This window comes from Gobio gobio (assembly GCF_949357685.1).
Source record: "Gobio gobio genome assembly, chromosome: 23".
In the NCBI taxonomy this organism is placed as follows: domain Eukaryota; kingdom Metazoa; phylum Chordata; class Actinopteri; order Cypriniformes; family Gobionidae; genus Gobio; species Gobio gobio.
In genome coordinates, this window is record NC_137119.1 from 10736653 (window position 1) to 10808741 (window position 72089).

The 72089-nt window shown below is 40.0% G+C and overlaps 3 protein-coding genes across 26 annotated transcripts in view; 1 reads left to right on the forward strand and 2 right to left on the reverse strand.

The window, feature by feature from the left end:
* Positions 1-3180: 3180 nt before the first annotated feature.
* On the reverse strand, positions 3181-32614 carry pcolce2b (procollagen C-endopeptidase enhancer 2b). Its single transcript, XM_079805479.1, has 9 exons — positions 32351-32614; positions 32054-32162; positions 25327-25582; positions 18354-18478; positions 17005-17141; positions 16706-16869; positions 11038-11121; positions 7664-7831; positions 3181-3785 (listed from the first exon to the last, which is right to left on the reverse strand). The coding sequence occupies exons 1-9, from the start codon at positions 32425-32427 to the stop codon at positions 3655-3657; spliced, it is 1251 nt and encodes a 416-aa protein (XP_079661605.1). The 5' UTR covers positions 32428-32614; the 3' UTR covers positions 3181-3654.
* A 10636-nt stretch (positions 32615-43250) lies between these two features.
* mastl (microtubule associated serine/threonine kinase-like) lies at positions 43251-64340 on the forward strand. Its single transcript, XM_079806739.1, has 12 exons — positions 43251-43653; positions 45551-45688; positions 45901-46040; positions 46119-46207; positions 46297-46403; positions 49381-49540; positions 53059-53228; positions 53540-54652; positions 54743-54884; positions 60709-60822; positions 60976-61077; positions 63581-64340. The coding sequence occupies exons 1-12, from the start codon at positions 43498-43500 to the stop codon at positions 63736-63738; spliced, it is 2589 nt and encodes an 862-aa protein (XP_079662865.1). The 5' UTR covers positions 43251-43497; the 3' UTR covers positions 63739-64340.
* A 2922-nt stretch (positions 64341-67262) lies between these two features.
* Positions 67263-72089, reverse strand: part of acbd5a (acyl-CoA binding domain containing 5a) — a 27323-nt gene continuing 22496 nt past the window's right edge. For 8 of the 24 annotated variants that reach the window (XR_013815718.1, XR_013815719.1, XR_013815720.1 and 5 more), the window contains 2 exons: positions 68631-69178; positions 67263-68201 (listed from right to left, as the gene is read on the reverse strand). Coding sequence is in view for 8 of the 24 variants with exons in the window: in XM_079806774.1 (XP_079662900.1) it covers positions 69166-69178 (13 nt within the window). In the remaining 16 variants the exon portion in view is untranslated. Of the gene's footprint in view, positions 69179-72089 lie in introns of all 24 variants that reach the window. The other 16 variants (XM_079806773.1, XM_079806775.1, XM_079806778.1 and 13 more) reach the window with 5 other exon arrangements.

Here is a 72089-nt window from a genome sequence, read left to right on the forward strand (position 1 = left end):
GCGTAAAGTCTGCCGTTGCCATCTTGGCAGTGCGTTGTCGCGTGTCACTCCTGGATAAATCAAAATGGGCAAAGAGACGGGACGTGGGTGGAGCTGAGGTGATGACTAATGGTGACATGTTCACACCAGACTGCGAATGAAGGGTTTCGCGCGAGTGATTTACATGTTAAGTCAATGCAAATAACGCGAATAGACATTCTGCGGCGCGAACCAATCATGAGCTTGCTCTAGTAGTGACAACAATGAGGACAAAATCATATGTGGATACCCGGAGCTGTACGTACTTTATAGAAACAGGAATAAAAAGGATCTTGCTTGGAAGAAAGTGAGTGAGGAGGTCGGACAATCTGGTAAATTGTAAAAAAAACGCTCTTTACTCAATTTCAGCTATACATAGGGTGATTTCAGGGTGATTGGGACACTTTTTGCCATTACAATGACTTGGAAAAAGTGTCCCAATCACCCTGAATTCACCCTATTGATACGACAAGCTAGTTAAAGCCAGCAAATTGGGCTTATTCAGCCATTTCGCAGAAGCCTCTCCAATGACGCAAATTCATGTCTGTTGTGTAGTGAATGTCACACACGAATGAAGCCCAGGAGGAAGGAGAGACATGCTGTCGAAGAGCCCTCGCTGCTGAGGGGGATCGCGGTGCTGAGGAGGTCGGGCAGCGCGGATGGGTGAAGACCGCGAGGAGCTGTTGCTGGAGCTAGTGAAGATCCGGTGGGACGGAGAGCTCGCTGCCGTGCCCTTGGGTCGAGGTGGGGTGGCTGCCGTCCTAGAGGGAGTGGAGGAGTCGCTGGTGTTCGCCGTGGGCCGGAGCCTGCGTCCATCCACCATGTAGGGGAGGAGCAGGAAGCGTGCGGGACTCGCTGCCGGCTGCCCTCGACAGGAGGAGCCACCGCCGGCCGCCAGGGGGCGGAGGAGGATCGAGCCATCCACCGAGCGTCCAGTGTCATCACATGGCACCGCGAGGAAGAGCCTCTCGGCGGGCTGAGGGCCGAGCGGCAGTGTGTCAGGGAACCGGACAAATTTTTTTTTTCTCCTCTCTTCACTCTCTCGTCCGGTCACTCTGGGGTCCTCCGTCTCCCGTTCTCTCATCTCGCTGGCCCATATCCCCGGACACAGAGATTGGGCTCCCCGGGGGGGGGAGTAGGCGTAGACAAGGGGTACTCCCCGGCCTACGAGGGGTGTTGGGGTATGTGGCGAGGTGGACGAGCGAGAGACATGGGAGGAGCGAACGAGATCGGTGTGCGTGATTGAGAATGAACGTCACCTGCGAGGCACACCGGTCTCGAGTCCTCTCATGAGGGAGCACGGAGGCATATAAGGACGAGCGGCTCCAGTGAAGGACCAGAGAGGACCAGGCCTGGATTTTAAGTTGTGTTTTATGTATGTTTTGTTTATGTATGTGCGTGGCAGTCGTCCGTGAGGGGCTGCCGCTTTTACTTTCACTTTGTTCATTTATTTTATTAAAGTTTGATGTTTATTGTTCGCCGGTTCCCGCCTCCTTCTTCCAACACAAACAAACTCCGTTACATGCAGGAAGCGCAAAAAGATGGGCTTTTTCATTCAGCGAGTCTTCAGTAATACCTTTCAATAAAATAACACCTTTTATTTTCTTCTTAAGAAAATATTTGAGAACTTCTTAAGAATTTTTCAAGAATTGCACTTAGGAACATTCTTACGAACTTCTTAGAATTTATCTTAAGAATTTTCTTAACTTCCTAAGAAGATTTTCGTGAATCCGGCCCCTGGTCCTAGTTCCCGCCCGGTAGAATGCTATATATATTTAATGGGGGCGCTGATATTATAGTAATAAAATGAAAAGTAGAATACAAAAATAACTTTTTCTGAATAAATAAAGCAGTAATGATATCAAGCGTCTGGCAGTTAACATTAGTCAAGGTATTCCTATAGGAATACGACGTCTATCACAGCATACACATATAAGCTCCTTCAGTACTATTAGCAGCTATCGCGTTTCTCCAGAGCTCATTTACCCTCCTCCTCCGTCCAGTCAGGATTTGGTATTCTAATTCCCCTTGAATCAGATTAAATTCCTGAATTATTTTGTACATTTAATATCAACATTAATGATATCTGCATACATTATGTTGGTTCTGTTCTGTTTATGATACAAAATGACAGACCTCTACATGCTTTGTAAGTGGGCAAACCTACAAAATCGGCAGTGTATCAAATACTTGTTCTCCCCACTGTATCTTCCTATTTTTAAACAGATTTAAATAATTATTTTTCCTATTATTAAATTAAATATGCATCTATTCTTATTATACCAAGCATATGACATTTTATTTACAGTAGGGTGACCAAAGGTCCTGTTTTCCCAGGACATGTCCTGGCCCTAATATAACAATGTTCTATCCATACAGAGGGGGCATACTTTAAATGTATTGAAATTAATAAGGAACCTTTGAGGAAACCTCGAGTATCATTTGAGTATCTCCTTGCCGGGCCGAGTGTCCTGGTTTTCGCTAATCAAAATATGGTCACCCTAATTTACAGCATACAATCAAGTTATCGAGTAGTGCGTTCCCAGGTGCGCAGGATCACAAAACTCGCTCCTCCACCGTGAATAAATCACCATCCGAATGTTTTATCACTGAGGTGGCATGCAAATTTATTTTTACACACTTCCACGTGAGAAACAATTACCGTCCGAATAGGGCTTATGAGTAAACTTTAGGCAAGGCTTTCAAAGTTTGTATTGAAACTTTCCTTTTCTAGCTAATTGGCAGTCATTCAGAAATGTACCATTTAAATAGCAACAGCTGTTCAGTATTCATTACTGGGACAATGACAGTCTACTTAATTCTAATGATCGGAGAGAGTGTGTAAAATGGTCACAGCTGTTTCTGCCACAAGAAATATTGAACGACTTTATATGGGGAGAAACATAAAATGCTACACAATTGTAGAATATGGCCCTTTAAAGAGTTTACTAAGGAGTTAAACGTTAGAGTAGTGCCCTGCACAGTCAAGCGCTCTGAGCCCTAGGCTATTTTAGAAATAGATGTCCTGACATGATCATGTGGACTACCTGAATACTTTCAACTTTCAACCTGAAAACTTCCTGGAAATCAACTGAAATCTGATTCTGGGTAAGAATGCAGTACATTGACAAAAATACAAACAAATACGAAATAAAAACGTCTGAAACTTAACTGATAATGAGCTTTATTTTTCCTCTCATAAAACAAATAATTTATAACTTAACATTCACTTCTAGGAATCTGTTTCTATGAAAATATTTCAATATTATCCAGCATGATTTCAAAAACAGCAAAGATGTGCTAGTTTATTGCCTTTTAGTTTGTCTAACTTTGCTATTGGATCAAAAATCTTGTAAACTGTGCCGTTCAAAACACCACAATCTTGCTCTTTACATTCCAGTTTTCTTTACCTTTCACATCTTACTACTTTTGCTCTTGCTGCCATTTTGATGCTCATCACGACAGTAAGAAGAGAAGTAGGAACCAAGAGAGCCCAACCAGGTGTGCGCCACGTGCTTCAACAGTCCTCGGCCTTCCCCGGAGAGGGCGATGAAGGAAGTTGGGACATGCAGGGCAAATATGAAGACATCGCACACCAACGTGTGCATTTCAAGACCAATGGTTGTCCGTAAGAGCTCAGCAACGTTTGTTCTTCAGCATGTTGAAGGCCCTCTGGTTCTTGGCCTTGAAAGCCATGATGAAATGATGGGGGGCGATCATTCCACGGCCCTCCTCATCTGCATGGCCCATGAAGATGTAGTTCAAACCTAGCGACACCACACAGAAAAAACCTGAATGCAGTGACGGAACGGCAGAGACATTCAGGAAGGGCTTTGGATCAGCATTTCTCTGGGGCCTCACTCGCACTATCCACTGCATATGTTTATATACTGTATATATACTGTATAAACATATGACAGTGAGATTCCGTCATGAAAAAAGACATTCTGACAGTGAGTTTGGCTTTTAACTTCATCTTTATTAACGTTCATCCTTCCCTCGTGGGTCAAAATGACCTGAAACCCTAAAATTATAAGCTTTCTGGACAAAAACAAAAGTATATAATTTCTTTTTTATAATATGTTTTATTTAATTTACCTTTAATTTACAAGATTTTATCAATAAATAATATAATTTAAGCACATTCTTTCAACTTAAATTCAAAATAACTCTCCAATGCATGCATAACCAGCTCAAAATATCTCACATTGGGTCAATTTGGGTGTCTCTGCTGACCTCTTATGGGGGGAAAAAAATCATATAACTAGATGGCCCTAAAGCTGTAATAGCAAATGAGCTGTTCCGCTGGGTCCTAAAGTCAGTTCTTGCGTTTATCTCTCTGCCACTGTGAACTAACATTAACAAACCATGAACAGCTGTATTTTTATTAACTTACGTTAACAACGATTACTTTTATTTTAGGCTATATCTTTTTAACCAGATATTCATAACCAAAATAGAACCAGCCAACCTGATGTTTTGCAAACATTTGTGGAACATTTGGATCATCTTACAAATAAATAAAGCTCACAGTTGAGTTGAGTTAGTTCAATAGCAAACCTGTTGGAAATTATTTCAGATTGTGGTAACTGACATCATGCAACATATGCTGTTTTCAGAAATGAAGTGGAAAACAACCTGAAATATTCCTTCTTTTTTTTTACACACCGAGAAGAAAACAAGCATTACTAAGAGGAACACAACTACTTATTCAATATGAGAGGTTACAATAATGTGTTTTTTCAGATGTCTTTGGCAGATTAAACTGTCTAGCACATTAAGCCCAAAGTATATTTCACTTTTTATGCGTACTAGGGTCTGTGTACAGTGTGTGTGTGATGTTTGTCATCAGCACCATACAGACGTACTGTATGCACGCAGCCCACGTTTTTTAACTGCACACACTCTCTACGTGCAGGTTGCATATGCGCATACATTTTTTATTTTGCACTAATCAGTTTGTCCACAATGTGGCAAAAGTACTGTGGCTAAGAGAGCTCAACGCTCGCAACTGAAGAAAACACGTGCAAATAAACAAAAAAACACATCAGCAAATTAAAGAAACATCTTCATCAGTTTGACAACACGTGCTGAAAATACTCCCAACGCAACCAAATACAGAAACACTCTACAAATACTCACCACGCAACCAAATACAGAAACGCGCTGCAAATACTCACAACACAACCAAATACAGAAACGCGCTGCAAATACTCACAACGCAACCAAAAACAGAAACGCGCTGCAAATACTCACAACGCAACCAAATACAGAAACGCGCTACAAATACTCACCACGCAACCAAATACAGAAACGCGCTGCAAATACTCACAACACAACCAAATACAGAAACGCGCTACAAATACTCACCACGCAACCAAATACAGAAACGCGCTGCAAATACTCACAACACAACCAAATACAGAAATGCGCTGCAAATACTCACAACGCAACCAAAAACAGAAACGCGCTGCAAATACTCACAACGCAACCAAATACAGAAACGCTCTGCAAATACTCAGAACACAACTGAATACAGAAACACTCTACAAATACTCACAACGCAACCAAATGCAGAAACACTCTATAAATACTCACAACACAACCAAACACAGAAACGCTCTGCAAATACAGAAACGCTCTGCAAATACAGAAACGTGCTGCAAATACTCACAATGCAAACAAATGCAGAAACGGACTGCAAATACTCACAACGCAACCAAATACAGAAACGCTCTACAAATACTCACAACACAACCAAATACAGAAACGCGCTGCAAATACTCACAATGCAGCCAAATGCAGAAACACTCTACAAATACTCACAACACAACCAAATACAGAAACGCGCTGCAAATACTCACAATGCAACCAAATACAGAAACGTACTGCAAATACTCAAAACACAACCAAATACAGAAATGCGCCGCAAATACTCACAATGCAACCAAATACAGAAACGCGATGCAAATATTCACAATGCAAACAAATGCAGAAACGTGCTGCAAATACTCACAACGCAACCAAATACAGAAACGTGCTGCAAATACTCACAATGCAACCAAATACAGAAACGCGCTCCAAATACTCACAGTGCAACCAAATACAGAAACGTGCTGCAAATACTCACAACGCAACCAAATACAGAAATGTGCTACAAATACTCACAACACAACCAAATACATAAACGAGCTACAAATACTCACAACACAACCGAATACAGAAACACTCTAAAAAACCAAGTGCGAAACCAAGTGCAGAATTGCGCTGCAAATACTCACAACGCAACCAAATACAGAAACGTGTTGCAAATACTCACAACACAACCAAATACAGAAACGCACTGCAAATACTCACAACAACAACCAAATACAGAAACGCGCTGCAAATACTTACAATGCAAACAAATGCAGAAACGTGCTGCAAATACTCACAACGCAACCAAATACAGAAATGTGCTACAAATACTCACAACACAACCAAATACATAAACGAGCTGCAAATACTCACAACACAACCGAATACAGAAACACTCTACAAATGCTCGCAACGCAACCAAAAGCAGAAACACTCTACAAATACTCACAACACAACCAAATACAGACATGCGCTGCAAATACTCACAATGCAACCAAATACAGAAACATACTGCAAATACTCACAACACAACCAAATACAGAAACGCGCTGCAAATACTCACAATGCAACCAAATACAGAAACACGCTGCAAATACTCACAATGCAAACAAATGCAGAAATGTGCTCCAAATACTCACGATGAAACCAAATGCAGAAACACGCTGCAAATATTCACAACGCAACCAAATACAGAAACGTACTGCAAATACTCACAACACAACCAAATACAGAAATGCTCTGCAAATACTCACAATGCAACCAAATACAGAAATACTCTACAAATTCTCACAACACAACCAAATACAGAAACGCTCTGCAAATACTCACAACACAACCAAATACAGAAACACTCTACAAATACTCACAACGCAACCAAATGCAGAAACACTCTACAAATACTCACAACACAACCAAATACAGAAACGCTCTGCAAATACAGAAACGTACTGCAAATACAGAAACGTACTGCAAATACAGAAATGCGCTGCAAAAACTCACAATGCAACCAAATGCAGAAACGAGCTACAAACTGATGAAGATGTTTTCTTAATTTGCTGGTCTTTTTTCTATTTGCATGTGTTTTCTTCAGTTGCAGCGCGTTGCGCTCTTTCGGCCACCGTACAACGGTGCCCCAGGGCCATTGATTCATGAGGTAGTCGATGAATAAACGCAAGAGACATAATCACCTGTATGGTACAACTACAATTGACGGCTTTGTGGATGAGAGATTGTGCAGTGAACTTAGAAAGTACCCACATTTGTACAACTCTAGCCTAAAATATTATGAAGATGTGTATATTGGTTATAACTCATGGGGAGAGATTGTCCTGGTGATCTCCTGTAGACCAGAAGGGGAAGTGCAAGTCGTAAAGCGTATGTGTCAACCGCCTGTGTAAACGTCAAATGGAGTATACTTTGAAAGGCTTTGCATACAACTGTTTGCGTACGCTAGTATACTATGGGCTTAAGTGTTACTGTTTACAGCAAGCTTGAGGCAGGCACTTACCTCGTCTGACGTAGGGGCACTTCTTGCAAAGGATGACAATCTTTGTGCTCATGGTTTTGCCAGCCTGTTGGATAGCAAGGTTACCTTCCTTGTAGACATTGATTATGGAGATGGTGGCGTACATGCTACCTCCTCGCGTTACAGCAGTGATAACGGTTCCAGTGATCACTAAAAGGTCAAGAAATAAAAACAACGCTTTAGAGACCATCACTACTAATTCAAATTAGACTGAATTATCTTTATTTAGGGGCTTTCCTTTATTTCAGTATTTTTTAGCAGTGTTGGGGAAAGTTACTTTTCAATGTAATCCATTACAATATTGTGTTACTTTCTAAAAAAAATGTTTAGTTTTTATGGAAGGTAATGTTACGTTACTTTTGCGTTATTTTTTCTCACGTTATTTCTGGCAAGTGTAAAGGCCCTTTCACACCAAAACACAAGAGAGGAAAGTTCAACACTCGATTTCAGCAATAAAAACTAGGGATGCACCGAAAAACAACTAAAAGTGCGCTCTTAGAGGCTGTCAGCACACAATTTAGTCAGGCGGACTCCGAACCCCTGTACTGCATCGCGATTGTACTTGATCCACAATATAAAGATCATTACTTGAATGTGGAGAAAAAGCTGCGCACACAAGAAATGATTCAGGCCGAGTTGGATTTGGGAAAGCCGCTTGGTGATGGAGATGGCCAGGGAATGCACAGCGAAGGAGATGGAAACTCGATGGCTCGTACTACTGATGATCCGCGCACAGCCTCGCTGTATGACATGTTCGATGAGATCCTCCAAGAGAATAACCCATATGCAAGACAGAGTACAAGCTCTATGTCTAGGACAGTTATTCAGTTGTTGTGAGTTCATCCACTTTTCAATGCACCTTTTTGTTGCAGGCATACAGAGTTACATTCTTTTAACAGTATAGGCCTAATATAGGCAATTCAAGAAGGGGGCTTCAAAGATGGCCAGATAAAAAATGAATTATTTTTTTTATTTTAAGTTATATTAACTTACATTGTCCTATGTTATTATGTCTGCTGTAATGTAAAAAAAATGCTCAGTGTTAAATAAATATTTTTAAATTGTAGTTTTGTAATTAATTTTTTTCCCAAGTGTTTCATTATATTCTGCTTCGGCCAAGATTTTTCATTTCGGTGCATCCCTAATAAAAACAATTGAAAATGAAACACAAATGTGAATTTTATCTTAAGTCATTTTTGCTTGTTAGTATGGTTGAATTGGATCATCGAAGGTCAGCAGTAAAGACATTGGTTAAGAGGAAAGGTGTTATTTAACATTTAAAGGTGCCATAGAATACACTGATACAATATTTTAAATTGTTCTCTGATGTCTACATAGAAGGTATGTGGCTTAGGTAAGGGCAAAAATACTCCAGATACGGTTTTACAGGTCTATTTACAACCCTAGGATTTGTCCCTAGAATAAAATGGTCTGTTTTTGCCTAATTTGAAAGGGTCATGAATATTAATGTAGAGTTCTGCTCTGATTGGCTGTTTCACAGCAAGGCTCATTTCAGTAGCTCACTCAAGTGCAGTTATTCAGCAAAATCGCACACAGCACAGGAGGCTCGTGAGTCGTGACAGAACACAGACCCCCTGAATGACACTTTAAGCAGAAAATCTGGCGATTGCTGAAATGCAGCTTACTTGTGTGCTCATGGTTGCCAGATTCCAAATTTTAAGTAAAACACCAGATAGAATAAGTGTTCTTTTAACAGAAAAGCTCTGATTTGGGGATTTAATTACTGAAATATATCCCGAATACTCGAACGCTCCTCTTTCCCCTTACATTTTAGTCTCGTCTTTTTCCGTCAACGATATTGCATGTTTATATAGTCGCAATAATTGTTAACGAAATTGACACTAGTCAGAGCAAACTAATAACTTTGAATTCAATTGTTGCGGTATCCTGTTATAAACATCAACAATGCCTGTTGACAGTTCTGTTCTGTGGGAAGGGTATGAAAAGTGCTCACATCCCCTGCACAGCCTGGAACATAACATTTATATCCATTATCTGCTGTTTTCACTATATTGTCCTCATCTTCACAATACCTGCAGAAGTTCTGATTCGGCCGTGCAGGTCCACGTTAAAATTGCCTGGCCTTGAACATGGGCTGGTAGGCTATAAGCAAATTTGGGGATGCGTAAATATGTTACGTCACAGTCGGTGTTACGTTTTTCAGTGGTCTTTTTCAAGATTTACATATGGAGGAAACAATGGTGTTTGAGGCTCATGGAATGTTAGAACTCTTCCATGTACAGAACTCTTATTATTCAATTATGTCAAGGTAAATACAGTTTTCTATTCTATGGCACCTTTAATTATTAAGGGTTTGCGTAATATTCAGAGTTTTACTGTTTTTATTCATTTTGAGGAATACTGAATGTTTTTTTTCACAGCGCACACAACACCTCTGACCTTACTCACAATTTCTTTCAAAATGGGGATAGGAAAGGTGTCAGTCAATCCATGGGAAAACATGTAACTTGTGTTACTTGTTTGTTTGAAAATGTAACTTAAATGTAAAATTTTAAGTAGTGCGTTACTTTACTAGTTACTAGTTAGTTATAAAAAAAGTAATCTGATTACGTAACTCGCGTTACTTATAATGCATTACCCCCAACCCTGTTTTTTAGTACTTCAAATAAAATAACTCCTTCTGACAGACCAAATAGAAGTAGTAGTTTAAAAATGGTAAATTTAGGGCTTAAGCCCATTATTTGAACATTTATTTTCATAAACTTGTGTTTATCCATTTCCACAGTACATAAAGAATGTGATTAAACCAATTTGACTTGATGTGCATGTAATTTTCCACCTTCATTCACATTCAGGTCTTGTTTCTCAATGTGACTATGATCTCCACCAACCACAGAGTTTCCCCATATGCAAATCCAAGTAAACAGCAGAAATCATAATGAAATATCTGCTCGCTCCTGGACGTGAACATTGCAGACCTGTTCCAGGGGCAGCGACTGCGGCCAGAGAGCTCGACTGAATCAACACTCCCATTTAGCAACGGTTTATCCACAGTCCACTGCAGTCTATTTACACTAGTGTACTGTATCCCACACACAAATCCACTGTGCTGAGGGCAAAAATTGCTCAAGGAATCTTTTGAAACACACTGACGCAAACCAGCAGGCCAAAGATAGCATGCTGAAAAAAGAGCCAGAAAAACATGCACCTTGTGAAGAGTACAAGATTATAGACTAAATGTGAACAATCGCTGCTTGTTTCCACTTATTCTGATGCCCCCCACCCACAAGTTCCCACCTCACTTCGCACTTTTGTGGGTTTTTCTTCATGTGTCAGCAAAAAAGTTAGTTTCAACTGCAGAGTGCTGCTCTTACCAAAGTTGCTGGAACAGTAGTGGCTCTCAGGGGTTCCCTTCCGTTTGCATTTCTGTTGACACAGCGCTGCAGAGTACTTCAAAGCTGGAGAGGAGAGCAGAGATAGCAAAAAAAAAACTTAAAAAAGTTGTTTTACTGTAGCATGCTGACTCTGAGCCAGCAGAGTTTGTCTTTTAATATGTGCATGCAAAAAGTGAGAAAGTGTGGGTTTGGTTCCAGCTCTGGAAATTGGATTTTGAAGCCATAATCAAAGAACAAAAGGATGGAAAGTTGCCTGACTTTCCTGTCTGCCGGTTATAATATTTATTAAATTAAATAATTCAATTTTGATTAAATAATATTACTATATAATAAAAATATTAAAAACTCTGTTTTTAATCACGATTAATTACAGAAAAAATTACTTGGATAATTTTTTTTATCGATTGACAGCACTAGTTTTTAAACATTCAAGTATGAAAACCTATTCTAGTATACCCTAAAAACAAAATCAAGACTTTGAAAAAGGGCATAATATGGCCTCTGACAACCCCTATATAGAGACAGAGCATATTTAGGCCACACCGGGTGTGGGAACGCTTCTGCGTGATTGCGTCGTGAAGCACGTATGTCATCAGTCCAATAGAGAGACGGAACGTCATAGGCGGGTGAAGTCATCGACCGGAAAGTATAAAGCATCCCCTGAAACACACGCCCATAGCTTCTTTTGTCTTCAGCAAGCGCTCTGTGTCTCTGTCTAAAATTGTCAGCTCTGTGTTTTGTGTCTGAGTTCAGACTTTCTTGTTTTTTACAAAGTACATACACACTGACTTGAGAGAATGGCGAGCGAACAGCAGTTCACTAGGTGTGTTCCTCCCTGCTCACGTTACATCACGAGCGGGGATACACATCTAATGTGTGTTGTTTGCTTGGGTGAGCAGCACGCGCAGTCGGGCCCCGCCCTATCTCAGCCTTCTCCCATCAGATCCGCGGCCTCTTCTCTGGGTTCGGGAGCCCGCGCTGCGGTTTCTCCCGCCCAGGGGGCGGCCTCTGTGCTGCAGTTATCATCCTCCGAGGAGGTTGATATCGGCAGTATCGAGCCGGGGGTTGAAGATTCGCCACTTCAACCCCCGCGAGTGAGGAGCTTGTGGAGGTTTTGAGCAGAGCAGTGACCAGATTAAACATTGACTGGCCAGCGCAGGATATTAATCAGGAGAGCACCGCTGTTAAAAGTAGGCTCGATGAGCGCTTCCTGCCAGCTCGCTCTGCTCAGCCTCTGCGGCGGAGCCTTCCGTTCTTCACTGATCTCCACACCGAGGTGTCGAGATCGTGGAGGCGGCCCATGTAAGCAAGGGTTTTCAGTCCCCATACATCAGTGTATAGCAACATCGGGGGACTGAAAAGACATGGGTATGGTTCGTGCCGAGGGTGGAAGAGACGCTTGCGAGCCATCTCTCTCCCGAATCGGCATCAACCATTAAGGCTCCGTCGCTACCCACTAAACCGCTCAGAGTCACATCATCATTAGTGGGTAAATAATACTCGGCAGCAGGTCAGGCCGCCGCATGTCTGCACACTATGGCTATAGTCCAGGCATACCAGGCTGACCTGCTGAGGGACCTGGGGGAAAGCAGTGAGATCGGGGCTGATGTTATAAGCGAGCTCCGATCCTCGGCAGATTTAGCCCTAGATGTATTGGTCGTACTATGGCAGCCCTGGTGGTCACGGAGAGACATCTCTGGCTAAATCTGACCGAGATTAAAGAGAAAGACAAGAGTTTTCTGCTTGATGCGCTGGTGTCTCCTGAGGGCCTGTTCGGTGACTCCGTTGCTACGGTTACCAACAGGTTCCAGGATCCTCAGCGCTCGAGCAGTTTCTCCCTCGCAAACCCCAGGCCTCGTCTGCTGCTGTGAGAGAGCAGCAGGCGCAGAGTGCAAGCTCCTCCCATCGAGCGCAGCAAAAACAGAGCGTCGCCACCCGTGCACCCCCTCAGAAAGGGTCGGGCGGTGGGCGGTGCTCTCAGGCGCAGCCTTCCAAGGGCAAGACTGATCTGAGGACTGTAATTGTCTACCGGAAGGCTGCGTCGAAGAAGCCCTGACACCTGTGGGCTCAGGGCTGTGAGGGTTATCCCTTCTGGGGGCAGACGGTGTTCTCACGGTACCCGTCAGCCTTCAACACCCTCACAGGGTCATTCCACCAACCCCGCCCGAGTCCCGGGGCGTGGAGGGCCCTCGCGAGTCATCCGAGGATGGCCCGCCCCCTCCGAGGAGGGAGGTGGCGCTGTTGGTTCGCTGTTTCAGGGCGCTGCGCTCGCGGTGCAGAGTACATCAGAGGCCAGCCTCGAGAGGCTGGTACCCTTAGTAGATTTTGTGTCAGAGTGGGAGAATCTACCAAATATATTCTGTTGGGTCCTGCGGTTCATAAGAATTGGGTACGCCATTCAGTTCAGATGTCGTCCTCCCAATTTCAACGGGGTTCTACCCACAGTGGTGGGCCCCGAGCAGGCTCTGGTTATGTCTCAAGAAGTACAGACTCTGCTGCAAAAGGGGGCTATAGAGAGGCTGTGGACGCTGCGTTAGTCCCCTTGCGTATGCAGGGGATTCGCATTCTCAATTACATCGACGACTGGCTGATCCTAGCACAGTCAGCTCGTCTCGCGGCTCAACATCGAGATATTGTGCTCGCGCACATGAGGAGGTTGGGGCTGAGGCTCAACTCCAAGAAGAACGTTCTTTCTCCGGTCCAGAGAATAACGTATCTAGGCGTGAGTTGGGATTCGGTCTCTATGCGGGCCCGCTTATCAGAGCCTCGCATGGAGTCGATCCGCTCTGCTGTGAGAGGGGTGAAGCTAGACCAGTCACTTAATGTAAAGCAGTTTCAGAGACTGCTGGGTCTCATGGCGGCAGCGTCCAATATCATTCTGTGCGGCCTGTTGTACATGAGACCGTTACAGTGGTGGCTCAAAACCAGAGGTTTTTCCCCGAGGGGAAATCCCTTTCGGGTGATCAAGGTTTCGCGGCGATGTCGCCGCTCCTTGGTCATGTGGAAGGATCCTCGGTTTCTGGCCCAAGGCCCGTTACTGGGGGCACCGTGCCAGCGGGTATCTCTGAGCACGGATGCCTCCCTTACGGGTTGGTGGGTGACCATGGGTGGTCGCTCGGCCCAGGGCTTATGGCAGGAACACCATCATTCGTGGCAAATAAATTATCTAGAAATGCTGGCAGTGTTTCAGGCTCTGAAGAACTTCCTGCTGCATCTCAGGGGCCATCATGTGCTTGTTCACACAGACAGCACATCGGTGGTCTCCTATATCAACCATCAATGGGGTCTGAGGTCTCGTCAGTTGTACAAACTGGCGCGCCTTATTTTTTGGTCCCAGGGGAAACTACTCTCAGTGAGAGCTATGTACATCCCTGGGCGGTTGAATGTGGAAGCAGACATCCTGTCGAGACAGGGGCCGAGGCCCGGGGAATGGAGACTTCACACCAAGGTGGTGGAGCTCCTTTGGGAGAAGTTCAGCAGGGCCCAAGTGGACCTGTTTGCAACGCACAAGAACACCCATTGTCATCTGTGGTTCTCCCTAACACCTCCAGCTCCTCTCGGACTGGACGCAATGGTGCAGGAGTGGCCGAGGCTGCCCCTGTACGTGTTTCCCCCGATCGCTCTGCTTCCGGGAGTTCTAGAGAGAATGCGCCGGGACGGGGCCTGTCTTCTGCTAGTAGCCCCCTTCTGGCCGGGCCGAGTGTGGTTCTCGGACATTGTGTCTCTCCTCAACGGCTCTCCCCTGGAGATTCCGCTCAGGGAAGACCTTCTCTCTCAGGCGGGCGGTGTCTTCGTACACCCTCGCCCAGAGTTGCGGAAGCTGTGGGCTTGGCCTCTGAGGGGGCCCAGCTCATAAGTTCTGGTCTCTCAGCTGAGGTTGTGGAGACCATTCTACACTCTAGAGCTCCCTCCACGAGGAAACTGCGGTGCTGGAGTTCCTGCAGGAGAGATTCTCCACTGGGTTAGCTCCTTCCTCACTGAAGGTGTATATGGTGGCCTTAGCTGCTTATTACACTCCTTTGGGTGGTGTTTCTTTGGGGCGACACCCTTTAGTAACTCGTTTCCTCCATGGAACCTTGAGGTTAAGACCTGTTGTGCGCACCAGGGTGCCAGCCTGGGATTTGGCCTTTGTGCTTCAAGGCCTTTCCGAGGCTCCCTTTGAGCCGCTTGAGGAAGTTTCAGAGAAGTTTCTTACTCTTAAGACTATCTTTCTGCTTGTTATTTCTTCTTTGAAAAGAATTGGAGATTTACAAGCCCTTTCGGTGGCACCCTCGTGCTTGGAATTTGCTCCCGGTATGGCCAGGGCCTTCCTGTCTCCTAGGCCGGGTTATGTTCCTAAGGTTCTCACTAACCCAGTGAGACCTATTGTATTTCAGGCTTTCTGTCCTCCGCCCTTTGTGACGTCAGACCAGGAAAGACTTAATCTGCTTTGCCCTGTTCATGCACTAGACTCTTATGTCCACAGAGCTGCCCTGTTGAGGAGATCTGAACAGTTGTTTGTGTGTTACGGGTCACCCTCTAGAGGGGGACCGGTTTCTAAGCAGAGGATGAGCAAGTGGGTGGTCGAGGCCATTTCATTTGCTTATGTGGCGGCCAGACAGCCTTCTCCTTTGGCTGTCCGGGCCCACTCAACTAGGAGTATGGTGGCCTCTCAGACTCTCTGGGGCAGGGGCAGGGGCTTCCCTGCAGGATGTTTGTGATGCGGCGGGATGGTCCTCGCCGTTCACTTTAGTCAGGTTTTATGAACTAGACATTAACACTACTCCGGGGGCTCGGGTGCTCGCTTCCTGATTACACAGGCGGGCATCCAGCTCCTATGGGGGAGTGGGTAGTCTCGTTCCCAAAGCGGTGACGCAGCTCGAGTTCCCATGAAGGGGAACGTTTCGGTTACGTCTGTAACCTTAGTTCCCTGAGTAGGGAACGAGACACTGCGTCACCCCTGCCATACTCCCTGCATGCCCGCGAGCGCTTTGCTTCATCCTTTTTCAGAAGCTATGGGTGTGTGTTTCCGGGAATGCTTTATACTTTCCGGTCAATGACGTCACCTGCCTATGACGTTCCGTCTCTCTATTGGACTGATGACATAGGTGCTTCACGACGCAATCACGCAGAGGCTTTCCCAAAGCGGTGGCGCAGTGTCTCGTTCCCTACTCAGGGAACTAAGGTTACAGACGTAACCAAGACGTTTTTATAAGCTGTCGACCCAAAAAAAACGAGCGTTTAAGGAGACTAAAGTGGATATAGGCAATAAGACATGAAGCATCAGCAGGAAGAATGAGTCAATTTTAGGATCCAGACACTCAGTATGCCTTAGTATGTGTGTAGTAAACATTTTTGTTACTGTTAAGTCAATTTCAATTTAAGTCGGCTTATAAAAACTTCTGGGTTTTGTTTAACTTGTTTGCTGAACACCTTGTCACATATCAGCTTGTAGTCATTGTTCTGTTTTTTGTTATAAGTCCGAAATTACAAGGAGGCAGCCTCACGCAATACAAAGTCAATGGAGATTGTCTTCTACAATCACCCCCCCGGTGGGTGTGGCCTTCAGATTATGACGTGTGTCGCTCTGTCTGTATTGTAGGCTAACATTAAACTCACCAAACACATACAGTATGATTAGGGAGCATGTTTTGTTGGTGGTACTTACGTATAGGTCTGGTGGTAGTGGGTGGTGCTGTCGTGGTTGGTGGAACGGTTGTGGAGGGAAACTTCTTGGGTCTAAATTTATAATGACCAATAAAGCCGTCCGCTGTTAAACTGAGATCTGAGAGGAACTGAATGAAGAGCTGATTCCCCTCTGAGAACACGGGCCTAAAGCAGAGAGATACACAGAATGTGAAGCACAAATAAAGAAGTGTTGCTAATAGCAGCATGTTTATATCTTGAATATAGAGCAAAGGACTGATGTAATACATTTCATATGATATATGATGCATTGATACATACGCTGGTGGGCTGTCTCCACAATATTTCCCAATTCTTTTAGCATCGTTGATTTCTCCACCATTAAAAATTGCTACGTAATCATAACGGCAGTAGTTGTCCCTCTCCACATCGAACTTTTCAAATTTGACCTCTATAATCTGTGAAAAAGGACAAGTGTTTTAGCTATATGAGAAAAACATGAATATCTGCAATACACTTTTAATCAATGGTACTTGTAAAACTGACCCATTTTATTATATTATAGTCTGATAGCTTAGAAAAATAATTGCTCAGCATATTTCGAGGTATCATTCGTGCCTGTACTTAACTCAAGTCAAGTCACATATATATTATAAATACAAAGTTCTGTCATGAAACTCTAGATGGCGCAGGCTAATAGGTCCTTTAACTACCTGTTTGTAATCACATAGTCTTCTTTAGGGCAAAGCTGATTGGTTCCTGCTGTATCAGTAGCCAATGAGCTTGCATGCTCAACCTTCAAATAATCAGGTAGCATTTGCCTTAGCAGTGCAGCGTGCTTTCAGAAACCCTCCACCTCCCCCAGCTCCACCTGTATGGATCTGCTACGGGTAATTCATGTACGCTCGATTGTACAGCAGCAGCATGTCTTACTTGCTCACAGCAGCATGCTGTGTGTGTTTTGGCAGTAGCAAGTCACATACTTTCTCTGCAGCAGCAGCAGCAATAAAAGTAGCAGCAGCGTAGCAGATCTATTCCGCCAAGACCAAACATATTAACATTGCCATACCCATTTCCATGCCAAACACTCCGAGAGTTGTCATGACAGAACTATAACTATTACAATTATTCATGAGACCATACAATGCACGATGAAGTACATCAGGCATTAAAAATACTTTTATAATGCATTATACATAAAGACTTTAAGTAAAGTGTTACCAAACAATTTAAATTCAGCTATAAGCATCTATAATGAAAACAATAGTGTCATTATTCAGCTCAAGTCAGTTAAATGTTGATTCAATTCAGTTCAATAACAGTGTCAATGTAGCAAAGTTAGGGTGTGTTCACAGACTTGGCAGGTTTGGTTCGATTAAACAAACTCTGGTGCGATTGCTGTCAGTGCAGTTCATTTGAATAAGTGTGAATGCTGCCATCCGAACCCTTGTGCGCACCAAACAAGAGGGTCCACTTCCAAACAAACTGGTGCAGTTTTTTTTGGGTCCGGACCGAAAGAACCAAGAGAACTGAAGTACAGGTGTGACTGTGAACACACCCTTAGTGTCATTATCCAGATCAATTCAGTTCAGTTGCAGTCAGTGCAGATAAATCGATAATAAAGACATTCATTATTTTTGTAGCCAAGTTAAGGATAAAGGTAAGTCTACCTGGTTCTTCGGTGCTACTATATGCCAAGAACACGTGACTCCAGCAGGATAGTCTTTCTCTGGCCAGTTAGGGGTCTTGAAGGTTCCTGACGGCTTCATTAATCTCCCACCACAGTACTGATCCCCTGTAAACATCCATTCAGACAGGCATTTAGGAAATGTTTCCTCCTTTAAACTCCACGAGAGAAACGCTAAACATAGACCAAGCATCCAGTGTGAGGTCGTTCACCCCTAATTAAAAGGAATGCATGAGATAATTACACAGCACCGTCATTGGCGGACTCTACAATGTACTTTCCTACAGTCTTGTCATTATGAGCGAGTTTACAGACTTGTTGGTCCCAGCGTGCAGTTCCTGCCTTAATCCTTCTACACAGCTGCCCAAACCCTTTCTCCAGAGCTGGTGCTTCTAGAAGCGTATCTCACCGAAAGCAGTGTGTATTGATTTTGATGCCTGTATAAAAAATGTTGCACCAGAAAAGTGCATTATAAACCTCTCTGTGTGAGACTTTTTTGGTCGTCATAAATGTGTCCAGTCATATTTCACCCCAAAACCATACTGAAATAATATTTTGAGTATAAAAGTGAAACATTTTAGATACTTTCTTCTATCCAAGTTTAAAGGGATAGTTCACACAAAAATGAAAATGACCCCATGATTTACTCATCCACAAGTCATTTTAGGTGAACATGACATTCTTCTTTAAGACGAATACAATCGGAGTTATATTAATAAATATCCTGGCTAAACCAAGCATTATAATGGCAGTAAATGGCGGCCCAAAATTTGAAGCCCAAAAAAGTGCATCCATCCATTATAAAAGTACTCCACATGGCTCCGGGGGGGTTAATAAAGGCCTTCTGAAGTGAATCGATGGGTTTTTGTAAGACAAATATCCATATTTAACAAGAAATAATGGAAGGCGGTCCGCCGGAAGATAGATATTTTACTTTATAATGTGTTAAATATGGATATTTTTCTTTCTTTCTTATTTTTTGGAATCGCAACCAGCACATCCAGTGCAAGAAGGCTTTGACTATTTAATTTTACTTAACATTATTTTATTTATCCTCTATATTGACGGGACCTTTTTGAAAGATATTGGTTTACTTATGGCCTTTTTGTGCACTTGAGCTTAACTGAGACTTGAGAGTTTGTAGACATTAAGAGGCTGTTGTGTCGACCTTGATTTATTGCCATATTGAGGTGTCATCGGTTTTATTTTGATTTTAGAAAATAAACATGATTTCTCATCTTACAAATCAATTGTTTCATATTTTCACTGGTATGTCTCTCAGGTGTCCAGGCCTATATTTAGTATGAGTAAAGTACAGTCAAAATCAGATATTTTAAGGCCTTTTCTCAAGTTGTATTGGAATTTGTGACTTGTAACTTGTAATGGTAATTTTCGCTGTAAGGAATCTGTACTTTTACTCAAGTATGTGTAACGGAGGCCAGCTAGTAGTTGCTGTGTGAGTAAACCTCATTCCTCTGATCTCAAGAGACATTCTAACGACTGGCGCTAGAGGTTGCAGCCTTTAGCCTCCTTGTTAGAGCTTCCAACTCTCATGCCGGTGGACCGGAGTTCGAGTCCCCCTTGGAACGGAGGGGTTACACATGGTTTTCAGATACTTTTTACACCTCTGCGTCATGAGCATGCATATTATGTGTTCAGTCTATAGGTGCGTAAGGTTTCTTTACAAAGTCACATCGCCAACTACTGGCCTGGAGGCATAATACAGTGTTTTTAGTCAGTTTCGCGGATCAGTGTGAACAGGGATCATTTTGACAATGGTGTCGCCTATATGCAAAAAATGCATATTTTGGCATATTTTATATCTACATATTTTACTTTTGAGGGTTTGTTTTATTTTCTATTTTAAAAACTTACATTATGGAAAATATATTTAAAGGGGCAATTCACCACTAGCAAGATGAGCTTTTACTAAAACTTGGCAGTCTACGCAGTGGAACGTGAAAAAAATATAATCGGTGCTACATCCAAGAGAAACAAAGTAAAAGGGCTGTGGTGTTCCCTTTTGACAAAAACTACAACACCCATAAGACTGTGTGTCCACCAAAGCGTTTTAGTCAGCTGAAAATGTCTTGCTGTGAGTGCTTGAGAGTTTTTTTTTCCAGTTGAGACTCTTTGCTTGTTATGATACAGAATATCCGCGGAAGTGTTACTAGTACCTCATTTCACAGATAGTTTGTTTTTTCTTTTTACTTAAAGTTGAACATTCTTCAACTCTTGCTCAGCGCCTCGTTACACTCATGGCGTTCTAAAAACGCAGCACTCCCATTGAAAACAACTGAATACGCCAGCCAGCTGCGTGAAAAAACGCATGGAGACACATGGCCTAATACATGTTTGATTTTGGCAATGCTCCTCTTTGACAGCTCTTTTGCTGACAAATACAGTACATCTTAATCATTCACATATATTATTAAATATACATTGTAACAATACAAATCTGGTTGAAAATCAGCAAAATTATCTTTTAGTTGTCACAAAATTAATGTGAAAATAATGTGGAAAATATTAGTGGTCCTGAACATTTTATTTGATTATCAATTTGAATAAAATAAGGTAAAATATATTTAATAATTATTACTTCTAATAATTATATATAATATTCTAACATATAATTATTAATTTAAGGTCAAATGTGACCTTTTTTTCATAAGACTCACACATAGTGGGTAACCAAACAAAGCACTGGCACAGCTTTTAACACAAAACTGTGTTGATGTGATGACAGGAAGTAGAGCAGCAAGATTCTGTATAAATTGAGAATCACGATTTATGTATTTATTTATTTTTTAACATAGAGATCCCGATTCTCAAACAATTCTTGAGACAGCTAAACAAAATAACGTCATTTACTAGAGGTTCTGCCAAAATTTTATTTAATTTATTTAATTAATCTGAATGAATTATTATTATTATTTTTTTAATTGGGTTTTCATGATTGTTTCAATTACTCACTTATAAAGACTTCGCTTGTTTCATTACAGGATGAATCAGCGTTTTTGAACGAATCTCTTGAATGAATGTTTCAATGACAAGTGCATTTTTAAGTCTTTTAAAATTAAGATAGTATTGATTACATAGTTAAACCCGTATGTAACTAGTGTAACCAGAAGTATGTATCCCAGTACTTCTGTGATAATTTGAATTATTGTAACAGAAATAGTGATACTTGTGTGGTTGAAAAGCTCTCTCTGGGTAAGCAGCAGCGCCAACGCAGGTTTGAATGTTTGCTATCTTGTACTTTTTTTAAAGTTTGATAGACATAGCAAATCCTTGTCATTTAGGAATAAAATCGCATGGGTGTTTGAATCGAGATTGTGATCTTTTAACGATTAATTGTGCGGCTCTAACTGCAAGCTTCCATTGTTACTAACACGCATCAGCTGTGTTTTAACTACTGATGGACTAAAACAGAGACACAATCTAAATCATTAACATTCCAGCTGTCTTGTTCCAGCCAAGCAGACGTCTCGTCACTTATACAGTTATTCCGTGAGCAAGACAGTCTCTGGGGGTCTGACCAATCACTGATTCACTGGGAAAACGTCTGTGAGAAATTCCACATCATGCCATGAAATTCAGTACACAGCAATGTTCTCCAGCTTCCAGATCTTCCAGCGTGCTCTAAATCAACTGTCAGACCCTGCAGAGAAAATCCCATTATATTAACTAGTCAAAGTAAAACCAGGTTTTTCTTCCTTTTGTGTGAATCGACAAGGTCTTTCAGTGAAATATTGAACGGAAACGGTTTATATCGGGGCATTAAATGTCCATTTCTCTTCTCCAGCTAGCATTATATTGACCTCTGACTTCTCTAGGTACTGTCAGATGTTAAATAGCTCTTAACTGCTCATTTAAGTTGGCCTTTGCCCTCGTAAACACATTTGAGCGTAATAGCATCTGAATTTATGGACAGAAACATGGATCATATTTTGGAAGAGCTGGGCAGTGTGATTGCATATAAACACAGAATTTCCATCAAAAACAAATTAACAAACTGTTGAAGTAAACCTTAAAGGGATAGTTCACCCAAAGTGAAAATTAGGTGGCCTTAACTACAATGTACTAATATTTAAATTATTCCTTTGATACAATGCACTTTTTGTGTACATAGATGTTTTTACATTGTACTTACATATTAAAAGATACCTGCCTTTTATTACATCTGTAATTAATATATGTAGTTACATTTATAATTACACTGTTGACACTTCCCTTACACCTAACCCTACCCTTAAACCTACCCATACCACCACACCTGTCCTTGAAAGCTTTAGCATGAGTTCTGCCAGGAAGACTTAATTGTCACGTCACTTCAACTTTTTATCTATCCAATCACATTCTAATACTTGGGTATAAAAGATCGGTAACTACTCATGTCTGAGTTCGCAGATGCTGACGCTCCAATTCACCGCCATCCTCCCCACCACCTCCAAGTCAAATCCTTCCCTACATCCACCCCACCACCACCAGGATGGTCCCTTCCATACCTCACAGGGGGGTCGGCTGCGCCTCTGCCTTCGTCTTCAGGCAGGATATGTAGAGTCCGGACCCTCAGATTGCGAGCTACGGACGGGGCCTATGCCAAAGTACTTTATTGCTTGCTGGGTTGTAAATAAATGGATAATTGTCACAGTATTTATTCTCCCGAGTCTTTCTGGTAGAACTAACTTTACCCCTATCCCACCTCAATATCAGTAAAAATGTTTTGCAATACAATATGAACACTATAAGTACATTGTACTTATTTTTTTATATAAGTACATAGTAGTTAAGGCCACCTAATATAAAGTGGGACAGACTTTTGTTCATCTCTTAATGCTTCAGCATACCAAGACATTTTGGTCAATTTCATGCCCCCAACTTTGTGGGAACAGTTTGGGGATGACCCCTTCCTGTTCCAACATGACTGCGCACCAGTGCACAAAGCAAGGTCCATAAAGACATGGATGAGCGCCCTGACCTCAACCCGATAGAACACCTTTGGGATGAATTAGAGCGGAACACATTCAAGTGGATGGAGAGGACAGCGTTTCGACATTTCTTGTCAGTTATATAAAAAAAGGTTCAACAACAGCTTCAAATTGGTTAAGTAACATTATCACGATCTACTTTAACCCTCTGGTGCTCTTTGGTCATTTCTGACCAGAAAATTTTCTGTTTTGAAATTTTAAAAATCACTTCATCGGAATGATATGAAACTTGGTGACTTTTCTAGCATTAGGTATGTAAACACACAAAAAAAATTGAGGGCATGATTCGAGCATGCTAAGTGCTCTTCGGTCAAAAATGACCACCATAGGAAATTAATGGGCAAAAACACAAATTCACAGAAAAAAATCTATATTTAAAAAAAAAAAAATCTATATTTAAAAAAAAAAATATATATATATATATATATTAAATATATATTAAAATCCATTAAAAAAAACAATAATTAAATGTGTTCAAAAGAGAACTAAGGAATTCTCAAGCCTCTCCATAGAGACCTCTAGTGATTACACCCATGGTTGCATGATTTCTTAAATAATTCCAAAAGAGGGCGCTAATCTGCCTTCAAAAAAATTATTTTGAAGGCCTAGTCTCTATTTTAACCTGAAATACTGCAATAATAAAAAATAAAAATAAAAAATTACGACAAAAAAAATTGTATAATTTTCAGTGGCAAAAATAGACCATAATTATTGCATAAATATTAAAAAATACCATCAAATCACGTCAAAATACAAAATTAAAAAGAACAAATATTATTGAAGAAAAATAAATTGCATTGGTTTTACTGGGGTGGAGGAAGTTTAATATTTAGGTGTCCGGTCACTTATGACCGGGAAGACAACAAATGCAACCCCTAAACGAAGAGCACCAGAGGGTTAATTCATTTTGTTAATATTTATACCTCTGTGATCATGGTATTTTTCCTTAATCATCTGAAATATCTATGCTAAATATCTATTTAGTATTTATCTACTAGTAATGATGCTCGGCACGTCTGTTTCACTGTATATCCTATGTTTTTATTAATAATTTGGGTGCATTTTATTGTTAATTTTGTGTTTTTCAAAATAAATGAATTTAATTCAGAGTCCGCGGGATTCATGATTCACAGCTGTTGAAATAACCACTGTATTAGTTAGGACAAATTAGGTTAAACTACTGCATGTCCGCCCACAGAAAAATAAATAAATATCAAAATGACCAACACAGAACTATTGATCCACGAACGTCGCAATTACTATAACTGGCAGCGTTACGAATCTCATGCGGCAGACAAACTGTGTGCGCATGTCACAAAATGATTCCGATTGAAAGCATCAAGCACATGTAAACACCAAATTGGTTTAGATAACGTCTCATGTAAACTTGTCCATCGAATCTTTCAATCGGAATGATTTTAATCGGAATGACAAAAAAGTGTGCATGTAAACGGGGCAACTAAGCCAGGTCTTCTCGTCCAACATCAGTGCCTGACCTCACAAATGCGCTTCTAGAAGAATGGTCAAAAATTCCCATAAACACACTCCTAAACCTTGTGGAAAGCCTTCCCAGAAGAGTTGAAGCAGTTATAGCTGCAAAGGGTGGGCCAACTCCATAATAAACCCTACGGATTAAGAATGGGATGTCATAAAAAAATTTAAACCAATCAATTCATTTGGATTTTTTTAATGATTTTTATGATGAGATTTATGATGGTTTTCAACCATTGGGTGAATAGACTTTCTCTCTCAGATTTCATAAAAAAATATCTTCATTTATGTTTCAAAAGTCTTATTAGTTTGAAACGACATGAGGGTGAGAAACTGATGACAGAATTAAAATTTTTTGGGTGAACTATCCCTTTTAAAACGCCTAATAAATTCCTTTGGCTCACTGAGCTGAATAGAGTGAACATCTTATTAGCTGCCAAATTTATGGTCCATAATTTTTTATGATGTTCTTACCCCGTTCATTAGGGTTAGCAGCAGAGTACACAGCCAGGAAGCCGCTACCAGCTGTATTGGCATCAGAAACCATCTGTATGAGCATCTTGTTGTTTGTGGAAACGAGGGCTCCCGGCCTGAAAGTCCCACAGAAGCGGCCGAGACGCTGTGCATTGCCGTGGCCACTATAAACATCCACATAATCATACCGGCACAGGTTGTCACTCTCTAAGTCGAGAAAACGGAATGAGAGGACGACCACTTTGCCCTCAGGAACCTGCAAGAAGCAGACGTCATATTGAGACCCAACTAGATAAGAACGCACGGTAACACTTTAGTTTAGGATCCAATTCTCATTATTAACTAGTTGCTTATTACCATGCATATTACTAGGATATTGGATGTTTAATAGAAATTATATATTATATTCTGCATGACCATATTCTACATCTCTTAATTCTACACAATACCTAAACTTAACAACTAAGCAGTAATTAGGAATTTATTGAGGCAAAAGTCGTAGTTAATAGTGTCAATAGTGAGAATTGGAACCTAAACTAAAGTGTGAGAGAATGCATTCTGTTCACAGACATCTGACACAAATTTAAAACAATTTAACATACTTTACACTTATAGTCATTAGTTTATATTGTACTGACATTTTTTATTTGATTACATCACTCTCAGTGCTTCATGGGGGTAGTTCATTAAACTCAGCATGAAATAGAAGCTGTCATAGCCTGTTCTTCTCTTTTGTGAAGTATATCCGAGTGAAACTGCATCTCAAACAGGAAAACATGTAGGACGGGACTTGTTTTTGCCAATCGGGAATTGATTGGATCATTGTGGTTTGCTATTGGTGGATCTCATGTGAGTGACAGGATGTCCCGCCCTCGCGCCAGTTAACACAGAAGCCTATGGAGAAAATGAATGGAAAAATACTTTTCCAATGCACTATAGTAACAAATATACAGTGTTGGGGGGTAATGCATTACAAGTAACACAAGTAACGTAATCAGATTACTTTTTTCAAGGAATGAGTAAAGTACATTGACTATAAAAAAATATGGACGTAGTGTCCGTGGCGTCACCCATAGGATTCTGAAGAGCAGTTTTGAAACGTGAAGTAGGGACGAGCTGGCCGTTGCCATCTTGGCAGCGCATCACTCCCTGATAACAGAAAATGGGCAAAGAGGCGGGTCGTGGGCGGAGCTGAGGTGACGCGATGACTAACAGACAGCAGACAAACGACAATCCACCTGTCACTCAAAGTGGCCACGCCCTTAATTATGCAGAACTTTAAGGCTTTATATAATGTAAACGAATGAGTTCCCCCTCACAGTTGTCATGAACGGCAAAATTAGCAGTAAAGACCAAAACCACAATTTGTACCAGGCTGTAAACATGTTTTTTTTTTCTGCTGTAAAGTTGGACATTTTAACATGGGGCTCAATGAGATTCTGCTCCCTTCTGGAGCCTGAGCCTCTAGTGGCCTGTCGATGAACTGCAGTTTAAGTCACTTCCGTATTGGCTTCAAGAGAAACTGTAGGAGGTTGCCGCTTGGTAAAGTAACACCTTACTCAGTAACACTTTATAATAACTACACGCTATGAAGCATTAGTTAAGCATTAATAAAATAGTTAATTCATCATTAATAAAGCATTAATAGACATTACGCAGAATAGGACAAAAATAGACAACTAGTAAATGTTTTATAACTACCTGAATTAATCATGAATTACAGTAGGAATACATGTTAATAAAGCATTTATTAACACACTGAGTAACTATTACTAGATGTGTAAATAATAAGATGTAGGGGTGTAACGGTACACAAAACTGACGGTTCGGTACGTACCTCGGTTTTGAAGTCACGGTTCGGTACAGCAGTTTTACAAAATTGCTTTTTATTAATTTTTATTAAACGGTAGTTTACTGAAGAAAAAAAGTGTCTGTCCTTAAATGAATTAAATTATAACTAAAAGTTTATTGAAGATATTGCTGTGTAAACTATATAAGGAGCCCTTACTTGCACATTAATATTAAAGTTTAACAACAGAACCAAAACTATTAGCCTAAATTCAGTTGCTATTTTTTTTCAGGTATAATAATCAAAACTCATAAGCTTCACATAAGGCTGTTTTTGCATTAATTTCTAAATCTAATTTCTAAAATTATGTTTTTTCTCCAATTCGTTGTTGAAATATAATCATACACAGTGAGTGTCATTTTCATTTTCAAATAATCAATACATCACTAACAGGTTAAAGGGTTAGTTCACCCAAAAATGAAAATTCTGTCATTAATTACTCACCCTCATGTCGTTCGACACCGTAAGACCTCCGTTCATATTCGGAACACAAATGAAGATATTTTTGTTGAAAGCGGATGGCTGAGAAAGGCTTCAGATAGGCCTCCATTGGCATTCAGTACATTTACACTCCCAAGACGCATAAAAGGCACTTAAAACGTCGTTACAAAGTCCATCTCACCACAGTGACTCTACAATCATTTTACGATGCGACGACAATAGTTTTTGTGCGCAAAAAAAAATCAAAATAACACCTTTATCCAACTTGTTATTGTCTTCCGTGTGTGCCTCCACGACGCATGCGCGAGAATATGACGCAGATCCGGCGTTCGGACCATAGACTGGTCCGGACACATGACCCAGAAGTGATTTGTTTACAAGCAGAAGAAGACACGCGTGTCTAAGCTGTTGGATTCTACATTGATCGTGCTTTAGGTCTCGGCGTAATTCTCAAAATGGGGTTAGAGTGTGCATTTCATGGATTCCCGAACACTGGCGCTACGTCATATTCTCGCGCATGCGTCGTGGAGGCATACACGGAAGACAATAACAAGTTGGATAAAGGTGTTATTTTGATTTTTTTTTGCGCACAAAAACTATTGTCGTCGCATCGTAAAATTATTGTAGAGTCACTGTGGTGAGATGGACTTTGTAACGACGTTTTAAGTGCCTTTTATGGGTCTTGGGAGTATAAATGTACTGAATGCCAATGGAGGCCTATCTGAAGCCTTTCTCAGCCATCAGCTTTCAACTAAAATATCTTCATTTGTGTTCCGAATATGAACAGAGGTCTTACGGGTGTCGAACGACATGAGGGTGAGTAATTAATGACAGAATTTTCATTTTTGGGTGAACTAACCCTTTAAGTAGAATATAATGAATATATAGGCTAATATAGTGCATATATTTAGCAAAATATTTGATTTCTCCAGTTAACTAACAGCTGTGGACACTGAATGACTGCCTGAGGTAAATGTGATGCTATATGACATTGTTTACAAGCTGTTTTAATATTGACGTCTTTCCGCGGTTGAAACACTGATTGAGCGATTACACCACATATGATTCGTTTCAGTGTTAATGTATCCTCAACATACCTTTAGATATTAATTAATGTTTATTCTTTAGGAAGAGATGATCGCGTTCACAGATGATCGCGTTCACACGCGCGCGCGCGCCGCGGCTGCTTGAGCTGACGTGTCTACAGTGATCAGTCGTCACATTAAAGAGCGTCAAAACGGCATTTATCGTTTGAATTTCGTGATAAAATGAACTGAATACTTAATATGTTCATGTGGGAACTAGGACTGAAGTGTGTTCCGCGCTTAAAACAAGTCGACTGTTAACTGAAGATTGCATTCGTAACCGTTCGGTACACACGCGCACCGTACCGAAAGCCCTGTACCGAAACGGTTCGGTACGAATACATGTACCGTTACACCCCTAATAAGATGTATAAATGTATATTTAAATAGTTTATTAATCATTTACTTACACTTTCTAAATGATCTGATGAACAACTGACAACTCCTAAATAACTGGTTTGTAAATAATGTAATGCTTAATTTGGAAATGATAAATTGATCATTTATAAAGTATGAAAATACAATTATTAAACACGTTATAGATATGTTTATAAATCAAGAATAAAGCATTTATAGCTGTATTTATCAAACTGCGTAATGTCTATTAATGCTTTATAAATGATGGATTAACTATTTACTTAACTAATGCTTCATAGCGTGTAGTTATTATAAAGTGTTACCCATTATGCTTACATTTACAACAAAATATCTGAGTTAGTTTTTCAAATATGTAACACAAGTTAATTAGTTGTCCCATTCATTGACTGACAGCTCTCCTGTCCTCATGGGGAGATAAATCATGAGTAAGGTCAGAGGTGTTGTGTGCGCGGTGTGAACATGATGGATATTGTCGTTCTAGACACTGTGAGCATGCATTTACTCATCTCACTTTCACAAAAACACATTCAGTATATGTCCAAAAAAAAGAATAGCCAAGATGAGAAAAAGTAACACAAAAGTTATAAAACGCAATTTGTTACTTTTTTAGTGAGTAACACACCATTGTTACTTTTTTAGTGAGTAACACAGCATTGTAACACATTAGTGTTAACCAACATTGTTTTGTGTGCATACAGTATATATATATATATATATATATATATATATATATGTGTATATATGTATATATTGTATACAGTAATATTGTGAGATATTATTCCAATTTTAAATAATGGTTTTCTTTTTGAATATAGTTTAAAATATAATTTATTTCTGTGATGTAAAGCTGAATTTTAATCAGCCATTACTCCAGTCTATAGTGTAACATGATCCTTCAGAAATAATTCTAATATATTTTTGTGATTTTTTTTGATTATATTTTTGTGATATCATTTTTCAGGATTATTTGATGAATAAAATGTTGAAAAGAAAAGAAAATGTTGAAAAGATTTGTAAAAATATTAAGCAGCACAACTGTTAGAATATATAGAATATTAGAATGATTTCTGAAGGATCATGTGACACTAAAGACTGAAGTAATGGCTGATGAAAATTCAGCATCACATAAATAAATGATGTTTTAAAGTATATTCAAATCGAAAACCATCATTTTAAATTGTAATAATATTTCACAATATTATTGTATTTTTGATCAAATAAATGCAGGCTTGATGAGGGTAAGAGACTTCTTTCAAAAAAATTACAAATAGTAATGTTTCTCAATTTTGACCAGTACCTTATACAGTATATGTTTATTTGTATTTTTACTGCAGCAACATGGAAATCAGTCTCTGCCATAATTAAGATTCTTAAAATAAAGTGGACGATCCCTTTTAGTCAGAGTGGTCACCAATTGAGTCTCTTATATGCTATGATGGCAATGTAATAAAATGCTAGAATGAGTCTGGAGTTGCCACAAGGATGTAATGTGGCCAACAGCCAAACCAAACACAGATTACAACCAGACACACACTGATTCTTGCCACGACTTTCTATTGCATCATCATCACAGTACATGCATTGCAGAGCCACATTTGACTTCTTTTTTTTTATTTCACCCCAAAACACTAAACATACAGATACATTCAAACATTCAGCTTAAACTTTTTAAGATTGAAGTTCTGAAAAACGGACTTGTTAGAGATTGTTCTAAAATGCAAACTTTGTACTTACTGAACAATGTTTCAGACTGCAATATTTCACAGCATGCACTGTATTCAATGAAGAAGTTCTGTATACGTATGCTATTTATGTGTGTATGGATACATTCCTGGATAAACAGATGGATTGTGTATTAAAAACATATAAATGCACATACAATACAAATGTTAGATCTGGTAAGGGTCTATGCTAACTTGAGATCTGTAAAAACATTTTCTGTAACCTGCTAGGCCTATATAACAAATTCTTGGTTTCTCTCTGCATGTGTTTTTGTATTCTTCGCCATTACGGAGCAGTTGACACTCATTTACTATGAATAGGTTAAATCAGGTGTTGCCGAACTGAATTGTGGGTTGCGTTGCATGACAACACTGGCGTTGCTTGCAGCAGAAGTTGAAAAATGTTCAACTTTTCAAGCGCCAACGCAGGCGTCAGTCAATCAGATCGCCTATGCAAATACCCTAGCGCAGACGCTAGCCAATTGCGTTCATGCAACACTGGAGAAATCATTTGATTGGCTGGTGTCATTGTGATGGTTGCGTCAACACCAAGCTTCAGACATGCCCTCCGTCAAGCGTTGATGCCGAAGCACCATGTGAATGCGGCGTTACTGATTATTATAGAGGCTTTTTCCGCCATAGAATAAAAAAAATTTGAAAGGTATTTGCGACTTTTTATCTTGCAATTCTGACTTTATTTCTCGCAAATCCGGGTTTATACCTCATAATTCTGAGTTTATATCTAATTGCGAGAAATAAAGTCAGAACTGCGAGATATAATCTTGCAATTGAGAGAAAATAAGCCACAATATCAGTTATACCAATTATATCGAGCAATCCTGATGTTTTTTGTCTCAGTGTTGTGAGGTCTGAATTGTGGGAATTAAAAATTGTGAGATAAAATGTCACATTTTATTTTTTTATTATGTGCCAGAAACAAGCTTCCATAGACTAGGCTATTAGTAAATATTGCGGAAAAGCAAAAAAGTCTGTGTGTGACTGAAACGGATTTCAGTCGGCATTCTATTTCATAAATTTACTTACCGAACCTACGTTATGTCACAGGACAAATTCTGATTGGTTAATTTTGTTCGATTCTGGTTTCATGGGGACTTTAACTATAGCCCCCCTTAACATGGCAACTATTATATTTTACAGGGCTCTGATATTTCCTTCAGGAAATGCAAATGGTTTTATCTATTATTAAGACGCATGTCATTTACATTCGGCATACGAGTAAATCAGTTACTTACAGTAATTCTCCACACACATTTGGTATTCGGCGGATAGACTCCCGGATAACCCTGACTACCAATAACACCCGACTCTCCTGTGATATTCCCACCACACGTGAAGGTCTGTCTAGACAAGAGAAAGAACAATAAACACCCGCATCGATGCAGCATTCATTTTTGCAATACAGCCTATATGAATCATACAACTTTCACATGAACGCACAGCAGTTTCGTATGTGAGGATCCGCCGCGCCGCGATATCTGTGATCATACATGAGCATTCAGTGCGCGCGCATCATGACTGAAGAAACTTACCTGTTTTGAGACTGAGCTCGCACATGCAGGTTGAGCAGCAGAGCCCAGGCGACCAGGACACCGCAGATCTTCCACATTGTAAGAACTGACAGTGGATCAGATCAGACAGTGTGCGTGTCTGCGTCCAGCTGCATTTAATGATATTATTGTGCTCCGTCTGTCCTGAAGTTGCTCGGGGGAGTTTCAGAGGCAGATGAATATAACGTTTGTTCTGCTCTGTAGGAGGGAGCAGCACGACAGCTGCCCTTTTCCAAACCTGTGATCAAAGACATGCGAGAGAGAGAGAGAGAGAGAGAGAGAGAGAGAGAGAGAGAGAGAGAGAGAGAGAGAGAGAGAGAGAGAGAGAGAGAGAAGACTCTTGATATGAATCTAATTCAAATAAAAAGAAACAATTTTAAAAAGTTTTTTTCAAGTAACACAGGAGTTTTTTAACTTTTCAGTTAAATTCAATTCAGTTTATTTCAGATTTTACAACATAGGCTATCCGCTAATTTAATTGTCAAATAATCGATGCATATGATCCATGAGTACAATATGAGATGATTACAGCGCCACCTCGTGGCTTTAAAGGTCAAATATATTCGAATTACTAAATGTATTATTACGGTTTGTCAATTCAGATATTTTAACATGTAATTTTATATTCGTTTTTTGTAGTTGAAAATCGAAACTTTGAAGATAATGTAGGTGTAGCCTACAATAGGCTATATCATGTTTTAAAGTTTTTCAAATGTAAAATTTAAGTTTATGTAGGGGAGAGTGGGGACGCTTGCAACACGTTTTGCATTTTCTTCAGTTTCTCAGAGACTCTGGAAAGCCAGAGTTTTGGGAGTTCATTTTTCATCTCTGCAAAATGGACTTCAGGATGGACTAAAATGAACTCCCAAAACGTACAGCCAGATTCTGGCGTTCGGACAGATGACCCAGAAGCGGTTTGTTTACGAGCAGAGGAAGACGCGCGTGTCTAAGCTGTTGGATTCTACATTGATCGTGCTTTAGGTCTCGGCGTAGTGCTCAAAATGGGGCTTAAGTGTGTATTTCATGGATTCCCGAACGCCGGCGCTACGTCATATTCTCGCGCATGCGTCGTGGAGGCACACACGGAAGTCGAGAACAAGTTGGATAAAGGTGTTATTTTGATTTTTTTTTGCGCACAAAAACTATTGTCGTCGCATCGTAAAATTATTGTAGAGCCACTGTGGTGAGATGGACTTTGTAACGACGTTTTAAGTGCCTTTCATGGATCTTGGAAGTGTCAATGTACTGAATGCCAATGGAGGCCTATCTGAAGCCTTTCTCAGCCATCAGCTTTCAACTAAAATATCTTCATTTGTGTTCCGAATATGAACAGAGGTCTGACGGGTGTCCAACAACATGAGGGTGAGTAATTAATGACAGAATCTTCATTTTTGGGTGAACTAACCCTTTAATTCTTCACCTTAATTCTTAATTCTTTTGCAGTGTCTTTTCTCCGCCACATGTTTTTGTCAGATCCTGCTGACCCAACGAGCATTTCACTGTCCAATGGTCATGCCTTACCTGCAATGTCTAGTATTGCATTAGTATTGCATCCTTCTCATGGGCATTTCATCATTTTAGATTTTTCAGTCCGAGTTAAATCTCTTTTTTGGCTCAATTTATCTGTAAAAGAAAACAGGCCTAATAATTCTGCACACCTGGATATAAGGTGTTTTTCATTTCCAGCCTTCATGAACAATTATCTATCACTTACACATTATTAAATACTAAATTATAGTAGTTATTAGGATTACTGTGGTTTGGAATTGGTCAAATGTGCCTGGAAAATAAATATGATCAGAAAATCAACATGCCTAATAATTCTGCACACAGTGTATATGCAAATATATGACTTCATTTATAGACACATATTTATGAATAGATGTTTAGAGATTCAGTTTTTCTGCACATGTGAAACATGCACCAAATAAATGCCCCATTGAAGCTGCCTAAAAGTAGATACGTCTGATGATGTTTAGGATGCAGGCTATTGTTGCAAGAACATGTACACTGAAATGGTGAATCAGTTGTATTATATACCCATTGTCTTCAGCCATAAATATGACTTATATTTGTTGTTTTAATGCTATCCTTTGGCTTAGTGTGGGAGTTTAATCAGTGCAGTGACAGCAGATGAAAAGGATCTGATTATATAACACTAGTGCTAATTCATGTGTCATTGACAAATAAATACATACACAGTTCATATTTAATTAATTTTATTATGCATGCACTCATATAAGGCATGTACAAACATAATATATATTTTAAAGATTTGAAATTACACACAATTTGGTGAATATGCTACATAAAACTAGTCAATTGCTCTATTCAGTCTGGATCCGACTGTCTGGACTTTGATCGCCATTCGCTGCTTTTTTTGTGGGGGCGACTGATCCACACCTGCACTGTCCTGTTGAAGGAAGACACATAATCATGTGACGCTGACCAGATTTAATGAGAGATTCTTAAAGAAAATCTAAAGACTTCTACCATTTCAATATGAGGGGTCTGAATTGAAAATGATATGATTATCACCCCAGAGTAAATTATTAAAGCGTTTAATTTCGAAATCTAAGTAAAAACTGAGAGATAGGAGAGTCTCACCAATGCTCTTTTCCGGCTCAGCTGGGTCCTGGGCTGAAGGCTCTGAGTTCTCTGCTTCAGTTGTGAAGAGGTTTTCTGAGGAGCTTGATGGTTGTAGCTTCTCAGTTTGAGATGGTTGTCAATTTCCACACACAGTTTTAGTGGCGGTGCCTGACACAGACCTACATTGTCCTGTTGAGGGAACAGATACATGTATAACCGTGCAATGCTGGGCAGGTTTAATGAGTGCTTAGACTAAATCTAAAGGTGTATCTTTTTAATATAAAAGGATTTTAAATAGAGGACCTAGAAAACATAGTAGCATAGTTGAAGGCAATGTTTATTTTTTTAAAATAAATCTTAAAATCTTACAGAAACTTCTGTGCTCCATGGACATACCCTCTTCTGGGGAGACCCAGGTGGATCCTGTGGGGAACACGGTGGAACAAGTTTTCTCTGTGGGGTCTAGGCAAGCACAGACACTTCCTGTGGGATATTCAGCTGTCTCTGCTGCTGCTCCCACTTCTCCCTCTGCTGCCTAGGGATCCTGAGGTTTGCGGCAGGCAGGAGCACTGGTGCATTTTGCAAATGCTGCCTCAGCAGCTCCTTGCTCAGCTCCTCGGGGTTTTAAGGATATTTCCACTCGGCGATCTTGTCAATAACTGGTGCACAGCAGACAGGCTCTATCTTCAGAGAAGGGGCTTGAGGCTTCTGCTACAGCAGCTCAGATCTCTGTGGCTCAGGGATCTTTAGTTTTGGCCTATCTGCGATCTTGTCTGGCATGGATGCTTCATGTGGGGAGCATGCAAGCACCTTTGGGGCAGTCACAGGTGCCCTCAGAGGCTTGTTGGGCATGGGTGTTTCAAAAGAGGCCTTTTGGCCTGAGTTTTCCACTTTGTTGGGACTCGACAGGCACAGGTGCTCCCTCTGTCTTTTTCTGTCTCTGCTTTTTCCGCTGCTCCGTGGTCTTCAGTGTTGCATCTGAGAAACCTGAGTGCTGGGCTTTCTCAGATGCATCACTAAAGACCGGGAATGAGGTGAGGTCCCCCTTCTCAGATCTGGCGGGCACAGGTGCTCCCTGCTGCAGCAGCTCAGATCAAAGTGGCTCAGGGATCTTTAGTTTTGGCCTATCTATGATCTTGTCTGGCATGGATGCTTCATGTGGGGAGCATGCGAGCACCTTTGGGGCAGCCACAGGTGCCCTCAGAGACTTGGTGGGCATTTGAACAGAGGCCTTTTGAAGATGCCTAATCAGATGTTTTGGGATCCTGAGTTTTCCTCTTTGTTTGGACCCGACAGGCACAGGTGCTCCCTGTGGCCTTTTCTGCCTCCACTTTCTCCTCTGGTCCGTGGTCTTCAGTGTTGCATCTGAGAAACCTGAGTGCTGGGCCTTCTCAGATGCATCACTGAAGACCAGGGATGAGTTGAGTTCCCCCTTCTCAGAACTGGCGGGCACAGGTGCACTCTGTGTTGTCTTCTGCCTCCACTGCATTGTGTCAGTGTTGCATCTGAGAAGCCCAAGTTCTGGGACAGAGCCTTCTCAGATGCATCACTGAAGACCAGGGGTGTGGGGGATGAAGTTCCTCCTGCCTCCACTGTTCCCCGACACTAGCCTGAGACGAGGTCCCCATACTCAAGCTCAGATATGGGATCTGAAACTTCCATGATTGCCCACCACTGCCCCACAGCAAGGGCCGCCATGAGGCCTCGTCAGCCACCAGCGTGCCTGTAGAAGACGTGGATGTCCTTCCTAAATCTTCGTTCGCGAAGCCAAGCCATGATGATGATGCCTGAAATTTTTATAGACTACACGAATCAGCTTAACCAATTAAGTCAAGCTTTTAGTATCACTTCAATGTGTTATCTGCTATCGGTTGGTCAATGGAATATAAATTATAAACAATTATATAGAAGAAGAAAAAATGCGTTTGATCATTATTGATTTACATATCAGCCTTCCATTTCCACACAAACAGCCACTGTGCATTTATTTATCTAATTATGAAAATATTAAAATTCAGATCCCCAAACCCTGTATAAAAAGTCCATAGCCAGCCCATAGAGCCCCATTGTGAACCCGGCAATGTTGGGTACACCAAAGTTTTATTGCAGAAGTGGGAAGTATGGGTCCTCAGCATACAGAAACTGCCGGATGCTAATTTGCATATGTTGAGGAATTTGAACTCATATTTTTACAATATGTTTTTATTTGTTCTTATTATTTTCTTTATTTGTATTTGACAGTAGTCTTTTTTTCCCTGAACATAGCAAATACTGAACCGTACCGAAACGGTGAACCTAAAACAGTGATACAAACCGAACCGTGAGCAATCTGTGCAGTTACACCCTTAGCGTAACGTATGCGAGGGGGTGCCACAAAATGGAGAAAATTTTCAAAGGGTGCCATGACTGAAAAAAGGTTAGGAAACACTGGTTTAAGTCACTGGCCTGATTCACTGATGCATTACGCTTAGGGTATCAAGACGGCCAGCGGCGGGACTGACAGTAACGATTTAGAAAGAAAGTCTGTGTGAACTTGAATGATTAGCTACACATCAGAAATCACTGATCACAGATCAGGCATTAAAGGATTAGTTCACCCAAAAATTTAAATTAGCCATGATTTACTCAACCTCAAGTCATCCTAGGTGTATATGACATTCTTCTTTCTATCGAATAAAAAGAGTTATATTAAAAAAGTCCAGGCTAATCCAAGCTTTATAGCAGTAATAGTTGCTCTGTTTTTGAAGTCCATAAAAATGCATCTGTTTGTCAAATAACGTGCTCCACGCGGCTCCGGGGTGTTAATAAAGGCCTTCTGAAGCGAATCTATGCGTTTGTGTAAGAAAAAGATCCATATTTAAAACTTTATAAAGTAAAGTTTCGGCCGACTGTTACTCACTGTTTGTGGCGGAGCTGTCGAAATCCATATGGTAGAATTCTGTTTGTAAAGCCTGTGCTGACATTGCAACTGATAAATGGAATCCATTTTCTCCAAATTCTCTGGGCGGGCAAAGCAGAGGAAGGGGAGGTAACCGTTCCCAGTATGACGACATACAGGGAAGATTCCTTATAGGCTCGTCTGAGCTCTCATTTTCTCAAAGGCAGAGCAGGACACCCAGAACTCGGTTTACACCTATCAAAATGTCTAGCCACTTGGGGACCATAGACAGGCCATGGGATCTTTAAGATAAATTACATTTCTGATTGATAGAAATTTCTGATTTTCCAGAACATCAGCACGATTACAGAAGTGATAGGCTATTGATTTTACAATTCAAAAACGTTAGCCCAATATTAAATGACCCAGCAAACACAAAAAGTTTTTACAACTTTTAACAACGTGAAAAAAAAAAGTTTTTACAACGTTGCTGTGTTTGCTGGGGACGCATTTGCTCTATATAACCAACTTCTTTCTTTAAACTATATTTCCGCTGTAATGTAGCCTATTGATTAAAAACGGACTTCAGATGTTGAAAATTAAAATTCAGCTTTCCATCCTAGTTTATGAAAATCAACGCTGATTAAAGGTCCCATGGCATGAAATTTTCATTTTATGAGGTATTTCAACATTAATATGAGTTCCCCTAGCCTGAATATTGTCCCCAAGTGGATAGAAATGTTGATCGGGGTAAAACCGAGTTCTGGCTGTCTCTCTCTGCCTTTGAGAAAATGACAGGCCCGACTAGCCAATCCTGAAGGCTCCTGGTTTGACGTCCAAGCAGGCACGGTTTCCTCCCTTTCCCCCGCCCAGAGAATCTGGCACGCCCATGCAAACACTCGAGAGATCATTAACGTTACTTGTGAACGAGTGAACACTGGCAGTTTCTCAGTGTTTGGATGTACAAATGAAAACAGAAGTCTTTCTTCAGTTCCTTCTGATCTGTGATCAGTGATTTCTGATGTGTAGCTAATTATTTATTATTTGTGGACACGCAGCGGCTTCTCTCTCTCCCGACAGAACGGTGTTTTCGTGTTTTCTATCTTGAGAGTCAGTGTTTTTGTACGTCCTCGTCGCGTCTATCTGTTCTTAAATGTGCATACAGTCTTTTCTGTTTAACATCAGCAGTCACATCTTTAGAGATAAACTTCACACACGCCGAAGCTCGGCCTCCAACATCCCCGACCCCCAGTACTGCATCTGGCCCACAGCGGAGGCACCAAACGCGGCGTGAGATTAAGCAGAAGGAGGGTAAGCGTGAGGGTATCTGGGCTAGGCTAGCCAGCTTTCCCCACAATCAACTGGATTACATTCGATTACAGCTGTTGTGTCTTTGTTTGCGCTGTGTAAGTTACTCAATGCGCGTCAACGACGCTATTCATATGTTTGGAACATATCTAGAAATAATGCTATATTCAACACTTACTAACTCGTTCATCTCGCTGTAATGATACATTGCATGTGTTACAAAGTTGGTAGAATAATGATGAAGAGGACTCGGCGTGACTGGGACTCGTGTTTATTCAGAACTCTCAGATACAAACACAATAAACTCGCGCTGACTGACAGCGCTCTCATAACTCAGTAGTTACTATAAATAACTTTAGCCGCGTTTCCACCGCAGGAACTTTACCCCGGAACCAGGAACTTTGGGGGGGAACTCGGTGTGTTTCGACCGCAGGAACCAGGGTCTAAATGAAGTTCCGGGTAAATATTTCCCCCTCCAAACGGCCCTGCTTGCGAGGTGGGACTTTTCAAAAGTTCCCGAACTTTCGGGGGTGGGACTTGGGCGCTGAACATGCTGATTGGTTGAGCTCTCGCAGCTATTTTTTTTTTTCCACCGCCATATTTACAAGTCTTTTGCGAGGTTCGTTCCGTGGGTTTTGCGTTCAGTAAATATTTTTTTTGCAACAATGGAGTTCAACAAAAAATTCGACCGATGGACCGACGACGAGGTTCAGGCTTTATTGAGCATATAAGCGGAGGAGGACATCCAGCGGGAACTGGAAACGGCGACCCGCAATGAAAAGGTATAACTGAAGATATCGACTCGGTTCCAGTCACACTGGAAAACAGTGCAGAGAGAAGTTGAAGAAATTAGACAAGATTACAAGAAATTAAAGGATCATAACAACCGGAGCGGTTCCGACCGGCGTACCAACAAGTGGCATGACCGCCTGGACGCGTTGCTGGGACACAGACCGTCCTTTTCTGGCGCAGCGGTAACGAAAGACTCGGCTAGTGCGTTGTTGGAAACCATCCAGGAATCCGAGTGGGTTGAAGGTAAATATATCATCTTGGTATCATCTATTAAACTCGTTGCAGTGTTTAAACACGTTGCAGTAACTTTTTTCAACGTGCTTTTCCAGACGTAACGAGTGGCCCTGATGAATCGCAGGCAACGGAGACCAGCGTGTTTTCCCCCGCGGTCACCAGTACGTTATAAAGCTGACAAAAATGTGTATATATTTTAAAACTGATGTGTAATCCTTAATGGTTTTGTTGTTTTTAATTGTAAACTTAAATTGCCCATGATAAAAATTGCACACTGGGCATTGTTCAAGCTGGGCAAACAATTGTTCATTATTTGTAGTGAAAACACTTTAAATAATTAATTGATGGTTTCTATTGTTTCATGGTTGCCTTGTGTATTAATTTCCATGTGTTTCTGTGCAATTTTTCTACTTAGGGAAAAGGAAAAGGGACTGTGACTTTCTTGATGCACTGAGGGACATGGATTGGATGCTAACCGGGCTGTCCTGCAGCATGGACAAGAACAGCCTGACCAATATATTCAGCTGTTACTGGAGAGCCAGGCCGAGGAGAGATGAGGAGGCAAGAGCTGGCATTCCACCAGTCAGAAGCGGAAGAAAGCAGACTGCAGCAGAGGGACAGTTTGTCCAGTTGTTCAAGAAGTAGCCACAATGACCAGCCGCTTGAATGAAGCATTTGCACTACCACATTTGTACTTTATATATTGTACGTGTTGGCACAGCTCTTGGAAAGGTTACTGAAAAATACACTTTTTTTATATTGTTGTTTTCACATTTTATATTTTAATTTTATTGTTCTAGTAATTTATTTGTCTTTGCACACTTTTATTTTAATTTTGTAAGAACTAATCTGTCTAAAATAAAGTCAAATGTGTAAAATGTCACTGTGTCTTTAATTTCCACATTTTAACTATATAACCACATTCTAATTGTATTCATATAGTGTAGGAAGCAAATAAAAGGGCTGCTGCTCGCAAGTCTTTCTGAATATGCACATAAACATATCTAGAAAACCCAAATATTATATTTTTAAATGTATAACTATGTGAATGTAGTATAATAACTTATAACCACAACTTAAGTGAAGCCATAAGTGTGGTCCTGCTTCATTTCAAATTTGAGGAAGAAGTCTCTAAAATTATGCATTTAATGAAGCATATTGTAATACTAGTCATGTGGTTTATTTATTTTTTTGTGAATGTTAAGAGATGTTATTGTGATAAAAAAAATAAAATACTTGCAGTCTAGTACCTAATCTTTCAACTGCTTAATTCAGTCTATTGTTTTCATTCAATTAACTTTTCACACATCTGTCATGAATGACTGAAACCTTATTATCCTTTTATAGAAAATGTTTTGTTTTGGAATTGAGCTATTACAACACATTCAGATTTTGGACTGCCCATCATCCCATTTTGCATTAAAATGGTCAAACCAGTTGAAAGTGCACGGTTAAATAAGCAGTGTTGGTAATGTGTGTACATAATCAGCAAAAGCAGCGCTGCTTGCATCACCTACACTTGTTATTGTTGCAGACAGTATCGCGCAAAAGTGATTACTGTCCGTCGGTGACTGGGAGGAGCAGTCGCGCGCATTCCCACGTCACCGGACTAATTTGCCTAATCTCCCCGGTACTTTAGACCGCGGTGGAAACGCAGATTGTAGCAGGTCTGGGGGAGAAAAAGTTCCTGGGAAAAAAGTTCCTGGTACAAATAGTTCCGGGTAATTTCGGTGGAAACGCGGCTAAAGTTAGCAATCGCTTCGTCTCCGTGATGTCCGGTTCGCGAACGAATCATTCTTTTGAATCGGTTCTTTTTAGTGAACCGAACCAGTTCACCAAATCGGACTGAATCGTTCTGAACGGTTCGCGTCTCGAGTCAGCGCTGATCCATAATTTACTAAAGTTACTAACTTTCTGACATGAGTGACAGTCCCTCCGACTAGAAATAAACTAATAACCTGAAGTATATGCTAGTAACTACAACAGTTCACCCTGAACTGAGACATGCTGAGAGAACTGATGAGAAGTGAACACAGGTCCATCCGTCTCTCTGGCAGACTCGTGCCTGCTCGTGCCTCGTTAAACCACGCCCCCTCCGCTCATTTAAAATGCAAAGATGTCAGCCAATCACAACAGTGGGCGTTTTTACTGAAGTCTCACAGCAGACACGCCTCTTGAAGCAGGGCATTCAGCCACAGGGCAAACAGCAGTATAGAAAAAATGCCTTTTATTTCTAAATTATGACATTTTATGATGTAAAAATCATACTAATAATATAAGTACACCTCAGGAAACATTATAAAATAATAGAAAAATGCCATGCCATGGGACCTTTAAGAATTAAATTGCTCACCGGCAGTGCAGGTTAAGAAAAATAATTTTTCCTAACAATTAGTTTACAGTGAACTTAGAGAGTATGGGCTGCTGGTGGTGCTTGTTGATATTGTCATTCTGTGTTTCTGTGAAAAAAGACAATAATGAGGCTACGTAAGAATACGTTAAAAATACTAGGCTAAATGTAAAATTGTATCTCTGTTTACAGCTGCCAGAGACGTAACGTGAACCTGTTACTTTTCACAACGCTGTTGAAGATGGACCAATCAGTGTTTAATTATTGCATGAAGTATTGTTTATCGTTTGTGCTTCCGTTTATGACGTTTGAGGGCCAGTTCCCAAAATATTTGGAATTTAAATGATTTCATGTTTGTACATAAACGTCTCCAACAATAAAAAACATTATGGGATTTCTAAACCAGGGGTTTATTCTGTCACTACTGTGTGTTCTGGCCAGCAGAGGGCGCCTTCCCTTCTTCCGTACTTTTGCTCGGTTAAAGACCCGCAAAGTAGCCACAATCTTTGCCTGTCTCGTTTTTCGGAAATGTAACAGTAATTTACTGGTGTACGAATAAAATAAAAATTATCACATTCATACAATAAGTAACAGCTCTTATAAAATAGTGAATAAACAGAAATAATATTTTTTTCCCCTAGTTGACTATTTTCTTTTACTTTTAGGCGGCTAAACCGTCGCGTCTTAGGACCCAAATTTAAGTGGCACATTTGAAATTTCAAAACAAACTCGTCCCGCTTGTCAACAGTGAGAATGGGTGCGGTGGACTGAACGCAGCCAGGGCTGTCCTATTCAAACTATCACAGTTCGAATGCATGTAACGTTTAAAAGATTTTGTGGTGATATGGGTTTGATTTTCAACACAAGAATCGCCATTCCATTGTTTTTATGCGTCTCTGAATGAGACAACTGACTGTACGGTGAGACGACCGACTGCACGGCAAGTGTTCTAGTTGGATTAAATTGATATTTGAAGAGATGGAAGCCCATGGATCTTCATCTGAAGGCTCAAACAGCGCAGTGAAAGCTCCCTCCATCGAGGACTTTGTGCTGGTCAAACCCATCAGTCGAGGAGCCTTTGGGAAAGTTTACCTCGCCAGAAAGACATGCAACTCCAAACTGTTTGCAGTCAAGGTATACAGACGTTTACTTATGTTTGTTATTTAGTATTCTATTTAAAATACGTATTTATATATTAGTTATTATTGTAATTCATAATTATAATGAGCATTCTATTATATTCGATTAAGTAGGTATTTATCAAAATGTATATCTTTACTCATTTGTTGTGATTTAATGTCACATACACACCGATCAGGCATAACATTATGACCATCTTCCTAATATTGTGTTGGTCCACTGCCAAAACTGCCCTGAGCCTTCGAGACATGGACTCCACTACACCCCTGAAGGTGTGCTGTGGTATCTGGCACCAAGATGTTTGCAGCAGATACTTTTAAGTCCTGTAATTTGCGATGGATCGGACTTGTTTGTTCAGCACATCCCACAGATGCTCGATTGTATTGAGATCTGGGGAATTTCGAGGCCAAGTCAACACCTCAAACCATTACTGAACCATTTTTGCTTTGTGGCGGGGCGCATTATCCTGCTGAAAGAGGCCACAGCCACCAGGGAATACCGTTTCCATGAAGGGTGTACATAGTCTGCAACAATGCTTAGGTTGGTGGTACATGTCAAAGTAACATCCACATGGATGGCAGGACCCAAGGTTACCCAGCAGAACATTTCCCAAAGTATCACTGCCTCCTTCGGCTTGCCTTCTTCCCACTGTGATGCACTGTGTATTCTGACACCTATCAGAAGAAGCATTAAATTCTTGAGCAGTTTGAGCTACAGTAGCTCGTCTGTTTGATCGGACCGCACGGGCCAGCCTTTGCTCCCCACATGCATCAATGAGCCTTGGCCGCCCATGACCCTGTCGCCGGTTCACCACTGTTCCTTCCTTGGACCACTTTTGATAGATACTGACCACTGCAGACCGGGAACATCCCACAAGATCTGCAGTTTTGAAGATCTGCAGTCGTCTAGCCGTCACGCTTTGGCCCTGAGTGTGTGTGTGTGTGTGTAGATTCAAACACCCATGCAATCTCATTCCTAAATGACAACGATTAACCTGTCAATGAAAGTCTTTGATTAATCCTTTGACAAAATCACACCATGACACTCAAATCAAAATCAAGTATCGGTATACATCCGCTTCACAAACTTTTCTTTTCAACCACACAGCATAATTTTTTTTGTTACAAATATTCCTATTGTCACAGAAGAACTGGGATAAATGTTTATAGTTTGGCTATAAATGCTGTCGTCTACGGAAGCGATCAAAATCGAGTAAATCACCTTTAGAAAGTAACATGGCGCTTCAAATAATGATTGTATCGATTACATTGATGATCGACAAGTTAATATTAATTTATGAGTGAGTCATTGTATCATTCCTTCAACCTAAAATTCATTTAGATTGATTAAATGTTTAAAACCGACTAGACTACAGCAATTTACTTTTAGTCAGATGCTCTAGTAAATTACGTTACTTTGTATGTTCTGAATCGTGGGAAAAACGTGATCTGTTCGAAACACAACAAAAAGTTGTCATTCTCAGTTTATCCAGAATCGTGCAGCCCTACTTATATGAGTAAAACAGTTTCTTGAACAAGAAAAAATGTAGGGCGGGACATGATTTTGTTCATTAGGAATTGTTTGGATGGTTGTGGTTTTCTATTGGTGGATTTCATGTGAGTGACAGGTTGTCCCGCCCTCGCGCCAGTAAACATCAGAGAATAGAGGGAGGTGAAGTTATTTTGATTAAAGATGAAGGAATACTGAAATATCAAAAACAAGAATTGGTGATTTTGATTTCATGGTGACTTTATTTCTAATATGTCAATGTTCAATCAATCAACTGGGGAAATATGGTGATATCTATTATTATTAGTTAACTTTAAAAAAAAAGTTTCACCATTTTGAAATTGTTAGTATTGATTAACAAAATGCTGCTTTTGTCTGGCAGGTGGTGAAGAAAGCAGACATGGTGGATAAGAACATGACTGATCAGATGAAAGCTGAGAGAGATGCTCTGGCTCTCAGTAAAAGTCCTTTCATTGTGCACCTGTTTTACTCTCTTCAAACCGCAACTAAAGTATATCTGGTACGTATAAGAGGGACTCACATGAAAATGTGTACAGGTTACATTTCAAAAAGAACTGATGTGGAACATGTTGAATGTTATAAAAAATACTGTCAAAAGCATCCTAAAACTGGCTTCACGTACCTGTACATGTTTTTGGCAGGTTTTATGAAGTTCACCTCAGCATTAATGTGAAACTTTAACTGGTTCATGCATGTTTGATGCTTTCATAGGTGATGGAGTATCTGATAGGAGGAGATGTGAAATCACTTCTTCATATTTATGGGTACTTTGATGAGGACATGTCTCTGAAATACATCTCAGAGGTCGCCCTCGCGCTCGATTACCTTCACAGACATGGCATTATTCACAGGTAGTTCTGAAACTGAGAAATCATTTTTAGTGTTTTGTTGGTTAAACTGACTTCTTTTTTTTTGTCATTTGATTTCAGGGACTTAAAACCAGACAACATGCTCATCTCGAATGAGGGTCACATTAAGCTCACAGACTTTGGGCTCTCCAAGGTGAAACTTGACAGGGGTATGTTTTTTGTTATTATTTCTTTTTTAAATGACCAAAATGCTAAAATACTTTTGATATTAACAAAGTTTTCCTTTCCCACCCTCCAGAACTAAACCTGATGGACATTTTAACCACACCTTCTTTAGTGAAACCTAAACATGGTTATTTCAGAACCCCTGGTCAAGTTCTGTCACTGATCAGCTCTCTTGGTCTTGTGAGTAGATTTTCAGATTCATATAATGTGTATTTTATATAGCTCAGCATTTTTATATAAAAATAACGCACTTTTTGTTATTAGAATGATTTCTGATGGATCATGTGACACTGACAACTGGAGTAATGATGCTGAAAATGTAGCTTTGCGTCACAGGAATAAATTACATTTTGAAATGTATTGAAATAGAAAACAGTTATTTTTAAATTGTAAAAAAAAAATTATGTACTATTAATCAGGGTTTTTTAAAGTGTACATAACAAACAGTTTCTACCAATCTCATGTTAATCTTGAGTACCTATAGAGTAGTATTGCATCCTTCATATCTACGAAGAGTCTTTAGTTTTATCATATTTATAAAAGACAGATACGCTGTACCAATTCTTTCTGAAAACAGCCAAACTCGTGGAGGCGTGCAGTGGGCGGGGTTAAAGAGTCACAAGCACACACCCACCAATGACACGCACACACACACAATACATCATCATGGCATTATCCCTGGATAACGTTTGATTCACTTTATGTTTGTATTGTTTACAATAAAAAAACGTATGCACCGATTGCCTAGCCTGGATGCCAGCCGAACTTAGCCCCGTTTCCTTAATTCTGGGTTATTTGGGAAGCTGAACATGGTTGTCTTTCCCTCACATCCAAAAACACACTTATTTAGTGACATTGATTTTGTGGTCTAAAAATAGTTAATATTTTATAAATAATAGTTAAAATAGCTAGTCCAACTAGTTTTTGTTTTATTTATTTTTTTTATTTTGGCCATGTTTAGCATGATAATCCAACTCTTTTAACTGTGTAAATAAGTCAGAACGCATGAAATAGCATTATACCCCGCCCCCCGCATTTAATGTACTAATGATCAAATAAATACAGCCTTGGTGAGCAAAAATCAGACTGGCCCAAAACTTTGAGTGGTGTTGGAAATACAGGGAGTGCAGAATTATTAGGCACGTTGATTTTCTGATCATATTTTTTTTCCAGGCACATTTGACCAATTCCAAACCACAGTAATCCTAATAACTACTATTGATTTAGTATTTAATAATGTATAAGTGATATATTATTGTTCTTGAAGGCTGGAAATGAAAATCACCTTATATTCAGGTGTGCAGAATTATTAGGCATGTTTTCTTTTACAGATAAATTGAGCCAAAAAAGAGATTTAACTCAGACTGAAAAGTCAAAAAGTATTAAATGCCCATGAGAAGGGTGCAATACTAGACATTGCAGTTAAGGCATGACCATTGGACAGTGAAATGCTCGTTGGGTCAGCAGGATCAGACAAAAACAGGTGGTGAAGAAAAGACACCTGTTAACTGCAAAATAACTGTACGGCAAGGTGTCAGGATCTCAGAGACTTCAGTTAGGTAAAGAATCCTAAAAAATGACCCCCACTAGATAAGAATCACAAGCTGAAGTGTTGTAAAATACATGAAGAAGGTTTTTTTATTGGCTTTATGGACAGATAGGTTGAGAGTGACTCTTGAAGGACCAGCACCACATCCTCTAGTACCACTGTTTGAAGAATTCATCTTCCAGAATCTGGCAGTACGTTTTGGGAGTTCATTTTAGTCCATCCTGAAGTCCGTTTTGCAGAGATGGACTAAAAATGAACTCCCAAAACGTACTGCCAGATTCTGGAAGATTAATTCTTCAAACAGTGGTACTAGAGGATGTGGTGCTGGTCCTTCAAGAGTCACTCTCAACCTATCTGTCCATAAAGCCTATAAAAAAACCTTCTTCATGTATTTTACAACACTTCAGCTTGTGATTCTTATCTAGTGGGGGTCATTTTTTAGGATTCTTTACCTAACTGAAGTCTCTGAGATCCTGACACCTTGCACTTCTGGAGACTCCAGGTAGGTTGCAGCTCTGGAAAATGGTGGCGCTGGAGACTAAAGGGTTCCTGATGGTTTCACCCTTAATTCTTCACCTTAATTTATTAATTCTTTTGCAGTTAACAGGTGTCTTTTCTTCACCACCTGTTTTTGTCAGATCCTGCTGACCCAACGAGCATTTCACTGTCCAATGGTCATGCCTTAACTGCAATGTCTAGTATTGCATTAGTATTGCACCCTTCTCATGGGCATTTAATACTTTTTGACTTTTCAGTCTGAGTTAAATCTCTTTTTTGGCTCAATTTATCTGTAAAAGAAAACATGCCTAATAATTCTGCACACCTGAATATAAGGTGATTTTCATTTCCAGCCTTCATGAACAATTATATATCACTTATACATTATTAAATACTAAATCAATAGTAGTTATTAGGATTACTGTGGTTTGGAATTGGTCAAATGTGCCTGGAAAAAAAAATATGATCAGAAAATCAACGTGCCTAATAATTCTGCACTCCCTGTAGTTAATCAATTGTTTGGGTGAATTATCTGAACTAGTTGGTTTGAAGGAAGCCCTGTATGAATAGGCTTCAGCGAACCCTGATCAGGCATGTTTCTTAAGGGCTGTTCACACAGAACGTGTGCTTGTTTAAAAATGGCTTGATGGAGTGCAACAGAACAGTGGGGTCTTGGAACATTTTTAAAACTTCACGCTGTCCTAATTCACCATTCACACCACAAGATATTCAAAATAGCAGTGAGACGCAACAGAGACATCCATCTGCATGTGAATGTTACAAAAAGTAGCGCAGACTGAATATAAAGAATGTGCAGCCCTTCGAAAGACAGATTCCACAAATAAAGCAGCCAAAAATATGTAATCTTCTATTACACAACTTTCACAGCAAGTTTCTTGAAATGTATTGTTGAAAGTTTTGAATTTATCACATTTCAACATAGATCTTTGCAAGATATTAAAAAGCATAAACCTGATGTCAGTGACGACACTGTACTAGCCTTATAGATGAAGTGACGAGCCCTGTTATATATTTATTTTTTGATTTATTTGTCTGCAACCTGTTTTAAACAGCTTGTATAATACATCATATTTTGACTTGAAATGGCAGAATACCCCGGTGACGGAGGGCAAGCGTCACAGAAGCACAGTGTTGGGCAGTCCCAAATCCTGTGGGAAACTCATTCAGAGGAATACTTCTCTGTGTTCACCTCTGCTGAAGAGACGGGTTGAGTACCTGATTTCCCCAGTAGGCAAAAATCGAGCTTTAGGTATGTATCAGAATAATGTTCATCCGGAGTCTGTCATTAGTGTTATTAAAGCTGCAGTCCGTAACTTTTGGGTTAATACATTTTTGAGCAAGTACATAATCAGCCAGTGTTCAATACTATCTGCTTACCTTTGCTCGATTTACAACAGTAAGCTTGTAATGTTTTTAATTCCAGTGGTACTGGTGGATTTCTGCGGGAAATTCAAGCATGTCTTTGCGTCATTATGTCACATCTGTACACATAAAGAAGGTGTCCCAGGTAGTAGGTTATATTGCGTGTGAGGATGTTAGAGGTGGAGATTTATAGCCTTTTCTCACAGCACTTGATATAGCCTAGTTAAACTTATCAATTTGATGGCGGATCCAGAAAGGTTCAAACGACAATCACCAGTGACAACTGGAGATTCACCCGTTGTAAAATGCGAAAGACTTCGGACTTTCGGGGTGCGTCTCAATCAGCCCCCTAGTTCAGTAGTCAGGATAATGATCAGGACATAAAGCCGCGTTTCCACCGCAATTACCCAGAACAATTTGTACCAGGAACTTTTTTCCCCCCAGACCTGCTACTGTCTGCGTTTCCACTGCGGTCTAAAGTACCGTGAAGATTAGGCAAATTAGTCCGGTGATGTAGGACTGCGCGTGGCTGCTCCTCCCAGTCAGCGACGGACAGTAATCACTTTTGCGCGACACTGTCTGCAACAATAACAAGTATGGAGGAGATGCAAGCAGCGCTGCTTTTGCTGGTTATGTATTGGTTTACTAAAGAGGTCATTAACAAAACTGCGGAAAAGAGACAAGCACGGATACTAAAGCGTATTCTGAAAGCTCGTAAAGCTAGATTTAAAATAAGACAACATATGTTATTATCAGCTATTACGGACGTTGACCGTGCGATGGCTGAGACGAACGCGCGCCATCGGACAGAAAGAGCAAGACTGATATTTACTGAACGCAGAACGAACCTCGCAAAAGACTTTTAAAAATGCCGGTTGAAATAAAATGCTGCGTGAGTTCATCCAATCAGCATGTTCAGCACCCAAGTCCCACCCCCGAAAGTTCCCGAACTTTGAAAAAGTACTACCTCGGGAGCAGGGCCGTTTGGAGGGGGAAATATTTACCCGGAACTTCATTTAGACCCCAGTTCCTGCGGTCGAAACACACCGAGTACCACCCCAAAGTTCCTAGTTCCTGGGGAAAGTTCCTGCGGTGGAAACGCGCTTGAGTCAATGGGCTGACTCCCTGATCAGTGCCCTGACTACTAAACTAGGAAGCTGATTGAGACGCACCCTCGGAGTGGCAACAGAAAAAAAGAGACTGCAACCGGGCCTATGCGAAAACAAGGATAATTTGAAAGGTGGCGTGAACACCTTTTAAAGGGGTTCAAAACGGACACAGAGACAGCTTTTTTCTGCTAGACAAGACATTTCAATGATTAAATAATGTAATAGAAGCACACTTGTTCGCTTAATTCATACAGTTACAGAGTTTTGTATGTGCATTATGGTAAATATCAATTATTTTGCGCTAGCTATGAAAGGGAGCAATTCACCTCTACTCCACATTAATTTGTTGGTAATATGACGATTATAAATTAGACTGCACAGAAATGGAAACTAAACTACAGGTAGCCCTAATGCACATTAAATGTAGTCAACCAACGCTGATATTGTTAACATTAACTATTTGAAAACAAAGTATTGCACGGTAGGGGTGTGCATTGGCACTGCCCTCACAATTCGATTCGATTACGATTCACCAGGTAACGATTCGATTCAATTCGATTCTACGATGCATTGCGATGCATCAAAATTCTACTGCACACAACAAGGCAAATCAGTCATGAGGTAATACAAGCAGTCCGATATTGAACAACAGATTGTATTGGCTGCTATGTGTGTATTATCACTCTCCTGTATCTTTGACATAAATGTCATTAAATAAAATAAAATTGAATGGTACAGTAAAAAGCTTTGAGACAGGGCACTTCATGAACTCCTGTGCAAATATTAATCCGTAATTACAGTCACACTATTGTAACAACAACCACCACCCAGGCACCCAGCAATAAAAATATTCAGTGCAACACACACAGTAACGTTGACACTAGGGACTCGTCAATTCTCGTGCTTGATTTTAGTGTGGCAGGCGCGTTAGCAGGGCGTAAGCAGCGCATATTTTTTTCGGCGCCCATGTTAACAGATTAGAGCATTCACATCGCACGCAGAGGCGGCGCGGCAGCGCATCGCAGGAGGAGAAGCAGCAGTAGTGCCGCGATCGTTTCGGCGCCGAGTCTATTTTGCCGCGCTGCTCACGCTGATTTAAAGCCACAGTGGATTGTTCTTGATCAAAACTGACCAGATTAACATGGAAAATAACAAATTCCACCATGAAATCATGTAGTGAAGTGCCCCGTGTGTTTCACAATCACCATATGACATCCAGAGCTGTTAAAAAAATTAAAAACACAACACTGCCAGAAGTTTTTGCCCAAACTTCAAAAGCCTGTTTAAATTATTAAAACTAGAAGCATATATTCACTTTAATGTTAACTTACATTTATCATGTGAACTACTTATATACAACAAGTTATATGCATATGTGTTTGGGACAGAGGGGAACACGGTCGCATTTGCAGCAGATATATGCTGCCCATCATAAATCAAAGCACGAGACAGACGGGGCTCGGAGGAGAAGACCGTAAATGTGACATAATGTACAATATTTGTCTGCATTTGCAATATCCGCGCGAGACAAACGCTGCCAGTGTGAATCCACAATGGGGGCGCGGGCTCCGGCTCTCCATACCCACCGCTCCGCGTGCGGTGTGAAGCCGGCGTCAGAATCCGAAATGTGCCCAGATGTCCGCTTTCCAATCTTTGGGTGCGTTTTTAATACCCGTCTATCGCGGTCATCTCCCTCCGCCTCAGCCATCTTGATTGTTGTTGTTATGACCCTGGAAGTAATTGAAACTTCACAACTTTATTGTCCAACTCAAGTCCAGAAAATAAACGGTGACATAATCGATTATGGCACTTTGCCGCATCGATGCTGAATCGTGCATGCCCCGCATTGCGATGCATCGCTGAATCGATTATTGTTGACACCACTATTGCACGGTTTGACGTTATTGATAAGCGATCGTTAGATTTAATCATCGCGATTTAACCTACAAAAGTGGATGTTATCTACTTACTTGTTCAGATGACATTTTTCCGGTGAAAATTCTTATGTTGGTCATACTTTCAAAAAGTATCTGTGATTCTCAATGACAGTATCCAAACCGGCGCGGTCACTGACAGCCGCACATTCTCCTCAAAACATTGGATTCCTCCACGCTGTGCCGTGCCAAGGCACAATTCACCTAAAGTTGATAATTCCGCGAATAACTGCAATTGCAGATTTCGAACAGAGATGGCGACAAAGAGGAAAAACTACGGACTGCAGCTTTAAGAATGACATTTGTCATTTAGTTTTTGCTGTAAATGTATAATGTAAAGCCTAACATAAGCTATTCTCTAGGCTCCAACAGTGTGTTCAGTCCTGGCCTGCTGGCTAGGAGTTTGACGCCAAGGCTGATGAAATCAAGGAAGAGATTCGAGACGCTGAGTGTTGGAAGCACCCACTCATGCCAGATACCATCCACTACTGATTCTGAAGACTGTGTCAGCCCAATGTGGGAGGATGAGCAGGTTTGTTTCAGCATTACTGTTTTGGGTTTTGGTTCATAGCAATACTATATTTTTGAGCAATACTATTGAGCAATACTATATTGTCTGCGTAAGATAAGTAACACAAAATATTATCAGTCACTATAATCAGTGAATTTAGGTTTATACTGTTTATTATAATGTTTAGTATGAAATGTATTCATTTTGATATTCGATTTGCTAAACATTACATTTGACAAGTGTTATGAAATTAGTGTTTTTAGATATTAACTTATATTGAGCATTAATTTCTTTTAAAACAAAATCAACCTGACAATATCATGCAATTCTAGAATTTACAAGATGGCGAGAACCTTCCTCGGGCAAACAGAAGAGAAGTGGGCAATAGAATGTCAAGAAACCTTCCCTTGACACCTCTGGAAAGGAGGAAGATGTTTCCAGCACGACCTCAGGATCACAACAATGTTTTGACTCCACTCAATAACCAAGTGGACAATAGCAGAAATATTAAACCAGATATTTCTGCCAAGAGGCTCCAGTTCAATGCAACCGACCACTGTGCCACACCACTGGCTGTTCACAAGGCTGTTCCCCATCAATCAGTTGGGAACAGTTTTATGAAACCAGAGCCACCAATAGAGCTCAAATCCTCAGTAAAGAGAGCCTTTGAAGAAGTAGAGAAAAGCCCAGGTCAGGCTGAGATCCACTGCAAGAAAAACAATGCTGTGTACAAAAGGTCCTTCCATATTCCTGAGGGCAACTCACTAGCCCGCACAGGCTTGACGGGAATTTTCTCAATTGTGGAGCTTGATGATGTTAAAACTGCACCGATATGTCAACAGTTCAGTGAGAGAATGGGCCCAAAGCAATCTAGTCCCATAGCTGTGGCCAAAAATCTATTCTGTGATCTCGAAGATCAAGGCGAGGGGATAGCTTTGCTTAAAGCAGAGACCAACTTGAGCTCCCCAACCTCACCTGGCGATGACCGAAATAATATCAGAATAAGCCTTAGTTTAGACTCAGACGGCTCAGCCCATGAGATGTCACTGGTTGCTAACACGCCACAAAAATCTACGGATTACAAACATGAGGCTTTGTCATCCTCTTTCGAGGAGCTGGATGAAAACAATATTTCCATCACACTGGCAGCTCGGCCCACAATAGCTACACCAAAGCAAAATTGGGGTGATTCTAAGGGTTCTCTTCTTGAGCATCCTCATGGGTTATCTGATAGTATGATCAAATCACCAGGCTTCCTCAAACCCAAGAACGTGGTTGCGTTCAGGAGCTACTGCAGCTCCATAAACCGGTCTTGTACGTCACATCTCAGCCTAGCCTCTTTGGATGCCATGGAGATGTCTGCAGCAACCTCCTTCCACAATGCCCAGTCTGTAGTGACTCCAGTTCAGAAGAAAAGGCCCAGTTTGAGCAGCTCACTTTACCAGGTGAGGAGTCTTTTGGAACTTTTAGGATTTTTCATTTTAGTGGGCTAATCTTTTAAAATGAAATAGTCATATTTCCTTTTTCGTTTCTAGACTCCACAGCAGATGGTCGTGTCTCACACTCCCTACAGAACACCAAAAAGTGTCCGTAGAGGTCCAGAACGTGTAGAAGGGGCTCCTATAATGGGAACCCCTGACTACCTGGCACCAGAACTTTTATTAGGCAAACCTCATGGTAAGAGTTTGAGTGGTCAGTATGTGAAATATGTGTTTATCTTGTGCTGATATGTGCTTCAAATATTAGTTAAATTATAATGGTCAACCATTATGGATTTTGCAATGGCTTAGAGCAATAGTTTAGGCCAAAATTGGCCCGCCAGCTATAATATCTGGCCCGTGCCCGCTGCCAGATTATTTTGATAACGGCTGGTCCTGAAATAGATCTGTCATGATAGTGTAACGGAGGCCAGCTAGTGAGAGCTGTGCAGGTAAATCTCTCTCCCCTCATGTCGAGAGTCTCTAGTGACTGACACTAGAGGTTTCAATTTGGGTAGGCCAAATCCAGGCGGAAATCCCCCAAAATGGTCCCAGAACTTAAGTGGTTTAAGTATCCCTTTACTACGTTCTGGCCCGCCATCTAGTGGCGATTTTTTTAAATTTATTTATTTTTTGGCCCAATGCCAACCTTACTTGCCGACCCCTGGCTTGGAGCGTAGGGTGTCTAACGGCCCAAGTAATACTGCAATATGATATAATACAATATGCAGGGTACCCGCGGGATCTTAAAAAGTCTTAAATGTCTTTAAATTCAAAATCAAAATTTTAAGGCCTTAAAAGCCTTAATTTTCCTACGTCCATGTAACGCTACCTCTTGCTCATTGAAATGCTCCCACCGCGTTTTAGAGAGAGAGAGAGTGTGTGTGTGTGTGTGTGTGTGTGTGTGTGTGTGTTGTTGTCATAGGTTGTTGTTAGTTCGTTTTTTCGCTAGTGAGAGACCAGCATGCATCTTATATAGCAGCCAATCAGCTTTCGTGTTATTGGCGCTACTCTCTTTCGGATTGTATTTGTACCACAGACACATCAAACAGATTTTATTCTTCAGCTTCAGTTCTTCCAGTTCCGCGATCGTGAAAGCAAAGGCGAATCTTTCTTACCTGCCATCTCGCATAATGAACAAATAAAAGTATGATATGCCCGATAGCACTAAAAAAAAGAGTTTAAAAAGTGATGTAAACCCCGAATTCATTCGCTACTGACACACGGACCGATGTCAGACTCGATGCCGGATTCTGTGCACACGTTTGCCGCCTGTCAGCGCTCGCGCTAGTGTACCGAATCTAGGCTCATTACTGCAGTTCTTAAAGTGAAAGCAACCTAATATAATACCAAGGCTTACCAAGGCTGCATTTATTTGATCCAAAATACAGCAAAAACAGTATTATTGTGAATTTTTTTTTTTTTAATACAATTTAAAATAACTATTTTGTATTTCAATATATATTTTAAAAAGCAATTTATTTCCGTGATTCAAAGCTGAATTTACAGCATCATTACTCCAGACTTTAGAGTCACATAATCCTTCAGAAATCTATTTTTAAACTTTCTATTTCAGATAAATGCTGTTCTTTAGAACTTTCTATCCATCAAAGAATCCTAAAAAAATGTTTTACCCAACTGTGTTCAACACTAATAATAATCATAAATGTTTGTTGATCATCAGATCCTCATATGAGAATGATTAATGAAGGATCATGTGACACTGAAGAGTGGAGTAATGATGATAAATTCAGCTTTGATCAGAGGAATAAATGACACTTTACTATATATTCACATATGAGAACAGTCAAAACACAACTGTCACAATATTACAGCTTTTTTGTATTTTTAATAACATAAATGCAGCGTTGGTGAGCAGAAGAGACTTCTGTAAAAACATTTAAAAATCTTACCGTTCTCAAACTTTTGACCGGTAGTGTGTTTGTATATTAATCCTGGTGGGATTGAGCTATGAGGAAGTGCAAGTTTACTAATACTTTGTTCAATTTGAATAAATGAATTTGCTTTGCAAGTAATTTTGTGATTCTGCATTTCCTTTTGTACGTTTTTTTTTTTAATTGCGTGATATTGGTCTTAAATTTAATTCATAATGGTCTTGAAAAGGTCTTAAAAAGTCTTAAATTTGACTTGGTGAAACCTGCAGATACCCTGAATATGTGAAATGCATAGGTCTTTTAAATTAAGCATTTAATACAGTGCACTTACTTGGTACATATGTGTAGTTATATTTAAAAAAAATACTTGCATTGTAATTGCATTTGTAACTAATTTCTATAGTTATATCTGTAATTTACACTGTTGACCCTCCCTTACCCCTCAAAGGTTTAGTTTGCCCAAAAACAAAAATGATCCCATAATTTACTCAAGCCACCCTGGGTGTAAATGACTCTCTTTTTTCAGCCAAACATAATCAATTATATTAACCTATCCTGGCTCTTCAAAGCTTTATAATGGGAGTAAGTAGCGCCTGAGATTTTGAACCCCAAAAAAGCGCATCCATCCATTTATGAAAAGTCCATTCGGTTAATAAAGGCCTTCTGAAGCAAAGTGATGCGTTTTTGTAAGAAAAAATATCCATATTTATAACTTTATAAACTATAATCACTGGCTTCCGGTAACGGCCGTACCTCTGACCCGATTTAGGAGTAGCATAAGCTTGGGTGTGAGTAGGTTCAAACAAATAGGACTGGGCAACAAACTCAAGCTCCGCTGACATATTCTCTTTAAAAATTCTTGTTTTAGACTTGTTATTCATAACCGGTGTTTTGTTTTGCTATATCCTCTGCACTTCCGCGTTCATCAATACGTCATATGTCGGGTCAGAGAGGTCACTCTTCCGTTAGAACACGACTTGCGTACAGCCATTACCAGAAGCCATCACGCCTCAATAGCAGCAAAAGGGCTTTGCTATACGACACAAACAGAATAAGTATGTTGTACCTAACAATTAATTTTTTGTTACTTGGTACGTATACATATAAAGTGGGAATGAGTCTTGCTTTATTAACAGTTGTTATGTTTTAGTTTCAGGGTCTGTACATGAAGGTAAGTATTCTTTCAGATTGTAAGCCATGGAGATGTTGGTGCATGTGTGGGCCGCTTGCCTTTACCGCATTAGATAAGGGCGTGGCTGACTAATTCCATTATGGGTTGCAGCTTTTGTGATTGGCGGCTCCTGATTCATCACCCTTAATGCTTCAGTAATGCTGTCTGTCTCAACTCTGTTGGGATGTTATGACAGTGCTTGGGAATTCTGGGGCAATCTCCTAAAAAAAAAAAACTAATTCAATGTTAAAATATTTTATAGTACCAGTTTATTGTGCAGACAAGAAAGTCATTTGTGGCTTGACTTCCTGAAAAGTGTGAACGCTAACTTCGTGGTGTGTTCGAAACATTGCTCTGTTCGATCGGAACGACATGTCAACTTATGTCTCAACCGAGGCTGTGAGTTTGGGGCAGGGCTGCCTGACTGTTTGGCTGAGCAATGGAAGACTTGAGGGATGGTTTGGGAAAGTTTTGACAACAACTTGGCGTATGCGTACAGCCAAACGTATAGGTTTCATCTTTGTCCAGAGACTGCTGTCTCTCTCCAGATGGATCCAAGTGGTTTTCCAAAGCTACTAGACACTCAGCATTTTCACTGGGCTTAACTGCCTTAGATATTTTAGATATAATTTGGCAGCGGGTATTTTAGACTGCTGTCACTTTAAGACCTGACACACCGCTCCATTATACTGTTACATATGGGTTTTCTTTTCAACTGTGTACGTTCACTTGAAACATAACTGACTGTGTTTATGTGAATACCATAGACCGTAACTAAATATGGACGACGCGACTTCATTGACTTCCGCTGACCAGAGTTGAAGCTTTCGTAGGCCCGCACACGGCGCTGACATCTTGGGACCGAGTCTGCGCGGTAGAGAGCAGGAAGTAGAGGCGCGATTATCAAAAGCCTGCCCACACTCACAGATGCAGAACAGTTCATTATGTTGGAGTGAAATAAACAGTTAGAGAAATGTAGAAATTAGAGCTAAAGCTCCAATCTCCTCCCAAAAATCCAGAAAAAAGTCTGTTAGTGCCTTAGTGACAACTTCACTCAGAGAAGCCGTCAATCTCAGCTGTCAATCATGACGTCACAACCCCCGTTTTTGTAGTATCAAATAACTAACTAAAACTAAACTTATTTAAAAAACGAACATTTGAAATGAAATCATCATGATAAAAACTGCCTAAAATGACAGAAACCATCTTTAGGAAAATTATTTGAAGTGTAATTTAATCGTTTAGTGTGTCTCGCGTCCATTCTAATACATGGAGAGGTGGGGTTTAGGAGCTATACTGGGACCAACCACCAGGGGGCGATCGAGGCGCGGAGGTTTCAGTTTCTGATAGGAGTGCTGCAGGCTTGTTGAATACTCACCAAGACTGACATTTTGACATTATTTTGTGTGTACTTGACTGTTTAAGCGTAATAAGCAGCGTAAAATAACTAAATTTAGTACTAAGAGGTGGCTTTATGTGCACGCTCCTTGGCTGTGAGGACAAAATCTCCGGGCATTAGTAAAATTATGCTCAATACGTGCAATCCTACGCCTAAATTCAAGCTCTGTAACCCCAACATTCAACCGGTGCAAATTAAATGTGTGAGTGCGAGAAGGCGCAGCTGGTATCGTGTATCTATTCTGCGGAAAATAAAATTTGGAAGGGTTTCAGATATTTCTGTATCGAAAAATCTATATTTTTGACACTTCATTTCATTATTTCAGATGGCTTTTTAAAAGACTGCAATTGGAAAATGTGTTTTATATATAAAATTTAACAAAAAATTTAAATTCAGTGGCTAGGAGTGGTGACTGTTACACGCCACTGTGTTTGGTGCATTGGCGGTTTTTAATATCAAGCCCTGGTTATGAGCGTTTGAAAAGGTCTTTGTACTTGTTTAAACTTGAGTTGCGTGTATCTCTTAACACAATGCGCACTCTAAAATTGGCAACTTGGCATAAAACGGAAGTTGCAATAGCCTAGTGTATGTGTAAAAACTGAAGTATACTTTAGAAACACTTGGAAAAACTAAAGTATACTTTGGGTTTAAAAAGTATATGTGTAAACTAAAGTGCATGTAGCAAATTTCAAGAAATAGCTCAGCAACTGGACAAAAATGAAACGTTTTATTGTGCATGTGTCCTATGTTTGTGCATGCTATCAAACGGAGTATGCTTTATGCATTCGGCTGTACACATGCTACGTTTGCATTTAAACTGAAGAATACTGTAGGTTTATCAATTTGAACAAACTGCGGCATTCATTTAGTCCGGCACTGTTTGTCCTATAGCCATAAAAGACAGACAGCGGCTATTTGCAAATTAAGTGCAAATGGCAACAAAAAGTATTTTCTTTGCACAAAGTACAAAACGCGCCAAACTCGGGTCAGTCGCATCAAAAGCTAACGCCCGCCTTTTGATTTACTCTTACTATTACTCCATTACTTTTTTCAAACAAAAAAGTGAAAAAGCTTTATACTTTCATGGAAGAAGGGACCGAGTCAAATCTACGGTCTTATGGTGGTGGACTCTTTTGAGTTATGCCTTTTTGACTACCCAGAACACCCTAGCAACTGCATAGCAACACTGGCAGCCACCCAACTCATCCTGGGCAGTTGTTTTCACCTTTCTGTTTGCTGTACTGGCACAGAAACCTCACCTTTTTAAGCTTTAAGTTTATCAGTGAAGGTATATATGTCTTAACTTTAAACATCATTTCAGATTCCTGAGAGAATTTTTGAACATTTGATGACTGATTGTTATTCAGTTTTGTAATGTAACTTAACATAAGCTATCATGATATTTGATTTTGTGTTTCTGCTGTTTCCTTTCCCCCTAAAAATCAATTTACGGCCTCTGCTGTCACCGCTTTATAATAGTGGTCACATTTCTAACACACTGAGCCATGTTGTATGTTTGCACTAATTAAACTAACTGGGTTTTGTTGTTCTCCGACAGATTTCATGGTGGATTGGTGGGCGTTAGGTGTCTGTCTGTTCGAGTTCCTCACAGGAGTCCCGCCCTTCAACGATGAGACTCCACAGCTGGTGTTCCAGAACATTCTCAACAGAGGTAAGAAAGTCAATGATAAATACGCGTCAAAGGTGATGAAAAGTTATGTACTCCTGGATCCAACGAATGGATCTCCTGGTTTATTTTTCCTCCATGAGAAGAAAGTTGTTGACCGTTTCTGATCTTCATATTTTCATTGAATGATGTGTTCAGATATACCGTGGCCAGATGGAGACGAGGAGTTAACCCAGAATTCAAGAAATGCCATTGAGATTCTTCTCACCATGGATTCAAACAAGCGAGCTGGCTTTAAAGGTGAAACATGCAAAATATATGTGTGAATATACAACGGAGAAGACTATATTCAAACTACATTTTATTAAGAAAAATCACCTGTCAAGTATATATATATATATTACATCAGCATATGAGAGTCAAATTGGACGATTACAGGGACTACATATAAGACATAACATGTAAGATTTGGCATTAAAATATCCAAAAACCACTAGCACAGTTATACATTTTTTGTTTACTTGTGTACTTGCATTATCCCAAATGTTTCCTCCAGTGTTTAAAACAAGAGAAATTAGCTATTTTAACCAGTGTTAAAGGGATAGTTCGCCCAAAAATGAAAATTAGCCCAGGAAAAGTGTAGCGTCTCTCGCAGTTCAAAATGCTTATGCTACGTCTGACGAGCGTAACTGGTGTGCAATTTCATCAAACGTAGCGTAAGCATTTTGAACTGTGAGGGGCGCTACACCCTTCCGTAAATTTAAAGGGATAGTTCACCCAAAAACTAAAATTGTATGTATTTCTGCTTACCCCACAGGACATCCAAGAGGTAGGTGTATTTGTTTCTTCAGTAGAAAAAAATGAAGATTTTTAACTCCAACCGTTCCTGTGTGCCAGTTGTATAATGCATGTGAATGGGGTCTAATTCTATTAGAGTAAAAAAAACATGCATGACAACTTCAAATTAAACCCTGCGGCTCGTGGCGACACATTGATGTATTAATACACGAAACGATTGGTTTCTGCGAGAAACCAAACAGTATTTATGCCATTATTTCACCTCATATCAGACGAATGTCATCAGCTCTCCAGACCGCCATAACTTCCTATGAGTAAGGTCAAAATACCGGCCGGGTCATAGATATATATATACGTAGATTCCTCATTCGAGCAGGCACTAATGAGGAATCTATGTATATATCTATGACCCGGTCGGTATTTTGACCTTACTCACAGGAAGTTGTGGCGGTCTGGAGAGCTGATGACATTCGTCTGAGATTTCTCGCAGAAACCAATAATTTCGTGTCTTAAGACATCAATGTGTCGTCACGAGCCGCAGGGTTTAATTTGAAGTTGTCTGTGCATGTTTTTTTACTCTAATAGAATTAGACCCCATTCACATGCATTATACAACTGGCACACAGCAACGGTTGGAGTTTGTGTTCTAATGAAGAAACAAAAACGCCTACATCTTGGATGCCTCGGGTGTAAGCAGAAAAACATAAAATTTTTGTTTTTGGGCAATCGGCCGGAAGCTAGATAATTTACTGGATATTTTTCTTACACAAATGCATCGATTCGCTTCAGAAGGCCTTTATTCAGAGCCGTGTGGAGCAGTTATATGATGGATAGATGCACTTGTATGGACTTCAAAAACGAAACGGGTCACTGCCATTATAAAGCTTGGAAGAGCCAGGACTTTTTTTAATATAACTCCGATTTTATTCGTCTGAAAGAAGAATATCATATACACATAGGATGACTTGAGGGTTAGTAAAGGCCTGTTCACACCGGGATGATTTTCGCACGCGTTTATCGCCGACGTTTAACGCCTCGGGACTAAACAATGGGCGCCAATGTGAGTGTTCACACCGACGCGCAAAACGCCAGGCGTAAAAGCGTCATTTTAAAAAAAAATGCCTCGGGTTCGTTTTTTTATTTTGACGCGGCGCGTAAAAAACTGTCCGACCAATGAGATCGGCGCTTTTGTTCACGTGCCTGGAGCTGCTGAAGTGACAGTAAAACACGACTTGGTGGCGCTCAAGCACAAAACGCTCTTGCCGAGCACACATTGATACGACGAAGAAGTAGTAAGTAGACAAAGAAGAAGATGAACTGCTAATGCTGCTTGCCAGTTAGCAAAAAGTGTGTGAATGGTTTTGTCCATATACATAATATGTCTCTGGTTTTGGCAAGCACGTAAATACTGTCTCTCTTCTCCTTCTGTGTGACAAGCGAGTGTCAGAGGCTTAAAGTGCCGCAGCACCATCTTGTGTACCGGGAGCGCATCGACTGAATGTGCACGTTCACTCGGCGCATCGCCAGGGAAAATCGCTTGGGTGTGAACACTCAAGACACGCCGAAAAACGGCACGAAAAACGCTGGCGATAAGCGCGCGCGATATTCGGTGTGTACAGGCCTTAAATCATGGCCTAATTTTTGGGTGAACTATCCCTTTAAGGTCTGGACTCAGAAGTGCATCAATTCTTTAGTCTTTATGCTCCTCCCAACCATTCTTTCACAGTTTGAGCTGATGAATCTTGACATTGTCATCCTGGAATATGGTCATGATGTGTCTCTTTCTACATGGTTGTTTAAGAAATGAAAAGCTACACACTCCATCACTTAGGGTTAGACCTGTTGCCAAACATACATGGCCTATTTAAATCCAAAAGACTGTTTTTTTAACTAGCACCTAATATTTGTTCATCTTACTAACAAGTATTGTTAATGAGAAAAAAAAAAATCTTAAAATGACCTTAATCTTAACACTGGCATGTTCTCATCTCGTGTCTTTCTGTAGAACTGAAGAATCATTTGTTCTTTGAGGGTGTGGACTGGGAAAACCTTAGCAATCAGAGTATGCCCTTCATCCCTCAGCCTGATGATGAGACCGACACCTCGTACTTTGAGGCGAGAAACACAGCCCAACATCTCACTGTATCAGGCTTCAGTCTGTAAACACACACACACACACACGCTGAAGTGCAATGGACTCGCACAGTATGTTCAAGAACAGCTGTGTTGTAGAAGCTCCAATGAATACAGATCCCACCGTGCTCTTGTCTGTCCTTCTTCCTTCTGTCTCAGTTATTCATGTCCGATGTTTTTATGTTCTTAAATACATACGCAGAACGATTTAATGTCACAAAGCATTCTGAAATGCAGCGAGCAAGTAAATGCTTCAGTTATCTTTGTTTGGGGGGAAAAAAGTAATATATTTTGCAACACTACTTTTGTACTGACTCATTAGTGCACATTTACATGGAAGACTGCTGTTTTTAACTCATGTTTTCTTGGAATCTGTACTTGTCTGATTGTAATTTTAACATGCTAAATGTTTTAACTAGTCTACAGCAAGTATGATTCTGAACACGGTTGCTGCTTCAAAAACAATATTTGTATATTTGCAATTGTTTATTAATACATGCACAACACCTTAAAATATTTGTGGATTATAACTATAACTTGTGGAAGTCACTTGCTTATTTTTAAGATGATTGTGGAAATGTTGAAACTGTTGTGTTAATAAATGAGCATTATTTCTGCATTATTCTCTCTTTAAACTTGAAGCCTGTGTTGTTTGTCAGAGAAATAAAAAAATTCACTGCCTTGTGGCCCGATCTCAGAAATATACATACAATATAGAGGCTGAGCTTCCACAGGCCCCGGCGCAACGGAGCGAGAAAAGGGAGAAAAATGGTAAAATAGTTACTTAAATTGAATTTGTTTAGAACTGAAGGTACACGTTACTCGTATTGTTCATCTATCTGACTTGTACCTGGCTGCGTACTTTTGTTGGCAGGAGTGGGACAAGTTTTGCAGAACTGAGACTGAAAAATCCATCCAAGACTTCCAGCGTCTTGAAGTATGTCAGTTACATAAGTCACGTCCACAAATGTCTTGGGCTTTTTTTTTTTTTATATATATACAGAGCCCTGGACATGACATGAGAATTTAAAAAAAAAAAATAGATATTGGCTTGTTTTTTAATTGTTCCCTCATTTTTGTGAAGGGGATACTCCACCCAAAAATGTACAAACAAAAAAACAGATGTAACTTATATGCCTAAAATTATTTTATCAAATAATCACAAAGTAACATTTTTTTAGGAAACAATCTCTGAGTACAAGTGTTACGGGATCCCTGAATGCTGCTTCAAAAAGCACACAAAACAAACACAATGGTAATCCATACAACCAACCACAGATGATGAATCACTTCTGAACTGAAACCAGTGTAAGAAAAAATGTTAATATTTTGAATTTTTTTTGCAACTATATACACTTTCTTCCAACGGTTGTGCATCATGAAGGGGAGGGAAAAAAACGAGGGAACGAATTTCTTAATTTGTGACTACAATATATTTTTCTGTTTCTGTTGCACAAAACTAAATTGTTAATCATGCAATCACCTAAAATTATGGACTTACGTTTTTTTTTCTCCAATGGAATGTATTATATTTTAGCTTGATAATGTTTATCTAATATTTTGTATTTTTAGGGAATTTAATGGGAGGGGGGATTATAGTTTGTTTATTATTAAAAGTGCATAAAAATACTATTTTTAAATTTAATGTAAAATATAATTTCCAAAACATTTAAAATCTCTAAAACTGTGAGAAAATCAACGCCATACATCTTAACAAGTTGTGTTCCAAATTGGAGGATGATATCTTTAAAAAAAAAAAAAAAGAAGAGCTTTAAGTAAGATATTGTTTGAGCGCAGTACCAAACTTTTCCACTAGACGAAATTCGCTTCCTATTCGTTTCCAATGTGAAAGTAGAAGTGTGACTTTTCTCAGGACCATTTAACCTTTCTGAATCATGTCCATGATTTGGTCAAAACCTTTACTAAGTTTCGCTCCATTCCGATGAAGTAAAAAAAAAAAAACACGGTCAAAAATTACAGAACAGCAGCAGCAATTTAGTTTAATTGAACTAATTTAGTTTTAATTTAACTAATTTAAAATGAGAACTAACTTGTACAACATGGCTATAAGTTTAATGAATTATTTTGCATGTTATGTCTGGGACTAAATGAAATGACAATAAATAGTTGGAAAAACTTTCTAGACTGAAATGGAAAATCAAGTGATTCTTTTTTATAAAATTCTCTTATTTTTGTGTCATCATCGCAGATGTTTTGAATTTAAAACCACCCTACATTTAAGGTAAATTTTATATATTATATATATACATATATAGGGTGATTAAACTTTATATATATATATATATATATATATATATATATATATATATCAGTATACACACACACTGGTCAGGCATAACATTATGACCACTGACAGGTGAAGTGAATAACTGATTATCTCTTCATCATGCCACCTGTTAGTGGGTGGGATATATTAGGCAGCAAGTGAACATTTTGTCCTCAAAGTTGATGTGTTAGATGCAGGAAAAATGGGCAAGCATAAGGATTTGAGCGAGTTTGACAAGGGCAAAATTGTGATGGCTAGACGACTGGGTCAGAGCATCTCCAAAACTGCAGCTCTTGTCGGGTGTTCCCATTCTGCAGTGGTCAGTATCTATCAAAAGTGATCCAAGGAAGGAACAGTGGTAAACCGCGACAGGGTCATGGGCGGCCAAGGCTCATTGATGCACATGGGCAGCGAAGGCCGGCCCGTGCGGTCCGATCAAACAGACGAGCTACTGGAGCTCAAATTGCTCAAAATGTTAATGCTGGTTCTGATAGAAAGGTGTCAGAATACACAGTGCATCACAGTTTGTTGCGTATGGGACAGCATAGCCACAGACGAGTCAGGGCGCCCATGCTGACCCCTGTCCACCGCCGAAAGCGGCAATAGTGGGCATGTGAGCATCAGAACTGGACCCAAAGCAATGGAAGAAGTTGGACTGGTCTGATGAATCACGTTTTCTTTTACATCACGTGGATTAACTGGGGCACACATGGCTCCAGGATGCACTATGGGAAGATGGCAAGCCGGTGGAGGCAGTGATGCTTTGGGAAATGTTCTGCTGGGTAACCTTGGGTCCTGCCATCCATGTGGATGTTACTTTGACACGTACCACCTACCTAAGCATTGTTGCAGACCATCTACACCCTTTCATGGAAACGGTATTCCCTGGAGGCTGTGGCTCTTTCAGCAGATAATGCGCCCCGCCACAAAGCAAAAATGGTTCAGGAATGGTTTGAGGAACACGAGTTTGAGGTGTTGACTTGGCCTCCAAATTCCCCAGATCTCAATCCAATCGAGCATCTGTGGGATGTGCCGAACAAACAAGTCCGATCCATGGAGGCCCCACCTCGCAACTTACAGGACTTAAAGGATCTGCTGCCACGGTCTTGGTGCGGTCTAGTGGAGTTCATGCCTCGGCGGGTCAGGGCTGTTTTGTCAAAAGGGGGACTAACATAATATAAGGTCATACTGTTATGCCTGATCGGTGTATATACAACAGCTAAAAATTTGATAATGCAAGTGCAAATATAGCATTACAGTGCAAGATGGGATTAAAACTTTCCGTTTTTCAAAAGCTTTTAATAATGCTTAAGTCTAACATATTGAATGACATGTATTGTGACATTGGTGAAACATGCGCTGATCATATTTATGCTGTTTTAATAAGAACATAATGTGTTTAGAACAAAAGCATCAAATCAAGAACCTCCCGCTCTACAGATGATTCAAAGTAGTACAGACATGAATAATATATGCAAATGCTACATTACAGTATAGTACAATTAAAATAGAACTGTGTATATATTTTTGCACATTTCTAATATACAGTTTTTAAAAGGAATTATTAACATTGACTAATTTACACAAACTACATTGAAACAAAACAGCTGCACTTCTTAGTTTAAAAAAAACAGCCTATGTAAATGATCGGTTAGATTTCAGCCTTGTATTAGTTTTAGGGCTCTAACATTACAGATATTATGTCAGATCTTAAACTGTCACAGTCTTCACATTCATTCAAAGTGCTTTATATTTCAACTGGATCGTTTTCAATCTCCACCCTGCAAACGCTGAAAGGTTTAGGATTTCTCATGCACACAGGCCTTGACCACAGCCATGAATAAACATATGTTGAGAAATGTGTCGGCATTGACAAAATACAGTGGACCCAAAAATGATTTGCACACTTGAATCACGCTAACATACGCCTGAATGTCACTGTATCTAATGCAGTGGCGTTCAGATATTTTGTAATATGTGTGGTTTAGCGTCTACACAATTTTCAAGAATCATAATAGGATATTGAGTGAATGAAGAACATAAATCTCTATATTGCCTTCTGACCCTTTCTATAAATTTGCAAAGCAAAGGGTCACTTAAATATGCATGATTTTTTAAATTATGGCTTTGATAAGCACCACAGATGACTTGAGCAAATGTCAAGTCTAGATATTAAAAGGAACACGTCACTATTTTTGAAAATAGGCTCATTTTCCAACTCCCCTAGAAATAAACAGTTGAGTTTTACTGTTTTCGAATCCACTCAGCTGATCTCCGGGTCTGGCGGTAGCACTTTTAGCATAGATCATTGAATCAGATTAGACCGTTAGCATCTCTCTCAAAAATGACCAAAGAGTTGCGATATTTTTCCTATTTAAAACTTGACTCTTTTTGACACTTTTCCGTGGCTCTTAGTACACGATGTAACTACAGAAGAGTCAAGTTTTAAATAGGAAAAATACTGAAACTCTTTGGTCATTTTGTGGAGCGAGATGCTAACGGTCTAATCAGATTCAATGATCTATGCTAAGCTATGCTAAAAGTGCTACCACCAGACCCGGAGATCGGCTGAATAGATTTGGAAACGGTAAAACTCAACTGTTGAACTGGAAAATGAGCCTATTTTCAAAAAAACTGGAGTCTTCCTTTAACATATTTAAAATGTTACTCTTAGTACCTCTAACAGATTTGCAGGTCCTGATTTGTTCCCATTACGGTTCAAAGCCCTCGATGTGGGCCGTTTTCTGCGAAATGTGCCAAAATCAGAGAAATCACCTGTGCTGTTCTCATCAGTGAATCTTCCTCTCTGCTACAGTATTAATGACAGTTAGCAGCTATGAGCACAGAACACTGAATTATACAAGTGACATAAAAGTTAATAGTAACTACTATTAAAGAGTAATTCTACTTGTAATTACCCAAATCAGGGATTTCACACTTTGTAAATTGTTACGTAAAAAAAAAAAAAGGTACAAAAGAAAATCTTGTGATAAGCTGCAATGCTGTACATTCACTCAGTCTTTCTGTTCGCTAATTCTTAAGAGTTGTCGTCATCATCATCATAGTGCAAAAGCAGGAGTTAGAGATCACGGGACAGGCAGAGAAATGTCCTCCTCCTCCTAAACGCGCAACACGGCTCTCCTCTGCATCCAACCATCAGTTCAGGCCTTTCAGTTGATTCTTCTGCAACAAGATGATCCAATCTTAAAGTCATCATGAAATCAAAAATGAACAATTCCTTTTTTTAAATGGAATATTGCAGTATTTATTATCAATGATTTATCTGTGCACATCTTTGTCTTTATTAATGTGCCCTATTAATCTTTAATCTAAATAGCTCCCCCTCCCTCTTGAAGCAACATCTCTTTCTACTGAAGTTTACTGGCATGAGGGTGGCACAACCTGTCACTCACATGAAATCCACCAATATCAACTTCCCATGGAAAAAATCCAGTCCCATCTTACATTTTTTCTTGTTTGAGAAGACTATCGCAATTTCTGTTCCATGCCAACTTTAAACATAAAGCAAATTTGCCAACTTGGTCTTATTTGATTTAACCTGAATATGATCATATCTAGGGTTGGGAACCGAGAACCGGTTCTTATGCAGAACCGAAACTGATTTTTGAAAGATACCAGAACCGCGCGAAATTCCTAAGTTTCGGTTCCGAAAACGGTTCTGGTGCAATGTGTGTGCGAAGCGCTGGAAGCGTATCCTTTAATAGCGAGTGACAGCCAGTGTTGCCAAGTCCGTGGTTTTTCATGCGGAATTGGGCTACTTAAACACCGTTGCCGCCGTGGGCTGTGTTTCATGTCCGCGGGTTGAAGCGACCCCAATTATGTGATATTTAGCCCAGAAATGCAAATTTTACTGGAGAAGCCCCCCTGAAACGCGATTGGGCTTGTTTTGGGCTAGTTTTGAGTAGAAATTGTGCGGGTTTTGTTGTGAAAACCTGGCAACCCTGGCTCACCTCATCATGAATATTAATTACGTTGCCTGCCGCTTCCAGGAGTGCAACGCAGTTCAGCACTGAAAGCCCTCGCGCTACACATTTACTGTTTTGCGTCAGATATTTTCTCGTTGACCACCAGCATGGCGAAGAGAAAGTCACAAGTGTGGATTCATTTCCAAAGAATGAATGATAATGAAGCAAAATGTAACATCTGAAAAGTTAATAACATGCAAAGGAGGCTGCACTAGCAATTTGACAAAACATTTGCTACAGCACAGAGTGCCACAGGGCTTATACCAGATTTATAGTGAAAGGCCTATATATATATATATATTTGTCAACCGTTGAGTCACCATGGTTTAGGTAAGCATTTAGGCACAATTACCTTTGTAATGCTGAATTGCAATTTATTATTTACAAGTTCACTGAATAACTGAATTACCATTAAATTAATATACAACTAATTAATAAATATAACTAATAAATATAATTTATAACTTGGTTTTATTCAGAGATAAAATGTAATAAGACAATTTCAGAGGTGTTCATTTGAAAAAAAATGTGTTGCAAGAATAGCTTAATTAATACTGTAATATATGTACAGTACAGGACTTTTTTGACATTGCCAACCTGTAAATTGATTTTAGAGCAAGTAATAAACACAAAATGGATTGTTTGAGTTGCGTATTGTGCCTTTTTCCTTTACCACTATTTGTTTAATAATTTTAATGGAACCGGAATCGGAATCGTTGAGAACCGGAACCGGAAAATTTCTCACGATTCCCAACCCTAATCATATCTGTTGATAAATACCTAAGCTATGTTCAGACTATGCAGTGTTCACTGTACGCTGGCTATGAATTTTAAAAATACTTTGAAAGGGTTTTTAAATATGTAAATGTTATGTGTCAAAATGTGGCATCCAAGTATTATATTTTGTTCAGGAAATTTGCACAGTATTCATTACTGTTCAAAAGTTATATACAGGGTACAAAATTATATCTAATACCTACTGTACCTGTGTCTATCATTAATGCAGTAACGCTAAGGCATAAACTGACAACTAAAATAACATTTCCAATGAGGAAAAATGTCCAATTTTACAAAATCCAATGAGGAAAGAGGCTGGTGTACAAGATGCAGTTTGCAGCTCTTATTCCTGCTTTTAACATTTATTTCACACTAGTTTTAGTTTTCTTTTTTATAAATCGTTACTTAATTAAAACATCAAAATCTAGAGATAATATTGTATACTTGAATTTTCCAATTAAATGAAAAGAAATGGACAAGTTAACTGTTAGGCATTAAAAATATGCTAAATTATTTATTAAATCACCTGTACATGTACCTTTTTAAAAATCAATTTGAAGGCTTTTAAGACCTGCACATTATATTTAACAGATATAATCGTTGCCGAGCGGTGATGAGATATATTGCTCTTGTAAATACTTGCCAACATTTCAGTAGGTCTAGATCTTTAAAATGCATCCAAATGACAGCAAAGCGCAACCGTACGGTGCTCTGCAGTGGTCAAAAAGGATTTAAACAGTGAATTTTGAAGTTATATATTCAAGAAAACTCACAGATGTGGATTCGGACGGCAATTAAATTACCACAAGTCCTTGGTGTTTGTCAAAAAACAGTAGGTAATTCAGCCGGGGATTTTTACGCGGGTGGTGGGAGAAAAACACTGACATTCTGGATTCGGGCGGCAATAAAATCACAGACTGTCAATGATGAGAATACCTTACGACCCCACAAGAAACAATTACCATCCGAATAGGGCTTTTGACAGTAGATGGCGGTTATGGAACAGCAGAAATATATTGAAATATCTTCCTCCCGTTATGCTGTTTTGTTCTGGCTTTGGCAGCGCATGAAGGCCAATTTTTGCAATAGCACCATGCTACTCAAACAAAATGCAGTTCATGCTTAATTCAAGCACTTTCAATGACCTATGTTTGTTTTCAAGTACTTTCCAGGCCTTGAATCCATGTGTCTGAAATTCAAGAACTTTCAAGAAGAGTGGGAACCCTGTATATATATATATATAGAGAGATGAAGCTAGAATATTTTTCTTTCCTAAAGCAACAATTTAATTTAAGTTTTATAAAAAATAAAAAAAAACTGAACAACAATTT

Bases quoted from the DNA above. Each gene is read 5' to 3' on its own strand.
- pcolce2b (XM_079805479.1), bottom strand. From the start codon at position 32,427: ATGTGGAAGATCTGCGGTGTCCTGGTCGCCTGGGCTCTGCTGCTCAAC. The intron at 25,583-32,053 runs GTAAGTAACTGA...TGCTTCTTGCAG, and splicing joins AATGTGTGTGGAGAATTACT to GTTCCTGAGGGCAAAGTGGT. The intron at 3,786-7,663 runs GTAAGTGCCTGC...TGGTGTCGCTAG, and splicing joins GTGCCCCTACGTCAGACGAG to GTTTGAACTACATCTTCATG.
- mastl (XM_079806739.1), top strand. From the start codon at position 43,498: ATGGAAGCCCATGGATCTTCATCTGAAGGCTCAAACAGCGCAGTGAAA. The intron at 46,208-46,296 runs GTATGTTTTTTG...CCCACCCTCCAG, and splicing joins CAAGGTGAAACTTGACAGGG to AACTAAACCTGATGGACATT. The intron at 61,078-63,580 runs GTGAAACATGCA...GTCTTTCTGTAG, and splicing joins CAAGCGAGCTGGCTTTAAAG to AACTGAAGAATCATTTGTTC.